General features: G+C 36.8%; 2 protein-coding genes and 1 pseudogene across 2 annotated transcripts; 2 read left to right on the top strand and 1 right to left on the bottom strand.

The window, feature by feature from the left end:
- The first annotated feature begins 19,234 nt into the window (after nucleotides 1–19,234).
- Nucleotides 19,235–20,197, top strand: LOC127684397 (olfactory receptor 4C15-like). Its single transcript, XM_052181329.1, has one exon. The coding sequence runs from the start codon at nucleotides 19,265–19,267 to the stop codon at nucleotides 20,195–20,197; it is 933 nt and encodes a 310-aa protein (XP_052037289.1). The 5' UTR covers nucleotides 19,235–19,264.
- Nucleotides 20,198–42,756: 22,559 nt separating this feature from the next.
- Nucleotides 42,757–48,598, bottom strand: LOC127684848 (olfactory receptor 4C15-like; annotated as a pseudogene).
- Nucleotides 48,599–50,707: 2,109 nt separating this feature from the next.
- On the top strand, nucleotides 50,708–51,670 carry LOC127684396 (olfactory receptor 4C15-like). Its single transcript, XM_052181328.1, has one exon. The coding sequence runs from the start codon at nucleotides 50,738–50,740 to the stop codon at nucleotides 51,668–51,670; it is 933 nt and encodes a 310-aa protein (XP_052037288.1). The 5' UTR covers nucleotides 50,708–50,737.
- The last annotated feature ends 20,419 nt before the right edge of the window (nucleotides 51,671–72,089 follow it).

Here is a 72,089-nt window from a genome sequence, read left to right as displayed (position 1 = left end):
CCCAGTATGTATAATGCTACTTGTATATATGTTTTCAAGGCTCAATATTTGGTATTAGATAACCAAACCAAATGGTTTGACCAATGTTAATTGGTCAAACATTTCCTGGGGAAGACCATTTCTTCTACTCTCAGGATTCCATAATTGCCCAGATCATTGTGTAGTGTTGAGGCCCCATAGTCTTTTCTCTACCCACTTTGGTGTTCTTGTTTAGCTCATGTTTTGCTGGTCACATTGGTGTGCTTTTATGGTTGTATGTTCTGACATTACTATGAGTCAGTCTCATAGAAAAGTCCCTGTTCCTTTATCTCTTATGCTTTTTCCCCTCTTTTTCATTGTTCCCTGAAATGTATGTGTAGAAAACTGTTTTGTAACTGTATTTATTGGACAGGACTCCATAACTGTGCATTTTGATTTGGTTTAGTTTTCTATAATAATATCCATATATTGCAAAGAGAAGGTTCTTGATAGAAGTCAGGGATAATCTTATTGATGAATACATTCACAGAGTGTAGTTAGAGATTATGCAGGTTTTCATAAAGCTGAATTGTAGGTTCTCCTTCTAGAACAATGACCTTAGTAGCCATGGGTATTTGGGTAGGTTTCTTATACTGGGCACACTATATCTCTCGATGAGCATGTCTTCAGTCTGATTACAGATTTTTAGTTTACTGCATAAGTGTGCATAGCACTACTATGCCCTTATGTGTATATTGCCATGCTTGTAAACTGTAGTTCACAGGCTTTATAGCTATGATATATAGACTTTTTAGATTCTTGACTGCATCTTCTGTATGCTCACTTGGTGCCTTCTGGTACCATTAAAGTTAGTCCTAAGTGAGAGGGCATTTAGATAAGTTCCCTTCAGTTGTCTCTGATACCTGTGTCTGAAGTTCAAGGTGGTTTCAGCAATAGGGATGTAACTTTTCACCCATGGGTGCAACCAAGGAAAACAGCCATATACTAGAACTTTCTTGGATAACTCTGACCAACAACCCAAAATAGAACTTCCATGCCTGATGCTGTGAATTTGTTTGGTGTTCTTTGGCTACAGGAAAAGGCATTGATAGCTCAAGTATAAGATTTTCATTTAAACTTTGTATATTTATATACAGATGTATGTGGATTGTGTTTTTAGACAGTAGGATGATACCTTGTGATTTTCTTTTTTAGGCATCCTTGTTGTCATTTAACTCTCTCTGTCTTTATTCTGCATTTATCTCCTTGATCAATTTCTATATTTGTTCTCTTTTTATTAATTTCCCATCAATTCACTTGCAACCTGTCATTCCATTTGGTATTTTCCCACTACCACAACACTAGTCGTTCTTTTTTGCCTTCTTTCTTTCTGAATGTATTCCAGGATACTTATCCAAATTTGAAGACTTGAAACTAGAATCTTCCAATTAAATTTGTCTTTTTTGTGTCTAGGCTAACTCACTCACTATTATCCTTTGTAGTTATGCCTAATTATCTGCATAGTACATGACATTGTGTTTCTTGATAGCTGAATAGCTATATATGCACTGCATTTTCATTTTCCATTTAGACTCAGATTATTTTTATTTTCCAGTTATTGTTATTTCAGTTTACTAGTTATTGTGAATAGGCCATTAATAAACATGACTGGGCAGTAATATATAGAATGTTGAGATCCTGTGGTACTTAACAAGATGTTGTAGAACTAGATCATTGGGTAGAATTATTTTTAGTCTTTTGAAAATTCTCTAGACAATTTCTTACTGGTAGAATGACTTTGCAATCTTACTAACAAAGAGATTTTATTTTACTTTATTTTGTTATTGAGACAGGGTTTCTCTTTGTGTATTACTGGCTTTTCTAGAACCTGCTTTGTAGATCAGGCTGGTCTTGAATTCATAGAGTTCTAGGATTGAAGGGGTGCCCCACAACTGTTCAGTCAACAATGATATTTTTGTCTTAACCCAACATTTGTTTTCAGTCCTCTTATTGATCTTTGCATTTTGATTGAGGTAAGGTGAAATTAAAAAATATTGTTTTGCTCTGAATTACTAGAGATGATGAAAATTTCAACATAAATATGCAGAGGATTTATTGAAAAGCTTACCATAGGGAAGATAGCTGGGCTTACAAGAAAATGGACTATTCAAAGAATTATAATGGCAATGCTATGAATGATATTTTGATGTAGTTTAATAGAACTGACCGTATAATACATAGATATGAGAAGACAAGCTCCTTGTGAACATTTATTATTGTACTTTTTATTAATACCAAGTCATGTTTGTTGTAGAAATATATTCCTCAAAGTTGCATTGTAGAAATTATTGAAAAATATGTAAGTCTCATGACTAAACTATATTAGACCACTTATTCTTTTTTGTAACTAATCTATGAAATTTTGGTATAACATATTTATCAAAAAGTTCCTGCATTCCCATTTTTACTCTCACTCCTCTGTGTAGTTTTCAATAAAGATGATTGGTTTCTCATGCTTTGATTCTCATTATTTAATAGTATTTTAGACAAGATCCCCCATTCACATCCAGAGAAAAGAAAACAATTCTTTAAAATGAAATTATAGAATCACACAAAACCATAGCTTTGTCATTGAGTTTCTACTGTGAGGCTTTAAAAGATTTCAAAGAACACAGAACCTGATGAAACATCATTTTTTTTAGGGAAAACACACACACAGACACACAGACACACAGACACACACACACACACACACACACACACACACACACACACACACACTTATTTGTCAGTCTTGCACTTCTTGGCTTTCCCATGTACTTCTTGTCCATCCAGGATGAATGTATCTCTTCTGTTATCACACCAGAAATGAGTATAGACTAAAAGGAAGACCATCTCCTTTGAGTAATGAATAACATATTTGATTTACATTCCTTTACTGTGTTAGAGGTGAGTATCTCAATAGCCACATCATAGGACCTCTAAGTGGTCATTTGAAAGTCCTATCACTCCTATTCAATCAAGAACCCAAGGATTTTTGGCTTCCTGGTAGGGAGTCTTGGGAAGGTTTTTTTTTTTTTTTTTGTTGTTGTTGTTTTGTTTTTGTTTTTCTATTCTATCATCCAGATTAACTTGTCTCTGCTCTTCTTTGACTCAGTACCTGTGATCATTATATGTGTGACTTTTTACCATTACTGAATATATCCTGCACTGAAATACATATTTATTTTTTGTTTAATGTCATCAGTAAGTTTATCTGCATTCTTATATTCTTGTTGCTTGTCGCCTCTCATATTATCTTGTTTGGAAGGGAGATGCAAAGTTCTCTCCACTGTGATACCCACAATACTGTTGTAGTTTTTTGTTGTTGTTGTTGTTGTTGTTTGATACTTCTGTATTAATCTGTGGTGTGTCTATATCCCCATTCTCCTTTCAGAAAATATGTTTATATATGCTTCTCAGTCCTACAATTATAATTTTAAAATTTCAGAAATAAAGACATGAAGAATGCCACCAAGAGAATGTCGAAGATATTGATAATGGTTTCTGATAAATATTAAAATGGTATACTTAGAGAGCTGATAAGATGTCTCACTAGGTAAGAGTATCTGCTGTACTAGTATATGGGATTCAATTTGAGTATCTTGAATCCAAGTCAAAGGCAGACATGGCAGCATATCTTTAGTGTAGAACAATACTCAGGAACTCACGGATCAGCTAATTTTTTAGGATCACAACATGCTCAAGGTTCATAAGACACCTTTTCTCAAGAAAATCTTGTCCATGTGAACATACATACTGTAAAAAGCTGAACACAATAAATGCCCTCATCTGATCTTTGCTAACTTGTGCCTGTGAATATAGACCAATTCCCAAACAAACAAACACACACACACACACACACACAGACACACACACACACACACACATACACACACACACACACACACACACACACACACACACGCACGCACACCACTTACAATTAGAAGACTTATTGTCAGGAATAAAGAGTCAATATCTATTCAGAAAAGCACTGTATGCTTTACTCCTTATTTACAAACTGTGCAAAAATATTGATACTGTAAGTTTTTGGAATCAAATTTCAAACACGGACATAAATTCATACACCTATAGACACTTGATTTTTGCAAAGCCAGAAATACACACTGAAAGGGTGACAGCATCTTCAGAAAATTGTGCTAATCAAACTATATGGCTGCATAAATACAAACACAAACCAATTTATTTTTATCACTCTGCACAAAAAAATCAATTTCAAATCTAAAGAATATCTTCTGTCACTGTGAATGTGGTACCTGTCAATAATAAATCTGATGGACTTTGGCTAAGTCAGGCCATCAGAGACAGAGATGAGATATCTGGTAGGTAGAAAGAATTCTGGGATAAAGTCAGGAATAGGAGATTCACTTGGGGAATATGTGACGAGATATACAAATGGGACCTGAACATAGGTATCCAGCCAAGTGGCAAAATGTAGGTTAAAGTAAATGGGTTATAATGAATTATGATCTAGTCAGAGAAGAGCCTAGCTATATGGCCAAAGTATTGTAAATACATTTTGAGTCTGCATCTTATTTCTGGGAACTTGAGGCTTGAAGGAAGAACAAGGACAAACCTTTTCAAATGGTACCCCATGTTGGGTATCATATGTAAAAGGGTTATCCTTGTACAAGTGCAAGAATTGAATTAATTTGGTGACTGCATTTCTTCACTTGCTGCTATTCACCTATAGCCACACAGAAAAAATTATTTAAAACTGTACCCCAAAACCTGAGCAAATAAATGATCATCCTTAACTTGCTATACTAACCTGGCTTCATTCTTGCTCCACTCTATAATACTTGCATATTATTATTATTGATGTGGCTTGTTGGGCTTCAGGTGTGTTTTCAGGATCTCTGTTCAAACCACTTCCTCATGTTCCAGTTCCTCCATCCTCCCAGCTAATGTGAAACTCCCTCTCTCCCTCTGTGCCTCCTCCCATCTTTCCTCCCTCTGGCTGGTGGACATCCCACCCTATCTCTATTCGGCCTCGTCACTTGGTGACCAGCATTTAAGGCAGAGAATATATGGTAAAGATTCTTGGTATAATCATTACAATACCAGGTCCAAATTGAAACAAGGTATAAGGTCAGAGAAAACTGCATATCTATGACAGAAGAGGATACCAAACAGTATCCAAAAAGCATTATGCCTATACAAATTGATCAAATATCTTGACATGAAACTAGATACAATGAAACTGACAGAATATAAAAGTGAGTAGCCTTGATCTCATTGGCACAGGAAATGGTTTTTCTGAACAGAACATCATTAACCCAGGCACTAAGATCAACAATTATTAAATGTAACCTCATGAAACTAAGGAGCTTCTGCATGGCAAAGAACACTGTCTTTAGGACAAAGCTGTAGATTTCAGTACAGGAAAAGATTTTTCGCAACTATAAATTCAACAGAGGTTAATATCCAAAATCTACTAAGAACTCAAGAAAGTAGATATTAAGAAAAGTACCTAATTTTAAAAATGGGTGCAAATCTAAACAGAATTCTCAATAGAAGAAACTCAAGGAAATGTGAAAAACTTAAATAAATGTTCAACATCTTTTGCATTTCAGGGAAATGCAAATCAAAACTACTTTCAGCTCTCTCTGTCTCTCTCTCTCTCTCTGTATTTCCTCTGTCTCTCTGTGTCTGTCTTTGTCTGCCTCTGTGTTTTTGTCTTTCTGTCTCTCTGTTTCTTTCTCTTTTTATCTGTTTCTCTCTTTCCTCTATCTCATCTCCCAGTCTCTTTTTCTTCTCTCTACTCCCTCTCTCTCATCTCTTATCTCTCAGTCCCTCTCTCTCTCCCTCCCTCTCTGCTTCATCTTTTTTCTCCTTTCTTCTCTGTCCTCTGTGCTTCCTTGTCTTCATGGTGACTTCTCCTGCTTTGTCCACTGAGATTCATGAACTTGCCAAATAAAACTACTTTCATCCTTAAAACAAAACAAGTGGCACAATAACAACAAAGCACCATGAGATTTCATCTCATATAAGATCAATAAAATGATAGCTCATATTGGTGAGGATATGAAGTGACAAAACCCATTACTGGTGAGATTGCTAACTTGCACAGTCACTATGGAAATCAGAGTGGTAGTTTCACAGGGAGGTAGAAATCATTATCCAGAAATGTCACTCTTGAATATATGCCCGAAAAGCTTTTTCATTCCACAAAGATACCTGCTTAACCATGTTTATTGCTGCTCTATTCATAATAGTCAGAAATTTTTAATAGACTATATATCTATTAACTGTTGAATAGTTGAAGAATGTTTCATAAATTTTTCCAAGTAAATGTTACTCGGCCTTTAAAAAATAATATCAAAAAATTTTCAGTCAACTGGAATACCAAAAATACAATACAAAACAAAATACAACAAGACATAAAAACATGTTGAGTGAGATATCCCAGACCTAGAAAAACAAATATAGTATTTATTTGCCTATCTTGTATATCAGCTGTTAAGTGAATGATAAACAAGCTACAATCTATAGAAAAACAGAGGGTAAAGACATAGAGTAAAGAACTAGAAGGAACAAATAAAGACCTCATAAATAAAGGGGAATAGAACTAGTAATTAACTATGGAAGCAAGGAACAGGAAGATAAGTGGGAAAGGTGAGGGAATATGGGAAAAGCAGCTAAAGATAAAGGTCAGTGAAGGAATAGTCTGGAAATATAATATAATAAAATCTTCCTAAAGTGTAAATATATATGATGTAAATGTAATTACCGAAAAATGGGAGAGATAAGACCTGGATATCTCTTGACATTAAATGAAATTTCCAATACTGGGATTGGGTTGTATCTAATTGAGTTGGACTAAAGGGTCCTGTTTTACCAGCCCAGGGATGGCACCACCCACCATGGACCCTCCTCCCTTGATATCTAATTGAGAAAATGCCCCACAGCTGGATCACATGGAGGCACTTCCCCAACTGAAGCTCTGTTCTCTGTGATAAGTTGACCCACAAAACCAGGTAGTACAATTGATACCTTGTCAACTTGACACACAAACACTTCACTATTAAGCCTTATCTCATACTTTCTTATTCATCTCCAAAATCTAAAAACTTTAAAAGTCACACAGTCTTTAAATAAAAAAGTTTGATCCCTTTAAAATGTTCAATATCTTTTAAAATCCAAATCTTTTAAAAATTCAAAGTATTTTAACTTTGGGATTCATTAAAATACTTTCTTCCTTCCAGAAGGAAAATATCAGGGCACAGTCACAATCAAAAGCAAAATCAGATTCCAACTGTCCAATGTCTAGGATCAAACTCACCATCTTCTGGGCTCCTCTAAGGGCTTTGATCACTTCTCCAGCTCTGCCAATTGTAGCACACACCTTGTCTTCTAGGCTCCAGATGCCTGTACTCCACTGCTGGTGCTGTTCTTGGTGGTCATCTAACAATACTGTTGCCTCCCAAACACTGCTGTCTTCCCTTGTAACTAGGCCTCACTAATAGCCACTAATAGGCTCTCTTCATGGTGCCAAGCCTCAACTCCTTTGCATGACCCCTTCAGCCACTGGCCATCAATTGCAACTGAGACTGTACCTTCACCAATGGCCTTTCATGGCCTCTCACAGTGCCAAGCCTCAGCTGTTCTTTATAACACCTTCATGCCTTCAAAATCAGTAACACTAGGGTGACTCTTACACATTTCCAAGTCCAGCCATAACAGAAGGTACAACCTTGTCTATCTCTGGAACACAGCTTCTGTGCTCTCAGAAAACACCTCCCAGAAGATTTCACCTCAATTATTTTGGTCTCTTCTTAATCACCACTAATTTCTTAGCTCCAGGTAACCAGCATCAATAGCCCCAGTAATGCAAAGGTTTCACTTTAGTAGTTCTGGTATCTTGTTAATCACAGATGATTCTTTGGCCCCAGCTAACCAAACCACAGAATCTTCACAATCAAAACATGGCCCTGATAAGAGTCTTTAATATTCCCTCTGAAATTTCACAAGCCAAGTCCTGATCTTCTGCACGGATCTCAACATTTTCTTCCATGCTCCTACACAACATCCCACAGAGCTCTTAACACTGAATGGATCTTCTAGCCCAAAGTTCCAAAGTCCTTCCATAGTCCTTCCCAAAACATGGTCACGTTGTTACAGGAATACTCCACTGTGCTGGTACCAATTTGTGTTAGTCAGAGTTTCTATTTCTGGACAAAACATCATGAGCAAGAGCAAGTTGGGGAGGAAAGGGTTTATTCAGCTTGCACTTTCCACATTGCTGTACATCAACAAAGGAAATCAGAACTTAAACTCAAGCAGTTTAAGAAGCAGGAGCTTATACAGAGGCCACTGAGAGATGTTATTTACTGGCTTACTTACCCTGGCTTGCTCAGCCTGCTTTCCCATAGAGTCCAAGACTACCAGCACAGGGATGGCACCTCCCATGAGGAGCTCCCATCCTTGATCCCTAATTGACTAAATGCCCCACAGCTGAATCTCACAGAGGCATGTCCCCAACTGAAGCTCCTTTCTTTGTGATAACTCCAGCTTGTGTCAAGTTGACAGACAAAACCAGCTAGTGCAGGTCCCATGGGAAGTCCCTAACAACCCAGCCTGTTTCCAGGACAATAGGTTGCTCTCTCTAAATTGATAGCAAGACCCATTGCCAAATATAACATTCACACAACTCATTGAATGTAAAGATGTTGAGCTGCTACCTATATAGAGCCTTCTTTCTTAAATACTGAAGCCATGGTAATTGAAGGTACTCTGCCTGCTACCAAAAAAGAAATATAAACACAAAATGAGCCACAAACCATTTGATTAATAATCAAGTCCTGCCTGTAAGATATGCTATGGCAAAATGAGAGTACAAAGCTTGTAGAAATAACTAACCAGAAAATGATTTGACTCCATTACATGGACCCCATATGTAAAATTGCTTGGGTGACCAAGAACCTGAGACTAGCTAGCCAGGGACCTAGGGTCAGGCCAAATGATGCTAGTCTAAATAAAATTTAAAAGTAGCGATAAAATTACTCACAATAATATTCAGCTATACACATAAATCAGTGACTTGTTCAGGCATCACTGGAGAAGCTTTCACCTACACAAAATAGGAACAAATACAGGGCCCCACAACCAGATATTATGCAGAGAGTGAGAGATCTTGGAACACTCATGCCCAAACATGATGTCTTTCCATGAAAACCCTTCACTAAGAGTTCAGAGGACCCTGTAGAAGAGGTGACAGAAAGAGAATAAGAGTCGGAGTGGGAGGGATTCATAAAGAAAACAAGACCCTCTAAATGAACATGAACAAAGTTCATATAACTCACCAAGATTGAAGCAGCATGCATAGGAAGTACCTGGGTCTTTACCAGGCACTCTGTCTACATATACATTTTAGTTTCCAGTTTAGTGTTTTTATGGAACTTCTGAGTCTATGAACAAGTGGGTCTCTGACTCTTCTGCCTTCTTTTGGGCTCTTTTCCTCTTGTTGGTTTGTCATATCAAACTTCAATGTGACAGGGTTTGTTTTGTATGATTATATTATGTCATTTTTTTTTTTTATCTTAAAAGACTTTTCTAATGGGAACCAGAAATGAAATAGATATGGAAGGGTCATGGGGTAGGGAGGAATTGTGAAGAGTAGATAGAAGGAAAATTATAATCAAGATGTATTATATTAACAACAAATCTATCTTCATTAAAAGTAAAACCAAGAAAATTATCAATTGGCTCATAAAATACTGCATTGGCATCTTGTAAATTATGATAATTATACATAAATCTAATTGGCCACTAATTAAGCATTAAGAGCCATGTTTCTACCAGGTAACTCAGTAGAGAGCTGGCATACCATGAGATGTGTGGACAAGTTGAGATGCTTCTGGACCACTGGTGGAGAGTTGGCTAGGCAGGCAGGACGGTACGGGTGTGGGGGTCATGTGGAGTGGTACCCTGCTGGAACATAGTTGTAAATTGCCAGTGTTGATACCAGAGTGGGACCGTGGTCTGGCAGGGCAGGAGAGATGGCAGAGCTACTTTTAAATATTTCCTATATCACCAAACCACAAATCTTTCAAGCCAAAATTTAACCTGTCTAAATAAACACAGGTACAGGAGCAGACCGGGGGGAATGGCCAACCCATAACTGGCTCAATTTGAGACCCATCTCATGAGCAAGCACCAGTCCCTGACACTAATAATATACTCTGTTATGCTTGCAGTCAGGAGCATATTTTTCTCTGAGAGGCTCCACCCACCTTCTGACTTAAAAAGATACATACACGAACAGCCAAACAGTAAATGGAAATTGTGGCCTCTTATGGAAGAGTAAGAGGAATGATTGGGGGTCCTGAAAGGGATATCACTCTACAGGAAGATCACCAGAGTTAACTTACCTGGACATTTGGGGCTCTTAAAGACTGAACCACAAACCAAAAAACACACATGGGCTGAACCTAGGCGTTCCTTCACATATGTAGCAGGCATGGAGCTTGGTCTTTGTGTGGGTCCTGAACAATTGCAATGGGAACTATTCCAAGAGGTGTTACCTGTAGGTGGGATATGTTCTAGATGGACTGTCTTGTCTGGCCGCAGTGGGAGAGGAAAGCATCTTAAAAAATGCTCAACTTCATTAGTCATTAGGGAAATGCAAATCAAAACAACCCTAAGATTTCATCTTACACCAGTCAGAATGGCTAAGATTAAAAATTCAGGAGACAGCAGGTGTTGGAGAGGGTGTGGAGAAAGAGGAACACTCCTCCACTGCTGGTGGGGTTGCAAATTGGTACAACCACTCTGGAAATCAGTCTGGCGGTTCCTCCGAAAACTGGGCACCTTACTTCCAGAAGATCCTGCTATACCACTCCTGGGCATATACCCAGAAGACTCCCCACCATGTAATAAGGATACATGTTCTACTATGTTCATAGCAGCCCTATTTGTAATTGCCAGATGCTGGAAAGAACCCAGGTATCCCTCAACAGAAGAGTGGATGCAAAAAATGTGGTATATCTACACAATGGAGTACTATTCAGCCATTAGAAACAATGAATTCATGAAATTCTTAGGCAAATGGATGGAGCTAGAGAATATCATACTAAGTGAGGTAACCCAGACTCAAAAGGTGACTCATGGTATGCACTCACTAATAAGTGGATATTAACCTAGAAAACTGGAATACCCAAAACATAATCCATACATCAAATGAGGTACAAGAAGAAAGGAGGAGTGGCCCCTGGTTCTGGAAAGACTCAGTGAAACAGTATTCAGCAAAACCAGAACGGGGAAGTGGGAAGGGGTGGGTGGGAGGACAGGGGAAGAGAAGGGGGTTTGCGGGACTTTCGGGGAGTGGGGGGGCTAGAAAAGGGGAAATCATTTGAAATGTAAATAAATTATATCGAATAAAAAAATAGTAAATAAAAAAAAAAGAAGAGTTGAAGTGCCAGGGTGAGGCTTTACTTAGGGGGTCCCCATCTGCTCATAGGAAGGGGTGATCAAGAAGTGGGCAATGAGCAGGATGTAAAGTTAGAAAGAAAAAATTAAATTTAATTTAATTTTTTAAAAAAGCTTAAGCCTAAGAGTTTATTAAGTCTCTGTTTGTGAGTTGCTAGTATTTTAAAATGAGCAGTATAGAGTAATTGTTAATCTCTGAGTGCTGACCATTACAGATCCCATGTTTCACCTACTGTGAGATGTAATTCATTTCAGGTGATTATTCTGTATTAGGACATACATACAGCATTTACATTAGAGGAAAATAATCAATTTATGCTAAATTTCATAGACTTTCATACTGGTGTTGTTTCTGAGTTCCACTGGTCACAATTTTTCTCATAATTTCTACTTTTTAACATTAAATGTAAATATATACTAAAGGTATGAATCAATGCTTAAGGCCCTTACAGTTTGGCACACTATTTGGTTTCTTTCATCTCTGAAATAATTTAAAGACAATCTTCAAGTTTTCTTTCAAGCAGCAATGTCAAGTCTGAATCCCCTATTTTAAAATAAATTTCAAGATACTTTCACATATTTTGAAGATATGAAAGGTTGTCCTTCAACTTTGATAAAATCTACCTTTTGATTTTGGGCCAGGCTTTTTTTTTTAATTTTTTTTATTCGATATAATTTATTTACATTTCAAATGATTTCCCCTTTTCTAGCCCCCCATTCCCCGAAAGTCCCGTAAGCCCCCTTCTCTTCCCCTGTCCTCCTACCCACCCCTTCCCACTTCCCCATTCTGGTTTTGTTGGGCCAGGCTTTTAACTACATTGTTTGGGAAGCCAAGTTGCCAAAATTGCTGGGAATTCAATTTCAATATGGACCATGGAAGAAAAAAGGCAAGATTTGCCTTCTGCCTTCCTCAAATGTTATAAGACAAAGTAAAAATAATTATAGTAAGTAAAAAACATTAAAATTAGAATATATCTTTAAGTGTAATCTTTGATAAACTGTTTTTTTCTTTGAGAAAGGGTCTTTTCTACTTTATTTCTCAAAGAATACACATTTCATATGTGGATTAGCATAATGATTCCTTATTAAAAAGCTATCTATTAGGTTTACTTGGTACCCATGCATTTTGTCTAAATTAAGGAGAGACACATTTTGTTCCATCCATTTTACAGCACTGTTTTCTTTCTAAATACAGTGTCACATAAAATTATTATCAGATAGGATCCAGAAAATATATCAAAAATAGCACCAATGGGCACATAAAAGTCTTATTTTTTTTAAAAAATATTGAGTATGAAAAACAAAAAATTAAAAGTCTCTCTAGTACCAGAATTAAACATTTCAGAAAAAAATAGAATTTCATTTTATAAAAATTAAAATGTGTCTAACTACAGTAGTAAGAAGTGCTCTAAACATTCAAGTAAATGTAAAAGTACAAATGTGTCATAAACTCATGCTGAAAGAAATCTTATAATCCCATGAGTATAATAATCAGTGTCCCAGGCTGGTGACATTTCAGTCTGGTGACTATAAACTCGAGTGCAACAGAGAAGGGAGCTTTGGCTTCTTTGTTTTTCTTGCATCCTGAGACCATGCTAATGGCTGGAGCAGATTGTCAATGCTAACATGCTTGGGACCAACTTCCAGAATCACTGCTCTCTCTCAGATGTGGACTGGAGTTGGCTACAAGCAGAAGTGTGGCCACCACTGAATGGGATACTCCATGAGGAATAAAAGATGCCTGTTTTCAGACTTTGCACAGAAGAGATCCATAATGATCTATTTAAGGTACTTTTCAACATTTTCTGAGATGACTTTGAATTATAACAGAATAATTTATATGTGGACCCTGTTTGTCAGACTACTGTGTTTAAAGTGAACATTGAATATCAGTGCATAGCTGTGTATACAGTTTCATACGCTTGGTGAACAGGTTCCTCATCATTAATGTGGGTTTTATGATCATGGCTAATCAGGGCTTACAATGATTTATTCAGAGCTCAGAGATTTGCACTTGCCAACTAGTAATTGCTCACTGTCCCCAAATCAGTTGTTTAGTTGGAACATTTCCATTCTTCCTTCCTTCCTCCATCCCTTCCTTCCTTCTTTTCTTCCATCCTTCCTTCCTTCCTTCCTTCCTTCCTTCCTTCCTTCCTTCCTTCCTTCCTTCCTTCCTTCCTTCCTTCCTTCCTTTCTTTTCACCTCCTTCTTTCTGTTTGAACACCTCCTTCTTTAAGTCTAATGAAATTAAACATGTTTTTTCCTCTCATCTTGGAGTTAAATGCAAATAACAGAGAAATGGCACAAGTGCTAATTTTCTATTATCTCTCTACCACCCACCTATTTGTTCTTTGTAAAGTTGGATAAACACCACTGTTCTTACTGTTCTGATATTATGGATTAGAAAGTAGATTAATTTGCCAGCTGTGTAAATATTGATAACACTGGAGACTGGTTGGTTAGTGTGCTGTCTATACTACATGGCTATTGATAATGAGTGTAAAATGTCCTCTTGCCATAACTATACACTAGACATGATGCAGGTGTGACTAATCAGGAAGAATGATTAAAGTGAAGTCTGCTGGTTTAAGTATGTCTACTTAATTTTCTCTAGTCAGTAGAGACTGCCTCTGAACTGTTCAGAAAATTCAATTAGTTGTATATGTGAACTGCTTCAGTGCTCATGGTTGTGATTTGGTCTTTCTTAAAATTAACACAATCACTCAGACACCAAAAGAGAAGTTTCCAAAATCTACTAGCAAGGCAGTGAGACAGGACAGTAAAAGTTGTTTCCTACTTGTTATTAGCAGTAAGACAAGCAAACCTGAGGTATTTGGAGAAAGTACCAAGGACAGAACGGTTACCAATCTGACGAGAACCTATTTTCCGCAGAGTGGCAGAAAGGAGCTCAGCGACGCAGTAGGTATGTTTTTACTACTAGACAGTATTCTTAGGTGAAAAATATGTTGGACTTGTGGAAACTTAGCATGAAATAAAATTTCAAGTAAGTTTTAATTTTGTGATTTTTTTGGTCATAATAATATTGGGCTTTCACTTGAAATCTATTTAAAGGCAACCACTTAAGATGTTAAAATTTCTACTAATTCTTCTGATGCTTCTGAGTATTTTTAATAACTTTAGTTTTAACAAAGACATTCCATTATTTTAAAGTGTGTTATTGTAATCAAAAACTCTGTTGCTAAAATAATGGGAAGGACATAATGGGCAATGTGGATATCAGGACACAGGGAGGCACACTACTCAAGGTCATTCCTCCACGAAACAGCTCAGTGACTTCAGTGATACAGGGCAGGACCCTGAGCAAGACCAGCAATAAATCCCAGATGCTTACAAAACAGAAATATAATATTTGAAGAGAAATATAGTTAATATGACTTGGTTCCTGTAGCAGAATATGGAACTGAAACCAGTGAGTAAAGGAACATATAAGAGGGTTGAACTTATGAGGATGACTTCTATGAAAAGATTATATATATCAGAGACATACAAATAGAGTAGGTTATATTTAGGAATTTGAATTTAAAAGAGAATGAGGATGGTTATATGGGAGAGTATAGAGGGAAGAAATTGGGGAGAGAAAATGATAGAATTATACTGTAATCTCAAACTTAAAATGTAATTTTTAAAAGGAAAAATTACTGCTATGCTCTCTGTTGTTAGCCTGTTTTTTTCATGCTTGCTAATGAAAGCTCAGGTAGCCTCAGAGCTCTTCTAGAATTTACAGGAAAATAGATTTTGTAACTTGTAATTTTAATGTTTAATTTTAGGTTCATAATAACAAAATCCATGTGGTCAATAAAATATAATTTTATGTTCCCTTTTATAATATTAAATACATTTAAATATTCAATTGGAGATATTTAAATTATTTGATTTTCCACATAATTTACTATATATAATAGGTTTTCATACTATTAATGCTTTATTAAGTGTATTGTCTGCCGTGTTATAAACTTTTTTAGCTTATACTAGAATTACATAGTCATCTTGTTTTGACTAGAGATATTTTTCTGTCTTCAATATTTTTGAAAGTGTATTATATGCTAACATAAACTTTTTCTTCTCATTTTATTTTAGAATATAACTTATGGCTGTGGTTTCTACCACAAAATCATATGCACAATTTTGTGCTCCTTAATTTGTTTGCTGATTTATTTTCATAAATTATTATATAACTTGATCTATTTTCTAAAACTTAGTATTTATATTTATGTTTTATTATTTTCATTTTTGTTTATGGGTATGTGTGTGGGTCTATTTGATATATGTCACTTTTTTTCAGGATTCCACAACAGCCAGAGGAAGAAATTGGACCCCTGAATCTGTAGTTACAGAGGGCTGTAAACACTCTACTTGGGGGTTGGGCATAATCTTCACATCTCCTGAAAGAACAGTAAGCAATTATTGAGCCATCTCTTCAGCTTCTATAATGTGATTTACTCATCGGATATTTTTTATTTTGGTCTATTAAATTTTCATAAACAGTTGTATACAGACCCTGTTTAAGTATTCAACATTCTACATTCACAATGTTTTCTGCCATTACTGAATATGTTAGAAAAAAAAAGAAAAGGAAGAAGCATGAATTTGGCTTGGTGTGGTGACACAAACTTACAACACCAGTATGTAGAGATAGAGGAAAGAAGATCTGAAATTTAAAGCCATTCTAGACTAAGTGGTGTGTTTGAGTCCTGTCTAGACCACATCAGACCTTGTCACCCTTCCTCTACTGCCTGCCCACACCACTAAAATGGAATCCACTGGCTTGTCTTTTATGAACCCCAAACCTTGAAGTCTGTTAGATCAATGAATAGTACATGGCTATTCTACAGACAGCCTGTCTCCTGGTTGTTTAATAACAGAATGTAAGCTGTTTCTCTTTCTACTTAGCATTTTATTTCATCTAATTTTATCCTAGCACATGGCAGTATATGTTACAGGATATATCTAGCACCATTTCACTTAGTTCAACTGCTCTGCTTTGTCTGAATACTCTTGTCAGGAATATGAAATATACATGGATCCACAAAATTTAATGAAACATACTTTATTTATATTTAGTTTAATTTTCAGCTGTAACCCCTTTTATATTGTAGGATTAAATCTATGCTATACCTTGTTCTTAGATCGACTACCTTGTAAACGATAATTTAAACCTTGTGATCATGAGACCTGATTTCATTTACTTCTGTTCCATAGTGGATGTATTAACATGAGTTTTGAAACTTGCTTTACTGAATGGATGATGGTATCATTTTGTTTGCAACAAACAAGCATTGAAAATCTTAATTAAAATTAGAATGATAAAGCTCATTTCACTGAATGTTAAAATTAATATAGAGCTATCTTTTCTTTGGAACTTCTCAGTTGTTTTCTTCATGCATGTAAGCTCATGTAGGACTAGTTGTCTTACACCACTAATTTTAAAGAACTTAACAAGGTACTAAGCACAGAAGAGCAAAAGCTGATGGTTTAGAACTCACGTCATGTGTCAAGATTGTAGAGTAGTTTTTTCCCCTTTGCATTTTCATTGTGTTAAATGGTGAGTTTCATTCTGACATTTCATGCGTGAACATCATGCCTTGCTATCTTCTTATTAAAATTCCTTGACCATTCTGCTTTAGCTTTGAATGTCAACTTGTAAACTAATTACTGATTATCTCAATTTATTGTAAGTTATTACTGTCTGATCCAGTGACTTTATAGGGTTTACTTCAGATCATTGTTTCATTGGCTATTGCATATTAGTGGCTGGAGTTCATATTAAACATCCTACTGAGTATCTGATTATGTCATCATATAAATAATTTTTGTGAAATAAATGAACTCTCAGATGATAAACATGTGAAGTACTTGTTTTAGATGAAAGTCATTGAGACATCTCATTTTCTTCTCAAAACACCTTATTCTTATATTCATATATATTTGTACCTGTAGGCATTTATACACACAAATACAAAAGATGAATATGTGTATGCATGTATATGTTCACTCACAAAAATATTTTACGGGAAAAGATACAGTAACATTTTTGACTGTGACTGCCTAAGGAAAACTAATCTAAAATCTGGAATATTTACACATATTTGTAGAAGTATATTCTGTGTGTAAAGAGTAGAATTTTCTTTTAAATTAATTATACATAGAATTGAAAATAAATACTACCATAAGTGACATTTTGATATTTTCTTTTCTTTAAACCTGTTTTATTTTATCTTCGTCTTGTTTTCCATTACATCATATATATTGCTGTTATGGTAATGGTACCAGGATTAAATTTTAAGTAATTTTTATTAAGAAACTATACTAAAGGTTTAAAATATTAAAATGGAAAGAATTATTAGCTTTTGAAATCTACCCTGTTTCCTTTCAGTTTGCCTGAATGCTGGCAAGGTTCCAGCAGTCCTCTCCTTGCAGCCCAAAGAGCAGATAACAGTTCTCTTAACCAAGATGTTTTCCATGTTGCCCAAATTATTAAACCTTTCCTGTTCTGACACTGTCTTCACCTTAAACTAAACCATAGAGAAAACTGTTATATTCTATAGTGGTAGACCAAAGAAAGGTTCTAAGTCTCTTTATAGAGTATGTTTATAGTTTTAAAAGTTTTATTTTGATACTAGAAGAGCTGAAATTAAAAATCCATAATTTCTTTTTTTTTTTAAATTCTTTCAAATTTGACCAAATAATGACTAGGGACGAGCAGGTAAGCAGATATAGTTTTATAGTGAATTCTTATACATTTCAAAGCATGTAACTTGGCAAGTTAGTCAGAAAGCTCTAAATTATATTTGAGAGGAAATTTCTCTTTTTCAGCTTTATGTTGTCGCAAATTTTCATTTGCACGTGACTGTTTCATGGCTTTCTAATTCTTCATCTTTGACTCTATTACCTTTATCAGGATATCTTATTTGCATAAGGACAAGTGAAGAAGATGCTTTAAGCTTTATAGAATAAAAGAGACTAAGAAAAATTCTTCCCCAGAAGTTCTTACAAAGGGCACGTTGGAACAAAAAAGAAAGAAAAACAACTCACTCTTTGCCCTGTTGATTGAATGGTGAGATCATTTATATCACAGCTTGTGTCTCTAAAGTTCTAAGTCGAGCTTTTTTCCATTTGCGTTTTAGTTTGTTTGTTTTCTTTTTGGAGCATTTCACTTATGCATCATGAAAACGGGTTAAGTTTTACAAAGTTCCTATTATGTTATAAAATGATGAAAGAAATTTCCAGACTTTCAACACATGCATCATGAGGAGTGCTATAGAGTTTCTGCAATTTTTTTCGTTTATGAAGAATAGATAAATTCAGTGGAATTCAAATAAAATTCACACTGTTAGAAATTTAATATAAATCAATGATTTTGAAATGTGACCTAAGGTTTGTCTTGGCTCTTATTTCAGTAGATAAGGCAGTGTTCTGTTCAGTCAGAGGAGACTGGTCATCATTTACATCTAGAAGAGTTTAGAATGAATTTTAATGTTCTGCTTCAGGAAGACACTAAAGACTGATGAAAGCTGATAGATCAAATAAAGGATTTGCTCTCCTCTCACCCAAGTAAATGTTTTTGTTTCCAATATTTTATGTGTAGCTATTTAAAATATTCAAAAATATGTATCAGCGTCAACATTATATGTTATTGAACTATATGTTTAAAGATGCTATATTATTTTAAAATTGAAAAATAGAAAAATGTGCAATTTGTACATAGTAATCATATAAACTTGAATGAGATATAGTTTTCTCTTAATTTCAGTTTTAAATAAACAGAGTTCACTTTACCATCTTCTTAAGAATCATGCTAAACCAGAGCTATGTCACTGAGTTCATTCTACTTGGACTTTCACAGAACTTCAAAGTTGAGAGAATATTGTTTGTTATATTTTTGTTGATCTATCTTACAACTATTGTGGGTAACATGATAATTGTGGTGACCATTATCTATAGCCCTGTACTGCTGGGTTCACCAATGTACTTCTTCTTGATATTCTTGTCCTTACTGGATGCATGCACTTCTTCCAGTGTCACACCAAAGATGATTGTAGACTTCTTCTATGAGAGAAAAACCATCTCCTTTGAATGTTGCATGACACAACTGTTTGCTATTCACTTGTTTGGAGGTATGGAGGTGACTGTCCTTTCTGCCATGGCCTATGACCGCTATGTGGCCATTTGCAAACCTCTTCACTACTCCTCCATCATGACCCGGACACTCTGTGGCTTTTTGGTGATGTTGTCTTTTGCGGGAGGATTCTTACATTCAATCATACAAATTATCTTCACTTTGCAGCTGCCCTTCTGTGGACCCAATGTCATTGATCATTATCTGTGTGATTTGTTTCCATTATTGAAGCTTGCCTGCACTGACACACATATATTCATCATTTTGGTGTTTGCCAACAGTGGGTCATTCTGCATCATAATCTTCTCAATTTTGCTTATCTCCTATGGGGTCATCTTGTTCTCACTGAGAACTCACAGTTCTGAAGGGCGACTTAAAGCTCTATCCACCTGTGCATCCCACATTACAGTTGTGCTTTTGTTTTTTGTGTCATGTTTATTAATATATGCTCGACCCACTGCCTTCTCTTCTGAAAAAAATGCTCTTATATTTGTCACCATCATAACACCACTTCTGAATCCTATGGTGTACACTTTCAGGAATAAGGAAATGAAGAGTGCTATGAGGAAAATGTGTACGAGGTGGATAGTGGTCTCTGATAACTATTAAAATATTACATATACAATGCTTTGGAGGTAGACAAGTGGGTAAGAACATTTTGTAGTACAAACATAACCTCTATTTCTGAATTGCAGCCCCCATGAGAAATGTCAACCATGGTAGCACAGTTTTAATGGAATACTGGTAAAGTCAAGTACTGTAGAGCCCAAGAGTTCCTCCCAAACCCAATATGGTCAAAGTTCATTAGAGATCTTTTATTAAGAAATAAGTCGGCAAGAAATAAATGGATGTCATGCCTTTCTGTGTCTTTTCATGCACTATCCATCACTCATGAATACACATATGCATACAATATTCACATAGGTAAACGAACAATATACTCATATAGACACACTAACAATGAATCAATAATTACATTTCTAAAATAGTCTAACAACTCAATGGGCCACTATTTAATAAGGCAACTGTTTTTTTTTTAATTGTACATTACTTTGTAAAGGACAGCATCATTTTCTCTAGGATACATCTACATTGGGGGTAACAAAACTGTTTTTCAGATCACACATTCCCTTTAAATTGATTAATTAACATTAACATCTGAAAACTAAAGCCAGTGTGATTTTATTCTTGCAAAAATATAGTGAATTCTGAAAATATTAATTAGGGTAACACTGGCTCACTAAATAAATTGATATTTGAAATAAGAAAAAGAGAATGAAAATGTTTGAAGAGCAGGATAGTGTGAGACCACAGAATCTAAAAATGCAGAGAAGCATATGTAAATCTTGAAGTTTAAGTGTGGCTGGATCCTGTATCTTGTGGCTATTATCCACTTATAAGTAAGTACATACCATGGGTGTCCTTTTGGAGCTGGGTTACCTCAGTCAGTATGATATTCCCAAGATCCAACCACTTATCTGTAAAATTTATAATGTTTTTGTTTTAAAAATTGAATAGTACTTTATTGTGCAGATGTACCACATTTTCTTTATCCATTCGTAAGTTGAGAGATGTCTATGGTGTTTCCAGATTATGTCTATTACAAATAAAACTGCTATGAACATAGTTAGACAAATGTCTTTGCTGCATGGTGGAACATTTTTGGGTGTATCTCCAGGAGTAGTATAGGTGGATCTTAACATAGAACTATCCCACGTTTTCTGAGAGAGCTCCAAATTGATTTCCAAAGTAGTTGTACAAGTTTTCACTCCTACCATCAATCGAGGAGTGTTCCCCTTGCTCCACAACAAGAGAGAGAATGTGCAATCTCTTGAGACTTTAACCTTAGCCATTCTGATGGGTGTAAGATGGAACTTCAGAATTGTTTTGATTTGCATTTCCCTCATGACTAAGGAATTTGAACATTTCTTTAACTGCTTCTCTGGCATTCGAGATTTCTCTGTTATGAATCCACTGTTTAGCCCTGTGCCCCATTTCTGGTTATTGGGTTATTTGGGTTGTTGGTATATAACTTCCTAAATACAAGATACCCAGTCTGCACACAACAGACCCAAAGAAGTTGAAAAAGAAGAAAGACAAAAGCAAGAATGCTTGAATCTCATTACATAAAATTTAAAAAGTCATAAGAGATAGAAGAAGGAGGGAACTGGAAGGGAGAGGGGATGCAGAGAGGAATATGTGGGTTCTGGATCAAGTATGGGGAGTGACAGGAGTGATTGCCAGGTGGCCATGAGAATGAATAGAAATTGGCAACTGACAGAGGTGAGGAAGTAGGGGGCATTTCCTGGGAATAAAGGAAGTACCCAAGAATTAATGTGGGTAAACTTAGTTGTGACTCACAGCACTAGGGATATGAAACATGAAGAAGCCAACTCCTGTAGCAAGGCAGGAATCCCAATGGAGTGATAGGGACACCAACCTACCCACCATGTCTACAAAAAATTTAACCTGCCTACAAGAAAGAAATACAGACTTGGGGGATGGAGCAGAAACTAAGGAAATGACCTAGTAATAACAGGCCCAACTTGAGACCCATCCCATGGGCAAGCACCAATCCTTGACACTACTGATGATACTCTGTTTTGCTTGCAGACAGGAGTCTAGCAGGGCTGTCCTCTAAGAGACTCCACCCAGCAGCTGACTCAGAGAGATGAAGAAACCCACAGCCAAAGAGCACATGGAACGTGGAGAATCTTATGGAAGAAAAGGAGGAAGAATTGTGGACAGAAGGTAATAGGAATTCCATAGGAAGCCCAACAAAGTCAACTAACATGAACCCTTGGGGCTCTCAGAGACTGAATCACCAACCTGTGAAAGTACACAGGCTGGACCTACTCCCCTCATTCCTTCACATATGTAGCAAATGTAGAGCTTGATCTTCATGTAGGTTTTGAACAACTATAAAGGGTGGTATCCCAAAAACTCTGATCATGTAAGTGGAGTATGTTCTTCAAGCAGGGCTGCTTTGTGTTACCTCAGTGGGAGAGGATGGTCCTAGCCTCATAGAGACTTGATGTGCCAGTGTATTGGGGATATCAAAGGGAGTCCCTACCCTCTTCGAGGAAGAGAGGTGGATGGAGGCAAGTATATTAGGAAGGGTTGGTCAGGAGATTCCCTGAGGACTAAGGATGTTGATCATTTCTTTAGTTGCTTCTTAGTCATTTGGTATTTCTCAATTGTGAATTCTTTGTTTAGCTTTGTGTAAGTAGGATATAAAGTGAATAGTTTTAAAAAAAATCCCAAAAACCTTTGCTATAAAATTTGAACAAATTTTACTGCCTCAAGGAAAATTTGTGTTTGTTCTTGAATTTCTAAAAGGAATAGTTTATCAGAATTTCCATGCCATGGTATGAATACCCCCATTTGAATCAGCAGTAAGACAGATTTCATGGTGAAAGCCTATATGATAGCATAAACAAGAGAAAGGTATTATTTCCTGAAATGTGTGTATAGCATGAATTTTTTTTGTTCGGTATATTTTTTATTTACATTTCAAATGATTACCCCTTTTCTGGTCCCCCACTCCCCAAAAGTCACATAATCCCACTTCCCTATCCCTGTTCTCCCACCCACCCCTTCCCACTTCCCTGTTCTGGTTTTGCCTTATACTGCTACACTGAGTCTTTCCAGAACCAGGGGCCACTCCTCCATTCTTCTTGTACCTCATTTGATGTGTGGATTATGTTTTGGGTATTCCAGTTTTCTAGGTTAATATCCACTTATTAGTGAGTGCATACCATGATTCACCTTTTGAGACTGGGTTACCTCACTTAGTATGATGTTCTCCAGCTCCATCCATTTGCCTAAGAATTTCATGAATTCATTGTTTCTAATGGCTGAATAGTACTCCATTGTGTATATATACCACATTTTTTGCATCCATTCTTCTGCTGAGGGACACTTGGTTTCTTTCCAGCTTCTGGCTATTATAAACAGGGCTGCTATGAACATAGTGGAGCATATATTCTTAATACATGCTGGGGAATCCTCTGGGTATATGCCCAGGAGTGGTATAGCAGGATCTTTTGGAATTGACATGCCCAGTTTTCTGAGGAACCACCAGACTGATTTCCAGAGTGGTTGTACTAATTTGCAACCCCACCAGCAGTGGAGGAGTGTTCCTCTTTCTCCACATCCTCACCAAATGCCTGCTGTCTCCTGAGATTTTAATCTTAGCCATTCTGACTGGTATAAGGTGAAATCTCAGGGTTGTTTTGATTTGCATTTTCCTGATGACTAATGAAGTTGAGCATTTTTAAAGATGTTACTCCACCATCCAAAGTTCTTTAGGTGAGAATTCTTTGTTTAACTCTGTACCGCAATTTTTAATAGGGTTATTTGGTTTTCTGGGGTCTAACTTCTTGAGTTCTTTGTAGATATTGCATATTAGCCCTCTATCTGATGTAGGATTGGTGAAGATATTTTTCCCAATTTGTTGGTTGCTGATTTGTACTTTTGACTGTGCCCTTTGCTTTACAGAAACTTTGTAATTTTATGAGGTAGGTCCCATTTGTCAATTTTTTTTTCTTTTTTCTTTTTTTTAAAAGGTTTTTTCTTTTTTTTTAATTCGATAATTTTTTATTTACATTGCAAATGATTTCCCCTTTTGCAAAACCCCACTCCCTGAAAGTCCCATCAACCCCCTTCCCTCCCCCTGTTTTCCCACCCAACCCTTCCCACTTCCCTGTTCTGGTTTCTTTCCAGAACAAGGGGACACTCCTCCATTCTTCTTGTACCTTATTTGATGTATGGATTATGTTTTGGGTATTCCATATTTCTAGGTTAACACCCACTTATTATTGAGTGCATGCCATGATTCATCTTTTGAGTCTGGGTTACCTCACTTAGTATGATGTTCTCCAGCTCCATCCATTTGCCTAAGAATTTCATGAATTCATTGTTTCTAATGGCTGAATAGTACTCCATTGTGTATATATACCACATTTTTTGCATCCATTCTTCTGCTGAGGAACACTTGGTTTCTTTTCAGCTTCTGGCTATTATAAACAGGGCTGCTATGAACATAGTGGAGCACATATTCTTAATACATGCTGGGGAATACATGCCCAGGAGTGGTATAGCAGGATTTTTGGAATTGACATGCCCAGTTTTCTGAGGAACCACCAGACTGATTTACAGAGTGGTTGTACTAATTTGCAACCCCACCAGCAGTGGAGGAGTGTTCCTCTTTCTCCACATCCTCACCAATGCCTGCTGTCTCCTGAGATTTTAATCTTAGCCAATCTGACTGGTATAAGGTGAAATCTCAGGGTTGTTTTGATTTGCATTTTCCTGATGACTACTGAAGTTGAGCATTTTTAAAGATGTTACTCCACCATCCAAAGTTCTTTAGGTGAGAATTCTTTGTTTAACTCTGTACCGCAATTTTTAATAGGGTTATTTGGTTTTCTGGGGTCTAACTTCTTGAGTTCTTTGTAGATATTGCATATTAGCCCTCTATCTGATGTAGGATTGGTGAAGATATTTTTCCCAATTTGTTGGTTGCTGATTTGTCAATTGATTGTGGCCATTGCTTTGCAGAAACTTTGTAATTTTATGAGGTAGGTCTCATTTGTCAATTTTTTTTCTTTTTTCTTTTTTTTTAAAGTTTTTTCTCTTTTTTCTATTCGATAATTTTTTTTTATTTACATTGCAAAACCCCACTCCCCGAAAATCCAATCAGCCCCCTTCCCTCCCCCTGTTTTCCCACCCAACCCTTCCCACTTCCCTGTTCTGGTTTCTTTCCAGAACAAGGGGCCACTCCTCCATTCTTCTTGTACCTCATTAGATGTGTGGTTTATGTTTTGGGTATTCCAGATTTCTAGGTTAACACCCTCTTATTATTGAGTGCATACCATGATTCATCTTTTGAGTCTGGGTTACTTCACTTAGTATGATGTTCTCCAGCTCCATCCATTTGCCTAAGAATTTCATGAATTCATTGTTTCTAATGGCTGAATAGTACTCCATTGTGTATATATACCACATTTTTTGCATCCACTCTTCTATTGAGGGATATCTGGGTTCTTTCCAGCTTCTGGCAATTATAAATAGGGTTGCTACAAACATAGTGGAATATGTATCCTTATATGCTGGGGAATCTTCTGGATATATGCTCAGGAGTGGTATAGCAGGATCTTCTGGAAGAGAGGTGCCCAGTTTTTGAAGGAGCCGCCAGACTGATTTCCAGAGTGGCTGTACCAATTTGCAACCCCACCAGCAGTGGAGGAGTGTTCCTCTTTCTCCACATCCTCGCCAACATCTGCTGTCTCCTGAATTTTTTATCTTAGCCATTCTGACTGGAGTAAGGTGAAATCTCAGGGTTGTTTTGATCTGCATTTCCCTAATGACTAATGAAGTTGAGCATTTTTTAAGATGCTTCTCTGCCATACGAAGTTCTTCGGGTGAAAATTCTTTGTTTAACTCTACTCCATTTTTTAATAGGGTTATTTGGTTTTCTGGAGTCTAACTTCTTGAGTTCTTTATATATATTGGCTATTAGCCCTCTATCTGACATAGTGTTGGTGAAGATCTTTTCCCAATTTGTTGGTTGCCGATTTGCCCTTTTGATGGTGGCCTTTGCCTTACAGAAACTTTGTAATTTTATGAGGTCCGATTTGTCAATTCTTGATCTTAGAGCATAAGCTATTGGTGTTCTGTTCAGGAACTTTCCCCCTGTATTGATGTCCTCAAGGGTCTTCCCAAGTGTCTTTTCTATTAGCTTCAGAGTGTCTGGCTTTATGTGGAGGTCCTTGATCCATTTGGATTTGAGCTTAGTCCAAGGAGACAAGGATGGATCAATTTGCATTCATCTGCATGCCGACCTCCAGTTGAATCAGCACCATTTGTTGAAAAGGCTATCTTTTTTCCACTGGATGTTTTCAGCCCCTTTGTCGAGGATCAAGTGGCCATGGGTGTGTGGGTTCATATCTGGATCTTCAATCCTGTTCTATGCAGTTTTTAACACTATTGCTCGGTAGTATTGCTTGAGGTCAAGAATACTGATTCTCCCAGAATTTCTTTTGTTGTTTAGAATAGTTTTAGCTATCCTGGGTTTTTTGTTATTCCAGATGAATTTGAGAAATGCTCTTTCTAACTCTATGAAGAATTGAGTTGGGATTTTGATAGGTATTGACTTGAATTTGTATATTGATTTTGGCAAAATGGCCATCTTAACTGTATTAATCCTGCGGATCCATGAGCATGGGAGGCTTTTCCATTTTTTTTTTTTTTGAGGTCTTCTTCCATTTCCTTCTTCAGAGTCTTGAAGTTCTTGTCATACAGATCTTTCACATGTTTAGTAAGAGTCACCTCAAGGTACTTTATACTGTTTGTGGCTATTGTGAAGGGAGTCAGTTCACTAATTTCTTTCTTAGCCTGCTTATCCTTTGAGTATAGGAAGGCTACTGATTTGCTTGAGTTAATTTTATAACCAGCTACTTTGCTGAAGTTGTTTATCAGCTGTAGGAGTTCTTTGGTGGAGTTTTTTGGGTCACTTAGGTAGACTATCATATCATCTGCAAATAATGATAGTTTGACTTCTTCCTTTCCAATTTGTATCCCTTTGACCTCCTTATGTTGTCTAATTGCCCGAGCTAGTACCTCAAGTACAATATAGAAAAGATAAAGAGTAAGGTGGCAGCCCTGTGTAGTCCCTGATTTTAGTGGGATTGTTTCAAGTTTCTCTCCATTTAGTTTGATGCTGGCTACCGGTTTGCTATATATTGCTTTTACTATGTTTATGGGCCTTGAATTCCTGTTCTTTCCAAGACTTTAAGCATGAAAGGATGCTGAATATTGACAAATGCTTTTTCAGTATCTAATAAAATGACAATATGGGTTTTTTTGAGTTTGTTTATGTAGTGGATTGCATTGATGGATTTATGTATATTGTACCAACCCTGCATCCCTGGAATAAAGCCTACTTGATCATAGTGGATGATCATTTTGATGTGTTCTTGGATTCGGTTGGCAAGAATTTTATTGAGTATTTTTGCATCAATATTCATAAGGGAAATTGTTCTGAGGTTCTCTTTTTGTTGGATCTTTGTGTGGTTTTGGTATCAGCATAATTGTGGCTTCATAGAAGGAATTGGGTAGTGGTCCTTCAGTTTCGATTTTGTGAAAGAGTTTGAAGAGAATTGGTGTTAGGTCTTCTTTGAAGGTCTGATAGAATTCTGCACTGAATCCATCTGGTCCTGTGCTTTTTTTGGTTGGAAGGCTTTCTACGACCCCTTCAACTCCTTCAACTCCTTCAGGGACTGTTTATATGATCTATTTGGTTCTGATTTAATTTTGGTATTTGGTATCTGTCTAGGAAATTGTCCATTTCCTCCAGATTCTCCAGTTGTGTTGAGTATAGGCTTTTGTAGTAGGATCTTCTGATTTTTTGAATTTCCTCAGTTTCTGTTGTTATATCCCCCTTTTCATTTCTAATTTCGTTAATTTGGATACTTTCTGCCCTTTGGTCAGTCTGGCTAAGGGTTTATCTATTTTGTTGATTTTCTCAAAAAACCAGCTCCTGGATTCGTTGATTCTTTGTATGGTTCTCTTTTTTTCCACTTCTCTGATTTCAATCCTGGGTTTGATGATTTCCTGTCTTCTACTCCTCCTGGGGGAATTGGCTTCTTTTTGTTCCAGGGCTTTCAGGTGTGTAGTTAAGCTGCTAGTGTATGCTCTCTCTATTTTCTTTTTGGAGGCACTGAAGGCTATGAGTTTTCCTCTGAGCACGTTTTCATTGTATCCCAAAGATTTGGGTATGTTGTGCCTTCATTTTTATTAAATTCTAAAAAGTCTCTTCTTTCTTTCTTTATTTCTTCTCTGGCCAAGGTGTCATTGAGTAGAGTATTGTTCAGCCTCCATGAGTATGTGGGCTTTCTGTTGTTTTTGTTGCCATTGAAGACCACTCTTACTCCATAGTGATCCTATAAGAGGCATGGAATTAGTTCAATCTTTTTATATTTGTTGAGGTCTGTCTTGTGACCAGTCATATGGTCGATTTTGGAGAAGGTACCATGAGGCGCTAAGAAAAAGGTATATTCTTTTGTTTTAGAGTTAAATGTTCTATAAATATCTGTCAAGTCCAATTGGTCCAAAGCTTCAATTAGTTTCACTGTCTCCCTGTTTAGTTTCTGTTTTCCTGATCGGTCCATTGAGGAGAGTGGAGTGTTGAAGTCACCCACAATTGTTGTGTTAGGTGCAATGTGTGCTTTGAGCTTTAGTAAAGTTTCTTTTATGAATGAGGGTGCCCTTGAATTTGACGCATAGATGTTCATAATTGAAAATTCTTCTTGGTGGATTTTTCCTTTGACCACCAAGAAGTGTCCTTCTGTATCTCTTTTGATGACTTTAGGTTGAAAGTCCATTTTATCTGATATTAGAATGGCTACTCTGGCTCGTTTCCTGAGACCATTGGCTTGTAAAATTGTCTTCCAGCCTTTTAGTCTAAGGTAGGTTTTGTCTTTGACATTTTGGTGTGTTTCCTGTATGCAGCAAAATGTAGCGACCTGTTTCCTTATCCAGTCTGTTAGTCTGTGTCTTTTTATTGGGGAGTTGAGTCCATTGATGTTAAGAGATATTAAGGAATAGTGATTATTACTTCCTGTCATTTTCTATGTTATTTTTATATTTGAGTGGTTATCTTCTTTTGGCTTTGATGAAAGAAGGTAACTATCTTGCTTTTTCCAGGGTGTCGTTTCTCTCTTTGTATTGGAGTTTTCCTCCTATTATTCTTTGTAGATCTGCGTTCATAGAAAGATATTGTATAAATTTGGTTTTGTCATGGAATATCTTGGTTTTTTCATCTATTGTGATTGAGAGTTTTGCTGGGTATAGTAGTCTTGGCTGACATTTGTGTTCTCTTAGAGTCTGCATGAGATCTGCCCAGGATCTTCTAGCTCTCATGGTCTCTGGTGAGAAGTCTGGTGTGATTCTGATAGGTCTTCCTTTATATGTTACTTGGCCTTTTTCTCTTACTTTCTTTATTATTCTTTCTTTGTTTAGTACATTTGGGGTTTTGATTATTATGTGAAGGGAGGTATTTCTGCTCAGGTCCAGTCTGTTTGGAGTTCTATAGGCTTCTTGCATATTCATGGGCATCACTGTCTTTAAGTTGGGAAAGTTTTCTTCCATAATTTTGTTGAAGATATTTGCTGGCCCTTTCAGCTGTAAATCTTCACTCTCATCTACACCTATAATCCTTAGGTTTGGTCTTCTCATTGTGTCCTGGATTTCCTGGATGTTCTGCGATACAAGCTTTTTGCATTTTGCATTTTCTCTGACTGTTGAGTCAATGGTTTCTATGGTATCTTCGGCACCTGAGATTCTTTCTTCCATCTCTTGTATTCTGTTGTTGATATTTGTATCTATGTCCCCTGATTTCTTCCCAAGGTTTTCTATCTCCAAAGTTGTCTCCCTTTGTGAACATTTTTTTTAAAGATTTTTTTTATTATATATTCGTACACTGTTGTTGTCTTCAGACACACCAGAAGAGGGTGTCACATCTCATTACAGATGGTTGTGAGCCACCATGTGGTTGCTGGGATTTGAACTCAGGACCTTTGGAAGAGCAGTCAGTGCTCTTACCCACTGAGCCATCTCTCCAGTTGTCTCCCTTTGTGATTTCTTAGTTGTTTCTACTTCTGGTTTTAGATTCTGGATGGTTTTGCTTACCTCTTTCACTTGCTTCTTTGTGTTTTCCTTTAATTCTTTAAGAGATTTTTGTGTTTCCTCTTTCATGACTTCTGCTGTTTGACTCACTTTCTCCTGCATTTCTTTAAGATTTTTTTTTTGTGTGTGTGTGTGTGTGTGTGTTTCTTCTTTATTGGCTTCTATCTCTTGAGCCTTATTCTCCTAAATTTTTTTAAGTGATTTTTGTGTTTCCATTATACTGGTTTCTAACTTATTCATGTTCCCCAGGATTTCTTTAAGAGATTCATTTATGTCCTTTTTGTGTTCCTCTATCAGCATCAGGAACAGTGATTTTTAATCCAAATATTGTTTTTCTGGTGTGTTTGTGTAACCAGGACTTGCTTATGTTGGATAGTTTGGTTCAGACCCTGCCATATTGCCTAGATTTCTGTTAGTAGTGTTCCTGCATTTGCCCTTTGCCATCTTGTTATTTCTGGCATTAGTTGGTCTTGTCTCTGTCTGGTGTTTGTGCCTCCTGTGAGGCTGTAGGGCTATTTCTGCATTACTGGATGGCTGGGTTTCCCCTGTTACAGATTGCTGATGTGCTGTCCTCCTTTTGGGTGCCCTTGGAACTCTAGTGTGCCTTGCCCTAGGTTGTCTCTGTTAACCAGGTGGTGCCCGTTTTCTCCTTCAGTGATTGCTGATGGTCTGTGCTGCGGGACCTTTTCCACGTGCTGGTCACTCCGCTGGGCAGCCTATCTCCCAACCGGGTTGGTGCACACAAGGTGAGCCTTGCTGCTGAGGCCCTGAGTCTAGGCAAAACCCTGGCAGGCTAAGTCCTGAGCAAACTTTCCCTCAGGCTATGACTGTTAATAGGTTCTATCAGGTGGCCATGATGGCAGAGTGTGTGCAGGCTCCCTGTAAGTGCTGGGAGAGTCTGCTAGGCAAACAACCTTCTGGCCAGGTTGGCACACAGATGGCCCACTGAGCATTCCAGGGCCTGGGGTCAGTCCAAGGCCTGTCTGTCTTAGAACCCTGCTATGTTAGCTTCAGGCTATGACTCTTAGCTGACTTTGCCTGCTAGACCTCTCTGGCGTCCCATAGTCAAAATGGCGGCAGGGCAAACAATCTCCAGGCTGGGTCTGGACACCGATGGCCCCCTGAACAGCCCTGGACCTGGGTGCAGGCCAACGCCTGTCGGGTTTAGACACCTGTGATGTTGGCCTTGGATTATATTTGCGTACCTCAGTCTGTCTGATTTCTCTGGAGTCCAAGAACCAAGATGGCAGAGAGACTCTCATAACTGACTTGCGGGAGGCAGATTTCTGATGTAGCTTCTGTGGGGTGAAAGGTGCTGTAAATCTGCTGCTGCTCGCAGCCCGGCTGGCCAGCGAAAGTCAGTGGTAGCAGGCACAAGGCCTGCCTGGACCCTGTCACCTTGGTTCCACTGCTGATAGCCCTTCTGCTGGACCAACTGCTTCCACAGCTGCCGCCACCAGCATGAAATTTTTATATATTATGTTTGCCATTATTTATATAGAAGAGAAGGTAGAGGAAGAGGAAGCACATTTAAATTTCAATTTTACGGAACTAATATATTTCAATTTAATTTATGAGTATAGTATTCATTTTCCCCTTATAATTTTGGGGAGTTTTAGGGGTTACATGTTATATGAACACATATTTACATCATTTCATTCCTCTCTGCTCCCTTCACTTCCTTCCATGTTTCTAACCCTTTCACAAATGCCCATCCTTTCTTTCTTTATTATTATTGTTAAATGCACACGCACACACACACACAGACACACACACATACATACACCACAAATATATATATATATATATATGGATACAAATGATGGATTTCATTAAGTGGTGTGTGTGTATGTGTGTGTATGTCTAAGTGTGTGTGTGTCTGTGTGTGTCTGTGTGTGTGTGTGTGTTTGTGTGTGTGTGCATGTGTGCATTTGAGGCTGAATTCTTTGACTAGGTAATAAAGGATAGGTCCATTTTTGTAACAGACTACTTCTATTTTGATATTCTTTTTTTTTCATTTTTTTTATAATTTTCTATATTCTTTGTTTACATTACAAATGGTTTTCATTTCCTGGTTCCCCCTCCCCATAAGTTCCATAAGCCCCCTTCCTTCTACCCAGTCCCCAATCAACCCCTCCTGCTTCTCTGTCCTGACAATCCCCTACAATGCTGCATTAAGCCTTTCTAGTACCAGGGCTCTCTCCTTCCTTCTTCTTGGAAATGATTTGATCTGTGAATTGTGTCTTGGCTATTCAGAGATTCTGGGCTAATATCCACTTATCAGTGACTTCCTTCCATGTATGTTCTTTGGTGAATGTGTTACCTCACTTAGGATGATATTTTCCAGTTCCAACCATTTGCCTAAGAATTTCATAAATTCATTGTTTTTAATTGTTGAGTAGTATTCTATTGAGTAAATATACCACATTTTCTGTATCCATTCTTCCATTGAGGGGCATCTGGGTTCTTTCCAGCTTCTGGCTATTATAAATAAGGCTTCTATGAACATAGTGGAGCGTGTGTTCTTATTGCATGCTGGGAATCCTCTGGGTGTATGCCCAGGAGTGGTATAGAGTGGTATAACAGGGTCCTCAGGAAGTGTCTTGCCCAGTTTTCTGAGGAACAGCCAGACTGACTTCCAGAGTAGTTGTACCAGCTTGTAACCCCACCAGCAGTGGAGGAGAGTTCCTCTTTCTCCATATCCTCACCAACACCTGCTGTATCCTGAGTTTTTAATCTTAGCCATTCTGACTGGTGTGAGGTGAAATCTCAGGGTTGTTTTGATTTGCATTTCCCTAATGACTGATGATGTTGAACATTTTTTAAGATGCTTCTCCGCCATCCGAACTTCTTCAGGTGAAAAATTCTTTGTTTAACTGTGTATACCATTTTTTAATAGGGTTATTTGGTTCTCTGGGGTCTAACTTCTTGAGTTCTTTGTATATATTGGATATTAGTCCTCTGTGGGATGTAGGGTTGGTGAAGATCTTTTCCCAATTTGTTGGTTGCTGTTTTGTCCTTTTGACAAAGTTTGCCTTACAGAAACTTTGTAATTTAATGAGATACCATTTTTCAATTCTTGTCTCTACAGGAAAATTGATTCAATAATCATCAACAGATGTGACTGATGAAGTAAATGTATATATTTTAGGCTACTTTATATTTTCTGATTTTATTTTCTTGTTTCATTATTTGAGACAAGGTCTTTATGTAGCCTTAGAAGTCCTGAAACTCATTATGTATTCCAGGCTGTCCTTGAACTCACAGAGAACGGGGTCAGTCTCTGCCTCCATGTACTATGATAAAAGAAAGTACCACAATACCCAGCACTTTATACTTCCTTTTTTACTTTTTCATTAGGTATTTTATTTATTTACATTTCAAATGTTATCTTCTCTTTTTGTTTCCCCTCCAAAAACACCCTACCCCCTCCAGGAGGACCAAGGATATTGAACATTTCTTTAGGTGCTTCTTAGCCATTTGGTATTTCTCAGTTGAGAATTCTTTGCTTAGCTCTGTACCCTGTGCCCTCCTTCCTCAGCCTTCTGAACAGGACTTTTCAGACCTCAGTGCTAGCCATAAGTCCCCCACCTAGGGTGGAGCACTCAGATCAAGATGAAGTCCATTTTACTTCCAGACCTACAGTTTCCTGTGATGCACCAGCTGAGCAATGACAGGTTCTACAGACCTGTTTCCAACCTTTGAGGGAAGGGTTCCCCCACACCTATATATTTGGACACCCCCATTAAAATTTGAACCTTGAGCAGGAAATATGTCTTGGCTTCATGTGTTTCCCACCACTTCCATTCTATCCCCAGATTTCCTTCTAAACACCCAGTTACCCAGTTTGATGTAAGTACAGGCAGCTACAGTACCTCATTTTTTAAGAGGGTTATTTGGCTAACTGGAGTCTAACCTCTTGAGTTCTTTGTATATATTGCATATTAGCCCTCTGTGGATGTAAGATTGGTAAAGGTCTTTCCCCAGTCTGTTGGTTGCCTTTTGTCCTATTGATAGTGTAATTTGCCTAACAGAATCTTTGCAGTTTTATGAGGTCCCATTTTTCAATTCTTGATCTTAGAGCATAAGCTATTAGTGTTTTGTTCAAGAAAATTTCCCCTGTACCAATGTGTTCCTTGATTTCTTTTTTATTAGTTTGAGTGTATCTGATTTTATGCAGCGGACCTTGATCCACTTGGAATTGAGCTTTGTACAAGGGGCTAAGAATGGATGGATTTGCATTCTTCTATAAGATAACAGCCAGTTGAAACTGCACCATTTGTTGAAAATGCTGTCTTTTTTTCCACTGGATCATTTTAGCTGCTTTGTCAAAGATCAAGTGAACCTAGGTGTGTGGGTTCATTTCTGCATCTTAAATTCTATTCCATTGATCTTCCTGCCAGTCACTGTACCAATACCATGTAGTTTTTATCACTATTGCTCTATAGTGCAGTTTAAGGTCCAGGATGCTGATTCACCCAGAATTTTTTTTTTTTTAATTCTTGAGAGTAGTTTTAGCTATCTTGTTTTTTCCTAACTCTATGAAGAATTGAATTAGAATTTTGATAGAGATTGCATTGAAGTTGTATATTGCTTTTGGCAAGATGGCCATTTTTACTATATAAACCCCGACAATATATGAGCATGGGAGATCTTTCCATCCTCTGAGGTCTTTTCCATTTTCTCTGTTTAGAGACGATGTTCTTGTCATACAGATCTTCCATTTGTTTGCTTAGAGTCACACCAAAATACTTTATATTGTTTGTGAGTATTGTCTTGTGATGGGTATCATTTTCCTAATTTCTTTCTCAGCTTGTTTATCCTTTGAGTATAGGAAGGCTACTGATTTGTTTGGTTTAATTTTATATCTGGACACTTCACTGAAGTTGTTTATCAGCTGTAGGAGTTCTTTGGTGGAGTTTTTGGAGTCACTTATATACACTATCACATCATCTGCAAATAGTGATATTTTGTCTTCTTCCTTTGTATTCCTCTGACCTCCTTTTTTTGTCTAATTGCTCTAGCTAGAACTTCAAGTAACATTGAATAAATATATATAGAGAGGGCAGTCTTGTCTAGTCCCTGATTTAGTGGTATTGCTTCAAGTTTCTCTCCATTTAGTTTGATGTTGGCTACTTGTTTGCTGTATATTGCTTTTACTATGTTTAGGTATGGTCCTTGAATACTTTATCTTTCAAAGACTTTTAACATGAAGAGATTCTGAATTTTGTCAAAGGCTATTTCAACATCTAATGAAGTGACCATGTGTGTATTTTTTTTCCCTTTGAGTTCATTTATGTAGTGGATTGCATTGATGGATTTCTGTGTATTGAACCATCCCTGCATTCCTGTGATGAAACCTACTTGATCCTGGTGAATGATCATTTTGATGTGTTCTCAGGTTAGGTTGACAAGAATTTTATTGAGTATTTTTGCATTGATATATAATGGGAATTTGTCTAAAGATTTCTTTTTTGGATCTTTGTGTGGTTTTGGAACCAGCATAATTGTGGCTTTATAAAAGGAGATGGGTAGTTTTTCTTCTGTTTCTATTGTGTGGAATAATATTGGTATTAGGTCTTCTTTGAAGGTCTGTTAGAAATCTGCACCAAAACCATCTGGTCCCATTCTTATTTTTGTTGGGAGACTTTCAATGACTGCTTCAATTTCTTTAGGGGATTTGAGACTGTTGAGATCATTTTTCTGATCTTGATTTAATTTTGGTATTTGGTGTCTGTCTTGAAAATTATGCATTTCATCTATATTTTCCAATTGCATTGATAGTAGGCTTTTATAGTAAGATCTGATGATTTTTTGAATTTCCGCACTTTCTGTTGTTGCATCTACCTTTTCATTTCTCATTTTGTTAATTTGGATACTTTGTCCAAATTTTGATAATTTGTGCCCTCTGGTTAGGCTGGCTAAGGGTTTATCTATTTTATTAATTTTCTCAAAGAACCAGCTCCTGGTTCTGTTGATAGTATATTTCTTTGCACAGTTCTTTTCACTTCTACTTGGCTGATTTTAGCCCCGAGTTTGATGACTTCTTGACATTTACTCTTCTTGGGTGTATAAGTTTCTTTTTGTTCTAGAACTTTCAGGTATGCTGTTAAGCTACTAGTATATGCTGTCTCCAGTTTTTTTTTTTTTTTTTTTTTTTTTTTTTTTTTTTTTTTTTTGGAGGTACTCAGTGCTATGAGTTTTCCTCTTAGCACTGCTTTCATTATGGGCAGTAACTTTGGGTATGTTGTGCCTCCATTTTCATTAAATTGTAAAAAGTTTTTTATTTCTTTTCTTATTTGTTCTTTGACCAAGTCATCATTGAGTAGAACATTGTTTAGCTTCCATATGTATGTGGGCTTTCTGTTGTTTATGGTGCTATTGAAATCTAGCCCTAATTTGTAGTGAACTGATAGGAGGCATGGGATTATTTCAATATTCTTAAATCTGTTGAGATCTGTTTTGTGGCCAATTATATGGTCAGTTTTGGAGATGGTACCATGAGGTGCTGAGAAGAAGGAATGTTTTTTTCAATTTAGGATGAAATGTTCCATAGATATCTGTTAAATCCATTTGTTCCATAACTTCTACTAGTTTCACTGTGTCTCTATTTAGTTTGTGTTTCCATGATCTGTCCATTGATGAAAGTGGGGTGTTGAAGTCCCCAATAATTATTGTGTGACATACAATGTGTGCTTTGAGCTTTGATATAGTTTCTTTTATGAGGTGTGTTATCTTTCATTTGGAGCACAGATGTTCAATATTGAGAGTTCTTGGTAGATTTTTCCTTTGAAATATCACACAAACAACTGAAAAGGAATGCTGGGGTTGGACCAACAATCCTATTGTTGCTTGGTGATTGCAACCAGGTACTGGTGATTGTAACCAGTATGGAAATCAGTGTGGGGAACTCACAAACCTCTGAAATTACATCAATCCTCTGATCTAGCTCTACGATTCCATGTTACATGCTCAATGGCTTCAGCATCCTACTCTACAGATATTTGCTCCAACATGTTCATTGCTGCTGTATTGAGAATAAATAGGAAATAGACACAACCTAAAATCCAAATGGATAATAAAAATGTGGTGCATATACACTATGGCATACTATTCAACTATAAAAAAAATGAAATAAAGAGCTTTGAAGGTAATTAGATAGACTACAAAAAGAATCCCACAAAGAAAAAATAATTGGAGAGTTCTAGCTTCAACTCTTCAAATTTGAATACAGTGCTAGAATACCTTCAGAAAAAAAAGAAAGGGAGAAGGTTTGTTTTGTTAGTGGGACAATTGCAAGCAAAATAGCAGGATACAAATGAACTGATGGGGAAATGACAATCAGGATTCAAATTAGGGGTGAAAGAGGAAATAAACACAGATAAAGGATGGAGAGGGTGACATAAAAATGAGGAGTGTAGCAGTGAATAATTACAAAGGAGTACTGCCTCTCCAAGCATTTGCACCAAGTCCCAGCAGGTCTTACTCTGGCAGCTCTCACTTTTGCAGTGGAGCCAATCTTTCCAAGCTAGCACTCACAGCATCCCAGCTGTGTTTCCTCTCCACCATAGACTCTGTAAATGGCAGGAGTCCAGTGATCCAGCTCTGCACCCAAATACCTAGAAAAGCATGACTTTTACTCTGAAGAGTTAACCAAATGTATTTACATATATGAAACTCGCAATTAGCTAATGTCAATTTACAATGATAAAGTCTTATCCCAATATTTCTAACCTCTCCAAATCTCCAGAAATACATTGGAAGCCATCTGGATATCCATGCTTGCTTCTGTGCCCCACTAGTCTGATCCACTGAGCCTCTCTCTCTCTCTCTCTCTCTCTCTCTCTCTCTCTCTCTCTCTCTCTCTCCCTCCCCCTCCCTCTCTCTCTCCCTTCCTCTCTCTCTCTTCTCTCTCTCTCTCTCCCTCCCCCTCCCTCTCTCTCTCCCTTCCTCTCTCTCTCTTCTCTCTCTCTCTCTCTCTCTCTCTCTATATATATATATATATATATATATATATATATATATATATATATCCATCCTTCCTCCTCTCACTTCTCTTAGCTTCTCCTCCTCTCTTCCCTGCAATCACTGGCCTCTCACTGCCTCAATGTGAATGGATAGGAAGTATCTTGCAACATTTCACCCTTTCTGTTTAATTAAAAAAAAAATCTCTACAAATATAAATTGAGAACAACTATTAAAATTCTGTAAATTATAAAATATAGGATAGCCCTAATGAATTGAGGCCAGGGAGGTAGGAGGGGGTAGGTGTAGGAATACCCTCACTAAAGTAGTTGGAAGGAGTATGGGATACAGGATATCTGGGTTGGGGGATAAGAATGGGGGTGGGGTGTGTAGTAGATATTCTGGTCAATTTGACTATATCTGGAATGAACTACAATCCAGAATTGGAAGGCTCATCTATGATCCTAATCTGGAGGCTGAAAGATAAAATTTTCTGACCTGGATCTTGGCATGGAGATCATGAAGCATAAGGACTATGAATTCCAGAAGATTAAGACAAGGAAATCTCTGAGTTCAAGGTCATCTGGCTTTAAAGGCCCAGTGACACGCGCCTTTAATCTGGGCCACAGCCTCTGCTGGAGATCTGCATAAGGATATTGGAAGAATACTCACCCATTCTTCTTTGCCTGTTTGTCTCATGGGACTGAGCAACTGCTAGATCCTTGGACTTCCATGCACAGCTGCTGCTGATCATTGTTGGGGAGTTGGACTATAAGCTGTAAATTATCTAAGAATTCCCTAACTATATAGAAACTACCCATATGTTCTATGACTCTAGAGAATACTGACTAATACAGGGGGAAATTGGGAAAAGGGATAACATTTGGAATGTAAATAAAACTTATATCCAAGAAAAAATAAAACAAACAAGCAAACAACAACAAAAGAAACTATTAAAAATAGAATTATTTACCTATGAACAGCTCATCCAACAGTGATCAGGGGCTTTTCACACTCAAGGTACTCCACTGAAATAACTAAAGGCCAATCTTCTGGAAAACTTTCATTTGAGATCTTTCTGTCTAAAGATTGTGTATATTAAGTTGAAAAATGAAGTTAATATTATGCGGATAATGTCTTCTGCACTACTTGAGAGCATTAAGTCTCATCTGAAAGACCTATAGCATGGCAGGAGAGAGTAGGAAGGGCATCTGCAGAGTTAGGAGCTCTGGGAAACAGTCAGACACCCAAAGGATTACAAATAGCATATCAATTTTTAACCTTAGCCATTTTAACTGGTGTGAGGTTAAATCTCAGGGTTGTTTTGATTTGCATTTCCATAATGACTAATGATGTTGAGCATTTCTTAAGGTGTTTCTCAGCCATTTGAATTTCTTCAGGTGAAAATTCTTTGTTTAGATCTGTACCCCATTTTTAATAGGGTTATTTGGCTCTCTGGAGTCTACCTTCTTGAGTTCTTTGTATATATTGGATATTAGCCCTCTGTCGGATGTAGGGTTGGTAAAGATCTTTTCCCAATTTGTTGGTTGCCATTTTGTCCTTTTTACAGTGTCCTTTGTCTTCCAGAAACTTTGTAATTTTGTGAAGTCCCATTTGTCAATTCTTGATCTTAGAGCATGAGCTATTGGTGCTCTGTTCAGGAACTTTTCCCCTGTGCCCATGCCTCAAGGGTTTTACCCACTTTCTTTTCTAGTAATTTCAGTGTGTCTGGTTTTACCAGGAGGACATTGATCCACTTGGAGTTGAGCTTAGTACAAGGAGATAAGACTGGATCAATTCACATTCTTCTGTATGCTGACCTCCAGTTGACCCAGCACCATTTGTTGAAAAGGCTATCTTTTTTCCACTGGGTGTTTTCCACTCCTTTGTCGAAGATCAAATGACCAAAGATATGTGGATTCATTTCTGGGTCTTCAATTCTATTCCATTGGTCCACTTGCCTATTACTGTGCCAATACCATGTAGTTTTTAACACTATTGCTCTGTAGTATTGCTTGAGGTCTGGGATACTTATTCCCCCAGAAGTTCTTTTACTGTTGAGAATAGATTTAGCTATCCTGGGTTTTTGTTATTCCAGATGAATTTGAGAATTGCTTTTTCTAACTCTGTCAAGAACTGAGATAGATAAACCCTTAGCCAGACTAACCAAAGGGCACAGAGACAGTATCTAGATTAACAAAATTAGAAATGAAAAGGGAGATATAACAACAGAAACTGAGGAAATTTAAAAAATCTTCAGATCCTACTACAAAAGCCTGTACTCAACACAACTGGAGAATCTGTAGGAAATGGACAGTTTTCTAGACAGATATCAAACACCAAAATTAAATCAGGATCAAGTAGATCATTTAAACAGTCCCATAACCCCTAAAGAAATAAAAGGGGTCATAGAAAGTCTCCCAAACAAACAAACAAACAAAAAAAAAAAAACAAAAACAAAAAAAAAAACACGGGACCAGATGGCTTCAGTGCATAATTCTATCAGACCTTCAAATAAGACCTAACACCAATACTCTTCAAACTACTCCACAAAATAGAAACAGAAGGAACACTACCCAAATCGTTCTATGAAGCCACAATTATGCTGATACAAAAACGACACAAATATCCAACAAAGAAAGAGAACTTCAGGCCAATTTCCCTTATGAATATCGATGCAAAAATACTCAATAAAATTCTTGCCAACCGAATCCAAGAACACATCAAAACGATCATCTACCATAATCAAGTAGGCTTCATCCCAGGGATGCAGGGATGGTTCAAAATAAGGAAATTCATCAATACAATCCACTATATAAACAAACTCAAAGAAAAAAAAGTATGAGTATTTCATTAGATGCTGAAAAAGCATTTGACAAAATTCAGCATCCTTTCATACTAAAAGTCTTGGAAAGAACAGGAATTCAAGGCCCACACCTAAACATAGTTAAAGCAATATACAGCAAACCAGTAGCCAACATCAAACTAAATGGAGAGAAACTTGAAGCAATCCCACTAAAATCAGGGACTAGACAAGGCTGCCTTCTCACTCCATATCTTCAATATAGTACTTGAAGTTCTAGCTAGAGCAATTAGACAATATAAGGAGGTCAAAGGGATACAAATCAGAAAGGAAAAGTCAAATTATCACTATTTGCAGATGATATGATAGTATACTTAAGTGACCCAAAAAAACCCACCAAAGAACTCCTATAGCTGATAAACAACTTCAGCAAAGTGGCTGGTTATAAAATCAACTCAAGAAAATCAGTTGCCTTCCTATACTCAAAGGATAAGCAGGCTGAGAAAGAAGTTAGGGAAATGTCACCCTTCACAATAGCCACAAACAATATAAAGTATCTTGGTGTTACTCTAACCAAACAAGTGAAATATCTATATGACAAGAACTTCAGGTCTCTGAAGAAGAAAATCAAAGAAGACCTCAGAAAATGGAAAAATCTTCCATGCTCTTGGATTGGCAGAATTAATGTAGTTAAAATGGCCATCTTGCCAAAAGCAATATACAGATTCAATGCAATCCCCATCAAAATCCCAACTCAGTTCTTCCCTTTGTGATTTCTTAGTATTTTCTACTTCTGTTTTTAGATCCTTGATGCTTTTGTTCCATTCCTTCACTTGTTTGTTTGTGTTTTCCTCTAATTCTTTAAGAGATTTTTGTGTTTCCTCTTTCATGACTTCTGCTTTTTGACCCAATTTCTCTTCTATTTCTTTAAGTGATTTTTGCTTTTCCTCTTTATTGGCTTCTATCTGTTGACCCATATTCTACTGGGTTTCTTTAAGTGATTTTTGTGTTTCCTTTGTAAGGGCTTCTACCTTATTAATGTTCTCCTGTATTTCTTTAAGAGATGAATTTATGTCCTACTTTTAATCCTCTAATAGCATCATGATATGTAATTTTTAAATCCAAATCATGTTTTCTGGTATGTAGGGGTATCCAGGACTTGTTGTTGTCAGAGAATTAGGTTCCAATGCTGCCATAGTGCCTTGATTTCTCTTAGTAACACTCCTACATTTGCTTTTGCCATCTGGTTATCTCTGGGGTTAGTTGGTCTTGTGGTCACTGGCTGGTATTTGGACCTCCTGTGAGCCTGTAAGGCTATTTCTGAACCACTGGATGACTGGGTTGCCCCTGGCACAGATTGCAGATGGGCTGACTGCCTTAGACTTGGGTGCTGTTGGAGCCCTGGTGTGTCTTGCCCCAAGCAATGTTATTCTTGGGTTGTCTCTGTGTACCTGGTGTTGCTTGTCTGGTCATTCTAGGAGCAAAGATGTTGATGCAGAGCATCCTTTCCATGTGCTGATCATTCTGCAGGGCAAATGGCCCAGGAGAGGGATGGCACACAGATGACCACCAGAGTTGCCCAGGCCTTGGGGGCAGGCAGAAACCTGGCAGGCTGTGTCCCAAGAGATGTTAAACTCAGGATATCTCTGTGTACTAGTGTTGCCTGTCTGGTCAATCCAGGAGCGAAGATGGCTGATGTAAATGTAATATTTTAATATTCACCAGAAACCGTTATCCACCTCTTCCACATTTTCCTCATAGCATTCTTCATTTCCTTATTCCTGAAATTGTACACCATAGGATTCAGAAGTAGTGTTATGATAGTGGCAAATACAAGAGCATTTTTTTCAGAAGAGAAGACAGTAGGTTGAGCATATATTAACAAACATGACACAAAAAACAAAAGCAGAACTATAATGTGGGATGCACAGTTGGAGAGAGCTTTATGTCACCCTTTAGAACTGTGAGCTCAAAGAGAGAACAAGATGACACCATAGGAGACAAGCAAAATAGAGAATATTATGAGGCAGATAGAACCACTGTTGGCAAACACAAACATGATGAATATGTGTTTGTCAGTGCAGGCAAGCTTCAGTAATAGAAACAAGTCTCATAGGTAATGATCAGTGTGATTGGGTCCACAGAAAGGTGGCTGCAATGTAAAGGTAATTTGTATGATTAAATGTAAGTTCCTATGTTATCACCTACTGTGAGATATAATTCATGTCAGGTGATTATTTTGTGTTAGGACACAGATATTGCATTTACATTAGAGGAATGATCAATTCATGCTCAGTTTCATAGACTTTAATACTGGTGTTGCTTCTGAGTTCCATTGGTCACAATTTTTCTCATAATTTCTACTTTTTAACATTAAATGTAAATTAATACAAAAAGTAGAAATCAGTGCTTAAAGACCTTGCAATTCGGCATATTATTTGGTTTCTTTCATCTCTGAAAAAATCTATAGTACAGCCTTTAAGATTTCTCTCAAGCAGCAATGTCAAGACTGAATCCCCTATGTTAAAATAATTTTAAAGATACTTTCACATACTTTGAAGATATGTAAAAGCTGTCCTTCAACCTTGAGAGAATCTACATTTGTTTTTTATTGTATGATTTTGGGCCAGGCCTTTAACTACATTACTTGGGAATCCAAGTTGACAAAATTGCTCTGAATTCAAGTTCAATATAGCTTATGGAAGGAAATAGGCAATATTTGCCTTCTGTACAGACAAAGTTAAAAAGATTACAGTAAGTAAACAACATTAGAATTAGGATATACCTTTAAATATAATATTTCATAAACTGGCTTTCTTTGAGAAATAGTTTTTGCTACTTTATTTCTCAAAGAATATACATTTCATATATGGATTAGCATAAGGATTCCTTATTAAAGAAGCTAGCTACTAGGCTTGCTTGGTACACATGCATTTTGCCTAAACTAAGGAGAAATACATCATGTTCCATCCATTTTGTAGCACTGTTCTCTTTCTAAATACAGTGTCACATAAAATCTTTATCATATAGGATCCAGATTAATATACCAAAAATTAGCACCAATGGGCACATAAAAGTCTTATTTTTATAAAAATAATTATTGAGTGTGAAAGACAAAAAAATAAAAGTCTTTCTAGTACCAGAATTAAACATTTCAGAAAAAGAATAGAATTTCATTTTATAAAAATTAAAATGTTTCTAATTACAGTAATAAGAAGTGCTCTAAATTCTCAAGTAAGTATAAAAGTGCAAATGTGTCATAAACTCATGCTGAAAGAAATCTTAAAATCCCCCGAGTATAAGAATCAGTGTCCCGGTCTGGTGACATTTCAGTCTGGTGACTATAAACTCGAGTGCAACAGAGAAGGGAGCTTTGGCTTGTTTTTCTTGCATCCTGAGAACATGCTGATGGCTGGACCAGAGTGGCAATGCTAACATACTTTGCATCAACTTCCAGAATTACTGTTCTCTCCTAGATGTGGACTGGATTTGGCTACAAGCAGAAGTGTGGCCACCACTGAATGGGATACTTCATAAAGAATAGGAAATGCCTGTTTTCAGACTTTGCACAGAAGTGATCCATGATGATCTATTTAAGGTACTGTTCAACATTTCTGAGATAACTTTGAATTTTAAAAGAGTAATTTATATGTGCATACTGTTTATCAGACTACTGTGTTTAAAGTGATCATTGAACATCAGTGCATAGCTGTGTAAGCAGATTTTCATACACTTGGTGACCAAATTCCTCATCATTACTGTGGACATTATGATCATGGGTAATCAAGGCTTACAATAAATCATTCAGAGCTCAGAGATTTGCACTTGACAACTAATAATTGCTCAGTGTCCCCAAAATAATTTGTTTAGTTGCATCATTTTTCCCTCCTTCCTTATTTCCTTCCTTCCTCCTTCCTTCCTACCTTCGTTTCTTCCTTCCTTCTTTCCTTCTTTTCTTTTTAGCCCCTTCTTTCTGCTTGAACACCTTCTTTAAGTCTCATAAAATTAAACACACTTTTTCCTCTCATCTTGGAGTTGAATGCAAATAACAGAGAAATGGCACAAGTGCTAATTTTCTGTTATCTCTCCACCAGTAATCTATTTGTTCTTTGTAAAGGTGGATAACACCAGTGTTCTTACTATTCTGATATTATGGATTAGAAAGTAGTTTTACTTGCCAGCAGTGGAAATAGTGGTAACCCTGGAGACTAGGTGGTTGATATGCTGTCTATATTATATGGCTATTTACGATGAATGTAAAATGTCCTCTTTCCATAACCATGCACTAGGCATGATGCAGGTGTCATTAAATCAGGAAAACTGATTAAGTCAAAGTGAAGTCTGCTGGTTTAATTATGTCCACTTAATTTTCTCTAGGCAGCAGATACTGCCTCTGAACTGTTCAGAAAATTCAATTAGTTGAAGATCTGAACTGCTTCAGTGCGTATGGTCTTTCTTAAAATTAGCACAACCACTCAGACACCATTAGAGAAGTTTTCAAAATCCACTAGCAAGGCAGTGAGACAGGACAGTAAAAGTTGTTTCTTACATGTTATTAGGAGTAAGACCAGCAAACCTGAGGTATTTGGGAAAAGTACCAGCAACTGAAGGGTTACTAATCTAAAGAGAACATATTTTCCACAGAGTGGCAGAAAGGAGCTCAGTTAGAGCTCTACTACTATACAATATTCTGAGGTGAAAAATATGTTGGACTTGTGTAAATTTAACATGAAATAAAATTTCAAGTATGTTTTAATTTTGTGAATTTTTTTGGTCATAATAATATTGGGCTTTCACTTGAAATCAATTTAAAGGCAACCACTTAAGATGTTAAAATTTCTACTAATTCTGATGCTTCTGAGTATTTTTAATTACTTCAGAGTTAACAAAGACATTCCGTTATTTTATTTTTTTATTTACTTTTTTATTTACTTTTAAATTTTATTTGATAAATTTTTATTTACATTTCAATGTAATGATTTCCCCTTTCCTGGCTCCCCACTCCCCAAAAGTCACATAAGCCCCCTTCCCTCCCTCTGTTCTCCCACCCATCCCTTCCCACTTTCCTGTTCTGGTTTTGTCTTATACTGCTACACTGGGTCTTTCCAGAACTAGGGTCCACTCCTCCGTTCTTCGTGTACCTCATTTGAAGTGTAGATTATGTTTTGCATATTCCAGTTTTCCAAGCTAATATCCACTTATTAGTGAGTGCATACCATGATTGATCTTTTGAGGCCGGGTTACCTCACTTAGTATGATGTTTTCCAGCTCCATCCATTTGCCTAAGAATTTCATGAATTCATTGTTTCTAATGGCTGAATAGTACTCCATTGTGTAGATATACCACATTTTTTGCATCCATTCTTCTAAAGTGTGTTATTGTAATCGAAAACTCTGTTGCTAAAATAATGGGAAGGACATAATGGGCAATGTGGATATCAGGACACAGGGAGGCACACTACTCAAGGTCAGTCCTCCACGAAACAGCTCAGTGACTTCAGTGATGCAGGGCAGGACCCTGAGCAAGACCAGCAATAAATCCTAGATGCTTACAAATGCGTGCATATAAAAGACAAAACAGAAATATAATACTTGGAGAGAAATAGAGTTAATATGACTTGGTTCCTGTATTACATATGGAACTGAAATCAGTGAATAAAGGAAAATATGAGGGTTGAGATTGTGATAGTGACATCTGTGAAAAAAATATAATATTGTAAAAATACAGTTAATGTACATATAGAGCAGGTTATATTTAGGACTATACATATATATATATATATATATATATATATATATATATATATATATTTATATGTAATATATATGTATATAGAAAATGTATATTATATATATGTGTATGTAACCATAATTAATATAAAGAAAGTCCATGAATTTGAATAGAATATGGATGGTTATATGGGAGAGTAGAAGGGAAGACAGTGGGGAGAGAAAATGATATAATTATACTGCAATCTCAACTTAAATATGTAATTTTTAAAAGGAAAAATTACTTCTAGGCACTGTTGTTAGCCTGTTGTTTTCATGCTTGCTAATGAAAGCTCAGGTAGCCTCAAAGTTCTTCTAGAATTTACAGGAAACTAGATTTTGTAACTTTTAATTTCATAACAAAATCTATATGATCAAAAAAGTATCATTTTATGTTCCATTTTATAATATTAAATACATTTAAATATTCAATTGTGGATATTTAATTTTGTGTCTTCAACTTAATTTACTATTAAAAGCTGAAGGTTTTCATACTATTAATTCTTTGTTAAAAGTATTGTCTGCAGTTTTATAAACTTTTTTTAGCTTATACTAGACTTACATAGCCACCTTGTTTTGAATAGTTTAGATACATTTCTGTCTTCAACATTTTTGAAAGTGTATTACATTCTAATATAAACGTTTTCTTCTCATTTTATTTTAGAATATCATTTTAGGCTAGGATTTCTAACACAAACACACACACACAAGTTTGTGACTCTTAATTTGTTTGCTTATTTATTTCCCTAAATTATTATATAAGAGGATTGATTTTATAAAAATGAGTATTTATATTTATGTTTATCATTTTTATTTTTGTTTATGGGTATGGGTGTGGGTCTATTGGATATATGTCACTTTTTCTTTCAGGAGTCCACAACAGCTAGAAGAAATGATTGAACCCCTGAATCTGGAGTTACAGAGGCTATAAGCACTCTACTTGGGTGCTGGGAATAAACTTCATGTCTCCTGAAAGAATAGTAAGTATTCATTGAGCCATCTCGCCAGCTTCTATAATGTGATTTTCACATCTGATCTTTTTTTCTTTTCATTGATTCAATTTTCATAAACAGTTGTATACAGACCCTGTTTAAGTATTCAACATATTATATTCAAAATATTTTCTGCATTTGCAGGATATGTTAGATAAAAAGAAAAGAAAGAAGCTTGAACTTGGCTTGGCGTGGTGACACAAATTTGCAACACCAGTATATAGAGATAGAGGAAAGAAGATCTAAAACTTAAAGTTATCCTAGGCAAAATGGTGTGTTTGAGTCCTGCCTAGACCACATCAGACCTTGACACCCTTCCTCTACTTCCTGCCCATTCAACAAAAACAGAATCTACTAATTTGTCTTTTATGGACCCCAAACCTTGAAGTTTGTTAGATCAATAAATAGTGCATGGCTATTCTACAGATAGCCTGTCTCCTACTTGTTCAATAACAGAAAGTGAGCTGTTTCTCTTTCTACTTAACATTATATTTAATCTAATTTCAGCTTACCACATGATACTATAGAAGGTTACAAGATATATCTAGCACCATTTCACTTAGTTCAACTACTCTGCTTTGTCTGAATACTCTTGTCAGGAATATGAAATATGCATGGACCCAAAAGACTTAAAGGAAACATACTTTATTTTATTTAGCTTAATTTTCAGCTGTAACCCCTTTTGCATTATAGGATTGAATCTATGCTATACCTTGTGCTCAGAGCAACTACCTTGTAAATGGTAATTGAAACGTGATCATGAAACATAATTACATCATACTTCAGTTCCATAGTGGATGTGTTTACGTTAATTTTAAAACTTGCTTCATTGAATGGATGACAGTGTCGTTTTGTTAGCAACAAACAAGCATTAAAAATCTTAATTAAAATTAGCATGATAAAGCTCATTTCACTGATAGTTAAATTAATATAGAGCTATGTTTTCTTTTGAACTTCTCAGTTGTTTTCTTCTTACATGAAGGCCCATGTAAGCCAGGTGTCTTCCATTATTTAATGAATTTTAAACATAAGAAATTACTACAGAAGAGTACAGAAGAGTAAAAGCTGAGGGTTTAGATCTCAATACACGTCTCAAGATTTTAGAGTAGTTTTTTCCCTTTTTTTCCGTTGTGTTAAATGCTGAGTTTCATTCTGACATTTTGTGCATGGACATCATGCCTTGCTATCTTTTAATTAAAAATCTTTGACCATTCTGCTTTAGCTTTGAATGTCAACTCGCAAACTAATTACTGATTATCTCAATTTGTTGTAAGTGATTTTTATCTTATCCAGTGACTTTATTGGGTTTGCTTCAGATATCATTGTTTCATTGGCTATTGCATGTTAGTGGCTGGAGTTCACATTAAACGTTTTAGTGAGTAATTGATTTAGGTCATCATATAAATAATTGCTGTGAAATAAATGAACTGTCAGATGATAAATTTATAAACATGTGAAATACTTATTTAAATGTAAGTCATTGAAACAACTCATTTTCTTCTCAAAACACCTTATTCTTATATACATATATATTTGTAACTATAGGCATTTATGCACACAAATACATAAAGATGAATATATGTATGCATGTATATGTTCACTCATAAGGATATTTTTCAGGAAAAGATACAGAACTATTTTAGATTGAGACTGCCTAAGGAAAACAAATGTGGAAGCTAGAATATATATACATATTTATGGAAGTATATTCTGGGGGGAAAGAGTAGAATTTTCTCTTAAATTAATTATACCTAGAATTGAAAATGAATACTACCATGAGTGACATTATGATATTTTCAATTTGACCATATAATTACTAGGGATGAGCAGGTAAGGCATTATAGTTTCATAGTGAATTCTTATAAATTTCAAAGCATGTAGCTTGTATAAATTTAAAACAGAAGACTTTAAATTGCATTTGAGAAGAAGTTTCTCTTTTTCAGCTTTGACTTTTCACAAATTTTCATTTGTAGGTGATTGCTCCATGGCTTTCTGATTCATCATCATTGACTCTATTGCCTATATCAGGATATCCTATTTGCATAAGGACAAAGGAAGAAGATGCTTTAAGATTAAGAGTAAATGAGACTAGAAAACAAACAAACAAAAGACCAGCCAAAAGTTCTTTCAAATGAGGGGTTGGGACAAAAATAAAAACCAAAAGTTTATTCTTCACCCTTTTCATTGAGTGGCAAGATCATGGGTGTCACACCTTGTGTCTCTAATGTTCTAACTCAAGCTTCTTTGGTTTGTGTTTTTTATTTGTTTATTTTCATTTTGGAACCTTTTGCTTATCCATCATGAAAACAGGACAAGTTTTACAAAGTGCCTATCATGTTATAAAATGACGAATTGAAAGAAATTTCCATGCTTTTAACACATGTATCATGAGGAGTGATATAGAGTTTTCTGGAGATTTTTTCTTTTATGAAGAATAGATAAATTCAGTGGAAATTCAAATAAATTTCACATTGCTAGAAATGCAATATATATCAATGAATTTGAAATGTGACCTAAGGTCCCATTTTGCTCTTATTTCAGCCAGTGTTCTGGTCAGTCAGTGTAAACTGGTCATCATTTACATCTAGAACAGTTTAGAATGAATTTAAATATTCTGCTTCAGGAAGCCTCTAAAGACTGATGAAAGTGGACAGATCAATTATAGGATTTCTATCCGCTCACCCAAGTCGATGGTTTTGTTTCCAATATTTTATGTGTAGCTATTTAAAATATTCAATAATATATATAAGCTTCAACATTACATGTTATTCAACTATATGTTTAAAGATGTCATAATATTATTTTAAAATTGAAAAATAATAAAAATGAGCAATTTGTACATGATAATTATATAGGCTTGAATGAGATATAATTTTCTCTTTATTTCAGATTTACATAAACAGGGTTAATTTTACCATCTTCTTAAGAATCATGCTAAACCAGAGCTATGTCACTGAATTCATTCTACTTGGACTTTCAGAGAACTCCAAAGTTGAGAAAATATTGTTTGTTGTATTTTTGCTGATCTATGTTGCAACTGTTGGTGGCAACATGATAATTATAGTGACCATCATCTGCAGCCCTACACTGCTGGGCTCTCCCATGTACTTCTTCTTGATATTCTTATCTTTACTGGATGCATGCACTTCTTCCAGTGTCACACCGAAGATGATTGTAGACTTCTTCTATGAGAGAAAGACCATCTCCTTTGAATGTTGCATGACACAACTCTTTGCTTTCCACTTCTTCGCTGGGATGGAGGTGATTGTCCTGTCTGCCATGGCCTATGACCGCTATGTGGCCATTTGCAAGCCTCTTCACTACACTTCCATCATGACCCGGACACTCTGTAGCTTTTTGGTGATCTTGTCTTGTGCAGGAGGATTCTTACATTCTATCATACAAATTATCTTCACTTTGCAGCTGCCCTTCTGTGGACCCAATGTCATTGATCATTACCTGTGTGACTTGTTTCCATTACTGAAACTTGCCTGCACCGACACACACATATTCATCATGTTTGTGTTTGCCAATAGTGGTTCTATCTGCCTCATAATCTTCTCAATTTTGCTCATCTCCTATGGTGTCATCTTGTTCTCTCTGAGAGCTCACAGTTCTGAAGGGCGACATAAAGCTCTCTCCACCTGTGCATCCCACATTACAGTTGTGCTTTTGTTTTTTGTGTCATGTTTATTAATATATGCTCGACCTACTGCTTTCTCTTCTGAAAAAAATGCTCTTATATTTGCCACGATCATAACACCACTTCTGAATCCTATGGTGTACACTTTCAGGAATAAGGAAATGAAGAATGCTATGAGGAAAATGAGGAAGAGGTGGATAGTGGTTCCTGGTGACTATTAAAATATTACATTTACAATGCTTTGGAGGTAGACCACTGGGTAAGAGCATTTTATAGTGCAGACATAAGCTCTATTTATGATTTGAAGCACCCATGGCAAATATCAGTCTTGGTTTCACAGTTTTATTGGAATACTGGTAAAGTCAAGTACTGTAGAGCCCAAGAGTTCCTCCCAAACCCAGTAATGTCAAAGTTCATTGCAGACCTTTTTTTAAGAAAATAAGTCTTCAAGAAATAAATGGAGGTAATGCCTTTCTGTGTCTTTTCATGCACTATCCAACTGTCATGTGTACACATATGCATACAATATTCACATAGGTAAACACACAACTCACAAAGATAGACATACTAACAAAGAATCAATAATTACATTTCTAAACTAATATAAGAAATCAATGGGTCACTATTTACTAGGACCACTTTTTTTTAAATTGGACATTAGTTTGAAAAAGACTTTTTATAGGATGCATTTACATTGGGGGTGTCAAAACTGTTTCTCAGATCACACATTCACTATAAATTGCTTAATTAATATCAACATCTGAAAATTAAAGCCAGTATGATTTTAATCTTGTAAGAATTTAGAGAATTCTGAAACTATTAATTAGAGTAACATTGGCTAACTAAATAAATTAATGTTTGAAATAAAAAAAACCAAAATGAAAATGTTTGAAGAACATAATATTGTGAGACCACAGAATCTAAAAACGCAGAAAATCATATGTAAATCCTGAAGTTTAAGTGTGGGTGGGTTCTGTATCTTATGGCTATCATCCACTTATATGTGAATATATATAGTTCATGTCCATTTGGAGCTGGATTACTTCTCTCAAGATGATATCCTCAAGATCATATTCACGATGATATTAAAGATGATATTCAAGATCATATTCGGCAAGATTTGCTTACAAAATTAATGGTGTTTTTGTTTTAAAAACTGAATAGTAAGTGTTCTATTGCATCCTACCTTTTCTTTATTCTTTCTTCAGTTGAGTGATGTCTATGATGTTTCCAGTTTCTGTCTCTTACAAATAAAACTGCTATGGACATAGTTAAACCAATGTCTTTGTGGCATGTTGGAACATTTTTTGGGCATATCGCCAGGAGTAGTATAGCTGGATCTTAATGTAGAAATATTTCCAGCCTGCCAGGCATGGGGCCTGTGTCCTGCCCAGAGAGCTGCAGAAGGAAAGAAGCCCTGTGGCCATATTTGTAGCCTGCCAGGACAGAAAAGTGTCACTAGGTACTGTATCACCCTGAGCTTTAGATCTCTGGTGTTGCAAACCGCCCAGGGTCTGCTTGCACCAAGGTACTGAGCACATAGGCAGTTTTTCTGCCAGCCTGCCGGGCGTGGGGCCTGTGTCCTACGTGAGAATCAACAGAGGGAGTGACCCCCCACCACACCATATTCACTCCATAACAGAGCAATCAGAGAACATCTGGTTCACCTTGACAACCTAAGTATAACATTGCTTGAGGCAGGACTGAACAGGGCTCCAAAGGTACAAAAGAGGAAGGCAGCATATCAGTAATCTGTGCCAGAGGAAACCCAGTCATCCAGTGTTGCAGAAATAACCTTAAAGATCAACAGTAAGTTGAAGCACCAGCCAGTGACAATAAGACCATATAACACCAGGGAGAACTAGATGGCTAAAGGCAAATGTAGGAATGTTACTAACAGAAAGCAAGGCATTATGGCAGCATCTGAACCCAATTCTCCAACAATAGCAAGTCCTGGATACCACAACACATCAGAAAAACAAGAGTTGGACTTAAAAGCACTGGTAAGGATGCTGTTAGAGGAACACATGAAGGACATAAATAAATCTCTTTAAAAAATTCAGGAGAAAAATGATCAAAAGCTAGAAGCCCTTACAAGGGAAACACAAAAAAATCACTTGAAGAAACTCAGGAGAATATGGGTCAGAAGTTAGTAGCCAATAAGGAGGGAATGCAAAAATCACTTGAAAAATACAGGAGAAGTTTGATCAACAGGCAGAAGTCATGAAGGAGGAAACACAAAAATCTCTTAAAGAATTAGAGGAAAACACAAACAAGCAAACGACAGAACTGAGCAAAAACTTCCAGGATCTAAAAACAGAAGTAGAAACAACTAAGAAAGCACAAAGGGAGACAACTTTGGAGATAGAAAACCTTGGGAAGAAATCATGGACCATAGATTCAAATATCAACAACAGAATACAGAAGATAGAAGAATCTCAGATGTCAAAGATACCATAGAAACCATGGACTCAACAGTTAATGAAAATGCAAAATGCAAAAAGCTTGTAACCCAAAACATCCAGGAAATCCAGGACACAATGAGAAGACCAAACCTAAGGATTATAGGCATAGATGAGAGTGAAGATTTACAACTTAAAGGGCCACCAAATATCCTCAACAAAATTATAGAAGAAAACTTCCCTAACCTAAAGAGAGAGATGCCCATGAATATACAAGAAGCCTACAGAACTTCAAACAGACTGGACCAGAACAGAAATACCTCCTGTCACATAATAATCAAAACCCCAAATGTACTAAACAAAGAAAGAATACTTAGGGCAGTAAGAGAAAAAGGACAAGTAACATATAAAGGAAGACCTATCAGAATTACACCAGATTTCTCACCAGAGACCATGAAAGTGAGAAGATCCTGGGCAGATCTCATGCAGACTCTAAGAGAACACAAATGCCAGCCGAGACTACTATACCCAGTGAAACTCTCAATTTCTATAGATGGCAAAACCAAGATATTCCATGACAAAACCAAATTTACACAATATCTTTCCACAAACCCAGCCCTACAAAGGATAATAGGAGGAAAACACCATTACAATGAGGGAAACTATACCCTGGAAAGAGCAGGCTATTAAGCTTCTTTCATCAAACCCAGAGAAGATAACCACACATGTATAAAATTAAAATAAAAAATGATATAAAGCAATAACCACTACTCCTTAATATCTCTTAACATCAATGGGCTCAATTCCCCAATTAAAAGACATAGACTAACAGACTGGATAAGGAAACAGGTCCCTACATTTTGCTGCATACAGGAAACACACCTCAGTGTCAAAGACAAAAACTACCTTAGAGTAAAAAGCTGGAAGACAACTCTACAAACAAATGGTCCCAGGAACCAATCAGGAGTTGCCATTCTAATATCAGATAAAATTGACTTTCAACCTAATGTCATCAAAAGAGACATGGAAGGTCACTTCTTGCTGGTCAAAGGAAAAATCCAACAAGAAGAACTCTCAATCCTGAACATCTAAGCCCCAAATACAAGGGCACCTTTATTCATAAAAGAAACTTTACTAAAGCTCAAAGCACACATTGCACCTAACACAATAATTGTGGGTGACTTCAACACTCCACTCTCACCAATAGACCAATCAGGAAAACAGAAACTAAACAGGGAGACAGGGAAACTAATTGAAGCTTTGGACCAATTGGATTTAACATATATATTTGCAGGGTATAGGGAAACTATACCCTGGAAAGAGCAGGCTATTAAGCTTCTTTCATCAAACCCAGAGAAGATAACCACACATGTATAAAATTAAAATAAAAAATGATATAAAGCAATAACCACTACTCCTTAATATCTCTTAACATCAATGGGCTCAATTCCCCAATTAAAAGACATAGACTAACAGACTGGATAAGGAAACAGGTCCCTACATTTTGCTGCATACAGGAAACACACCTCAGTGTCAAAGACAAAAACTACCTTAGAGTAAAAAGCAAAGCTTTCATCCCAAAGCAAAAGAATATACCTTTTTACCTTTTTTCTCAGCACCTCATGGTACCTTCTCCCAAATTGATCATATAGTTGGTCATAAGACAGACCTCAACAAATATAAGAAGATTGAAATAATCCCATGCCTCCTATCAGATCACTATGGACTAAAAGTGGTCTTTAATAACAATAAAAAGAACAGAAAGTCCACATACACATGAAAACTGAACAATATTCTACTCAATGATACCTTGGTCAAGGAAGAAATAAAGGAAGAAATCAAAGATTTCTTAGAATTTAATGAAAATGAAGGCACAACATACACAAATCTTTGGGACACAATGAAAGCAGTGCTAAGAGGAAAACTCATATCTTTGAGTGCCTCCAAAAAGAAATTCTAGAGAGCATACAGTAGAAGATTAACAGAACAACTGAAAGCCCTCGAACAAAAAGAAGGTAATTCACCCAGGAGGAGAAGAAGACAGGAAATCATCAAACTCAGAGCTGAAATCAATCAAGTTGAAACCAAGAGATCCATACAAAGAATCAACAAAACCAAAAGCTGGTTCTTTGAAAAAATCAGCAAGATAGATAAATCCTTATCCAGACTAAACAAAGGGCACAGGGAAAGTATCCAAATTAACAAAATTAGAAACGAAAACGGAGATATTACAACAGAAACCGAGGAAATTAAAAAAAGTCATCAGATCCTACTACAAAAACCTGGACTCAACACAACTGGAGTATCTGGAGGAAATGGACATTTCTTAGACAGATACCAATTACCAAAATTAAACCAGTATCAAATAGACCATCTAAACAGACCCATAACCCCTAAAGTAATTGAAGGGATCATAGATAGCCTTCCGACCAAAAAAAAGCACAGGACCAGATGGTTTCAGTGCAGAATTCTATCAGACTATCAAAGAAGACCTAACACCAATACTCTTCAAACTTTTCCACCAAATAGAAACAGAAGGAATACTACCAAACTCCTTCTACAAAGGCACTATTATGCTGATACCAAAACCACACAAAGATCCAACTAAGAAAGAGAATTTCAGGCCAATTTCCCTTATGAATATTGATGCAAAAACACTAAATAAAATTCTTGCCCACTGAATCCAAGAACACATCAAAACAATCATCCACCATGATCACGTAGGCTTCATCCCAGGGATGCAGGGATGGTTCAATATAAGGAAATCCATAAATGCTATCCACTACATAAACAAACTCAAAGAAAAACCACATGATCATTTCATTAGATGCTGAAAAAGCATTTGACAAGATTCAGCATCCTTTCATGCTAAAAGTATTGGAAAGGACAGGAATTCAAGGCCCATATCTAAACATAGTACAAGCAATATACAGCAAACTGGTAGCTAACATCAAACTAAATGGAGAGAAACTTGAAGCAATCCCACTAAAATCAGGTACTAGACAAGGCTGCCACCTCTCTCCATATCTTTTCAATATAGTTCTTGAAATCCTAGCTAGAGCAGTTAGACAACATAAGGAGGTCAAAGGGATACAATTTGGGAAGGAAGAAGTCAAACTATCACTATTTGCAGATGATATAATAGTATACTTAAGTGACCCTAAAAACTCTACTAGAGAACTCCTACAGCTGATAAACAACTTCAGCAAAGTGGCTGGCTACAAAATGAACGCAAGCAAATCAGTAGCCTTTATATACTCAAATGATAAGCAGACTGAAAAAAGAAATTAGGGAAATGACTCCCTTAACAATAGCTACAAACAGCATAAAGTATCTTGGGGTGACTCTAACCAAACAAGTGAAAGACCTATATGAAAAGAACTTCAGATTTCTGAAGAAGGTAATTGAAGAAGATCTCAGAAAATGGAAAAATCTGCCATGCTCGTGGATTGGCAGGATTGTTATAGTTAAAATAACCATCTTGCCAAAGGCAATCTACAGATTCAGTGCTATCCCCATAAAAATCCCAACTCAGTTTTTCATAGAGCTAGAAAGAGCAATTTTCAAATTCATCTGGAATAACAAAAAACCTAGGATAGCTAAAACTGTTCTCGACAGTAAAAAAACATCAGGGGGATCCAGTATTCCAGACTTTAAACTTTACTACAGAAGAATAATGATAAAAACTGCATGGTATTGGTACAATGTCAGGTAAGCAGATTAATGGAATAGGATTGAATACCCAGAAAAGAACCAACACACCTATGGTCACTTGATCTTCGACAAAGGAGCTGAAAGCAGCCAGTGGAAAAAAAGAAAGTCTTTTGAACAAATGGCGCTGTTTCAGTTGGAGGTCAGCATGCAGAAGAATGTGAATCGATCCATTCTTTTTGTTTGTTTGTTTGTTTGGTTGGTTTTCTATATTCTTTATTTACATTCCAAATAGTTTCCCCTTTCCCAGATCCCCCCTCCCCATATGTCCCATAAAACTTCTTTTCTCCATCCATTCTCCAATCACCTCCCTCCTTTTTTTCTCTGTCCTTATATTCCCCTCCAATGCTAGATCAATCCTTTCCAGGATCAGGACCTTCTCCATACTTCTTCATGTGAGTCATTTGTTATGCAATTTGTGCCTTGGGTATTCAGGGCTTCTGGGCTAATTAATATCCACTTATCAGAGATTGCATTCCATGTGTATTCTATTGTGACTGGGTTACCTCACATAGGATGATATTTTCCAGATCAAACAGTTTGCTTAAAAATTTTGTGAATTCATTGTTTCTGATTGGTGAGTAGTACTCCATTGTGTAAATATACCACATTTTCTGTATCCATTCCTCCTTTGAGGGGCATCTGGGTTCTTTCCAGCTTCTGGCTATTATAAATAAGGCTGCTATGAACATAATGGAGCATGTGTCTTTATTGCATGCTGGGGAATCCTTTGGGTATATGCCCAGGAGAGGTATAGCGGGGTCCTCCGGAAGTGTCATGTCCAGTTTTCTGAGGAACCGCCAGACTGATTTCCAAAGTGGTTGTACCTTCTTACAGCTCCACCAGCAGTGGAGGAGTGTTCCTCTTTCTCCACATCCTTGCCAACACCTGCTGTCTCCTGAATTTTAGACCTTAGCCATTCTGACTGGTGTAAGGTGAAATCTCAGGGTTGTTTTGATTTGCATTTCCCTAATGACTAATGATGTTGAGCACTTCTTAAGGTGCCTCTCAGCCATCCGAATTTCTTCAGGTGAAAATTCTTTGTTTAGATCTGTGGCCCATTTTTTAATAGGGTTATTTGTTTCCCTGAGATCTAACTTCTTGAGTTCTTTGTATATATTGGATATTAGCCCTCTATCAGATGTAGAGTTGGTGAATATTCTTTCCCAATTTGATGGTTGCCGTTTGTTTTGTCCTTTTAACAGTATCCTCTGCCTTACAGAAACTTTGTAATTTTATGAGGTCCCATTGGTCAATTCTTGGTCAATTCTTATCCCCTTGTACTAAGCTCAACTCCAAATGGATCAAGGACCTCCACATAAAACCTGACACACTGAAACTAATAGAAAAGAAACTGGGGAAGATCCTTGAGGACATGGGTACCGGGGAAAAGTTCCTGAATAGAACACCAATAGCTTACACTCTAAGATCAAGAATTGACAAATGGGACCTCATAAAACTACAAAGTTTTTGTAAGTCAAAGGACACTGACAAAAGGACAAAACGGCAACCAACAGATTGGCAAAGGATCTTCACCAACCCTAAATCCAACAGAGGGCTAATATCCAATATACACAAAGAACTCAAGAAGGTAGAACCCAGAGAACCAAATAACCCCATTAAAAATTGGGGTACAGAGCTAAACAAAGAATTTTCACATGAAGAACTTCAGAGGGCTGAGAAACACCTTAAGAAATGTTCAACATCATTAATCATTAGGGAAATGAAAATCAAAACAACCCTGAGATTTTACCTCACACCAGTCAGAATGGCTAAGGTCAAAAACTCAGTAGACAGCAGGTGTTGGTGAAGATGTGGAGAAAGAGGAACACTCCTCCACTGCTGGTGGGATTGCAAGATGGTGCAACCACTTTGGAAATCAGTCTGGCAGTTCCTCAGAAAACTGGGCATGACACTTCCTGAGGACCCTGATATACCACTCTTAGGCATATACCCAGAGGATTCTTCAGCATGCAATAAGGACAAATGTTCCACTATGTTCATTGCAGCCCTATTTGTAGTAGCCAGAAACTGGAAAGAACCCAGGTGTCCTTCAATAGAGGAATGGATACAAAAAATGTTTTATATTTATACAATGGAGTACTATTCAGCCATGAGAAACAATGAATTCATGAAATTCTTAGACAAATGGATGGAGCTGGAGAACACCATACTAAGTGAGGTAACACAGTCTCAAAAGATCAATCAAGGTATGTACTCACTGATAAGTGGATATTAGCCTAGAAACTTTGAATACCCAAGATATAATCCACATATTAAATGATGTCCAAAAAGAATGGAGGAGTGGACCCTGGTTCTGTAAAGACTCAGTGCAACAGTATAGGGCAATTCCTGAACAGGGAAGTGATAGGGGGTAGATGGAGGAACAGGGGGAGGAAAGAGGGCTTATGGGACTTGCGGGGATTGGGGACCCAGAAAAGGGGAAATAATTTGAAATGCAAATAGAAAATATATCAATAAAGAAAAAATGTTTTTAAAAAAGGAGTGGAAATTAAGAATTCACTATGTAGATGAATTGTCAGAATCTCAGTTTAAGGACATCCTGACAAGCAGGCTGGTTGGAATACAATATTGTGTCTAGGCTATCCAAAGCCTTCTATTTTGGGCTATGAAATTGGTTCTTTCTTCCTTGCATACAATAAAACTGTTATAAAGGGGAAAAAATAAATGCAAGAAGAAGGCAAACATGAAAATACTTCTCAGAATCTAAAATGGAGGGATATCTGGCCATCACTACTGCATCATCTATGAATGCTTGTCAAATCACATTGTTCTTTTATTTGGGAACATTTACCTTTGATAGTGACCTGTGATATTGAAAATTAATCATTCTTGAAAGAACATAAAGTGAAATAATGGATTTAATAGTAGTTATTTCAAGTTGGATTTGTTTTGAACTTAACTAGAATAAACATCAAAAAAGATTTATTTTCATTCTTTGTTCTGTAATTAGGAGAGTAAGCTTTGTACACTAATACATGCAGCCACATTTACTATCTCTTCATGGAAATGCATAAGGTTAAGAAACTTATTTGTTCTTGTGCTATTGAAATACAGAAATAAATAAATAAAACTATTGAAACACTTTTTAAAAAATAAATATTCCCAGTTTTCTGAGAGCTCCAAATTGATTTCCAAAGTGTTTGTACAAGTTTTCACTCCTACCAGCAATAGGGGAATGCTCTCCTTGCTCCACATCAAAAGATAGCATGTGCTATCTCTTGAGATTTTAACCTTAGCCATTCTGATGGGTATAAGGTAAAACTTCAGAATTGTTTTGATTTGCATTTCCCTGATGACTAAGGGCTTTGAACATTTCTTTCAGTGTTTCTCTGCCATTCAAGATTCCTCTGTTGAGAATTCTCTGTTTAGCTCCGTGCCCCATTTTTAATAGGGTTATTTGGCTATCTAGAGTCGAACTTCTTGGATCCTTTGTAGATATTGGATATTAGCTCTCTGACAGATGTAGGGTTGGTAAATATCTCCCAAATTGTTGGTTGCTGTTTTGTCCTATTGACAGTGTCCTTTGTCTTACTGAAATTTTGTAATTTTATGAGGTCCCATTTGTCAATTCTTGATCTTAGGGCATAAGCTATTGGTGCTCTGTTCAGGAAATTTTACCCTGTGACCATGTGCTCAAGGCTCTTCCCCAGTTTCTTTCCTATTAGTTTCAGTGTGTTTGGTTTTATGTGGAGGTCATTGATCCACTTGGACTTGAGCTTAGTAGAAGGAGATAAGAATGAATTGATTTGCATTCTTCTGCATATTGACATCCAGTTGAACCAGCACCATTTCATGAAAAGGCTCTTTTCCCACTAGATGGTTGTAGCTGCTCTGTCAAAGTTCAAGTGGCAATAGGTGTGTGGGTTCATATCTGGATCTTCAATTCTATTCCATTGCTCTACCTGGATGTCACTCTACCAATACCATGCAGTTTATTGTTCAGAGCCATATTGGGGCAGTCATGCACATGGTCAGAGTTTGACTTTGGTCAAGGTTACCTTCTCCCAGATAGCCAGGATCCTGCTCCACCTAGGGTGGAGCGCTGGAAGTAAAGGTTAATTTCATTGTTCCTCCAGGTCTAGGAATTCCTGAATTAAGCAGGTGACCCACCCAGCTGCTGGAGCAGTCAAGAGGAGGACCTCCAAGAGAAGCTAGACAACTTCTACCGGAACTCAGCCCGGAGTCTGGGGGGAAGGGTTTGCCCAAACTGTTAAAAGGTCTGGTGCCATTAAAGTTTCTGGCTTTGATCAGTGAATATTGTCTTAGCCATACTTCTTTTCGCCCCTTCCCTATTTATCCCTCAGCTTCTGTTCCAGAAACCCACTTTGTAATAGCTACAGGCAGCTATGGAACCCAACAGTTTATAACACTATTGCTCTGTAGTACTGCTTGAGGTCCAGGATACTGATTGCCCCAGAAGTTCTTTTACTGTTGAGAATAGTTTTAGCTACCCTGGAGTTTTTGTTATTCCAGATGAATTTGAGAATTGCTGTTTCTAACTCTATGAAGAATTGAGTTGGGATTGCATTGAATCTGTAGATTGCTTTTGGCAAGATGGTCATTTTTACTATATTAATCCTGCCGATATATAAGCATCTTCTGAGGTCTTCCTTGATTTCCTTCTTCTTTCTTCAGAGACTTGAAGTTCCTGTCATATAGATCTTTCACTTGTTTGGTTAGAGTCACACCACGATAATTTATGTTGTTTGTGGTTATTTTGAATGGGGGTTATTTCCCTAATTTCTTCCTCAGCCTCTTTATTCTTTGAGTATAGGAAGGCTACTGATTTGCTTGAATTAATTTTATATCTAGCCACTTTGCTGAAGTTGTTTATCAGCTGTCAGAATTCTCTGGTGGATTTTTTGGGGGTTAATAAAGTATACCATTGAATCATCTTCAAATAGTGATAACTTGATTTCTTCTTTTACAATCTGTATCCCTTTGACCTCCGTTTTCTGTCTAATTTCTCTGGTTAGAACTTCAAGTACTATATTAAATAAATGTGGTTAGAGAGGGCAGCCTTGTCTAGGACTGGATTTTAGTGGGATTGCTTCATGTTTCTCTCCATTTAGTTTGATGTTGGCTACTGGTTTGCTGTATATTGCTTTAACTATATTTAGGTATGGGCCTTGAAATCATGTTCTTTCCAAGACTTTTAACATGAAAGGATGAAATTTTGTCAAATGCTTTTTCAGCATCTAATGAAATGACCATGTGGGTTTTTTCTTTGAGTTTGTTCATGTAGTGGATTACATTGATGGGTTTCCATATATTGAACCATCCCTGCATCCCTGGGATGAAGCCTACTTGATCGTGGTGAATGATCATTTTGGATTCAGTTGGCAAGAATTTTTTGTGTAATGTTTGCAGTGATATTCATAAGGAAAATTGTTTTGAAGTTCTCTTTGTTAGATCTTTGTGTGGGTTTGTTGTCAGCAAAATTATGGCTTCATAAAATGAGTTGGGTAGTGTTCCTTCTGTTTCTATTTTGTGGAATCGTTTGAAGAGTGTTGGTGTTAGGTCTTCTTTGAAGAGCTGATAGAATTCTGCACTAAAACCATCTTGTCCTGTACTTTTTTTTGGTTGGAAGACTTTCAGTGACCACTTCTAATTCTTTAGGAGTTATGGGACCCTTTAGATGGTCTATCTGATCATGATTTACATTTGGTATTTGGTATCTGTCTAGGAAACTGTCCATTTCCTCCAGATTTTCTAGTTGTGTTGAATATAGGCTTTTGTAGTAGTTTCTAATGATTTTTTGAATTTCCTCAGCTTCTGTTATTATATATCCCTTTTCATTTCTTCTTTTGTTTATTTGGATACTGTCTCTGTGTCATCTGGTTAGTCTGGCTTAGGTTTATCTATTTACCATATTTCACAAAGAAGCAGCTCCTGTTTCGTTTCTTTCTTTCTTTCTTTCTTTCTTTCTTTCTTTCTTTCTTTCTTTCTTTCTTTCTTTCTTTCTTTCTTTCTTTCTTTCTTTCTTTTCTTTCTTTTGAGTCTTTGTATAGTTCCTTTTGTTTCTACATGGCAGCTTTCATCCATGAGTTTGAATATTTCTTCCCTCTTCTGCTCTTGGGTGTATTACCATTTTTTTTGTTCTAGAGCTTTCAAGCATGCTGTTAAACTGCTAGTGTATTCTCTCTCCAGTTTCTTTGTGGAGGTACTCAGAGGTATGAATTTTCCTATTAGCACTGCTTTCATTGTGTCCTGTAAGTTTGGATATCTTGTGCCTTCATTTTTGTTAAATTCTAAAATGTCTTTGATTTCTTTTTTTATATGTTCTTTGACCAAGTCATGATCAAGTAGAGCATTGTTCAGCTTCCATATGTATGTGGGCTTACTGTTGTTTTGTTTTGTTTTGTTTTGTTTTTTGCTATTGAAGTCTAGCCTTAATTTGTAGTGGTCTGATAGGAAGCATGGTATTATTGAAATATTCTAATATCTGTTGAGGTCTGTTTTATAATCGATTATATGGTCAATTTTAGAGATGGAACCATGAGGTGCTGAGAAAAATGTATGTTATTATGATTTAGGATGAAGTGTTCTATAGATATATGTTAAATTCACTTGGTCCATAGCTTCTGCTAGTTTCACTATGTCTCTGTTTATTTTGTGATTTGCTTATCTGTTCATGGATCAGAGTGGGGTATTGAAGTCACCCACAATTATGGCATGAAGTTCCATATGTGCTTTGAGCTTTCATAAATTTTCTTTTATGAACATATGTTCCCTTTGATTTGGAGAATAGATGTTCAATATTGAGAGTTCTTCATGGTAGATTTTTTTCATTGATGATTATGAATTGTCCTTCCATATCTTTTTTGATGACTTTTGGTTGACAGTCAATTTTATTCAATATTACAATGGTTACTCCAGCTTGTTTCCTGGGACTATTTTCTTGGAAAATTGATTTCCAGACATTTATTCTGTAGTAGTGTTTGTGTTTGACATTGCAGTACATTTCCTGTAGGCAGCAAAATTCTGGGTGCTTTTTTACATATCCAGTCTGTTAGTCGTTGTCTTTTGATTGGGGAATTGAGTCCATTGATGTTAAGAGATATTGAGGAATAGTGAATGTTACTTACAGTAATTTTTGATGTTATTTTTATGTTTATGTGGTTATCTTCTTTTGGGTTTGTTGAAAGAGGATTATTTTCTTGCTTTTTCTTGGCTGTAGTTTTCCTCCTTATGTAGTTTCCCTCCATCTATTAACCTTTGAAGGGCTGGATTTGTGGAAAGATATTATGTAAATTTGGTTTTTACATGTAATATCCTTGTTTTTCCATCTAGGTTAATTGAGAGTTTTGCAGGGTATATCAGCCTGTGTTGACATTTCTGTTTTCTTAGGATAAGTGTGAGATCTGCCCAGGATATTCTATCTTTCATAGGCTGTGCTGAGAAGTCTTGTGTAATTCTGTTAGATCTGCCTTTATATGTTACTTGACCTTTTTACCTTACTGCTTTTATTCTTTCTTTGCTTATTGCAATTGTTGTTTTGATTATTATATGAAGGGAGGAATTTTCTTTTTTGTCCAATCTATTTGTAGTTTGGTAGTTTTCATATATGTTCATGGGCATCTCTTTCTTTAGGTTAGGGAAGTTTGTGTCTATAATTTTCTTGAATATATTTACTGGCCTTTTAAGCTTGAAATCTTCACTCTCTTCTATACCTATATTCTTTAGGTTTGGTCTTCTCATTGTGTTATTTATTTACTGGATGTTTTGTGTAAGGGATTTTTTGCATTTTGCATTTTCTTTAACTGTTGTGTCACTGTTTTCTATGGTATCTTCTTCACCTGAGATTCTCTCTTCTATCTCTTGTATTCTGTTGTTGATGCTTGCATCTATGTCTCCTGACTTCTTTCCTAGGTTTTCTATCTCCGGAGTTGTTTCCCTTTGTGATTTCTTTATTGCTTCTACTTCCATATTTAGATTCTGGATGTTTTTGTTCAATTCCTTCATCTGTTTGGTTGTGTTTTTTGTAATTCTTTAAGGGGGTTATTTATGTCCTTCTTGAAGTCCTCTATCAGCATCATGAGCTGTGATTTTAAAAGGAAGACTTGCTTTTCTGGTGTCTTAGGTTATACAGGACTTGCTGTTGTGGGAGCACTTTATACTTTATTTATTAGATATATTCTTCATTTACATTTCAAATGTTGACCTGTTTCCTGGTACCCCACCCCTGAAAGTCTCATAACCTAATTCTCCTCCCCCTGTTCCACAATCAACCCTCTCCTGATTCCCTGTCCTGGAATTCCCCCATACTGCAAACCAAGGGCCTCCCCTCCCTTTGATGTTTAACAAGGCTATCCTCTGCTGCCTATGCATCTAGAGCTATGGGTAACACAATGTTCACTCTCTGGTTGATGGTTTTGTCCCTGGGAGCTCTGGGAGTACTGGGAACTAGAATTTTCATGTAAATCTTCACCAAGTTAATTCAATGTTATATATCTTTCCCACTTTAAGCAAAGGCTCTAAAAAGCCATTTGAATTTTATCACACTCTGGAAACACCAGCTGGTATACCCTCCTTATTTGTCAAGAAATTCAAGAAGTAATTCAAATGTTCTACCATGTCCAAATGAAACCACCTTAAAATGTATTCAATACTAAATGCAAATATTATGGTGGTTTTCCCTTAATTTATATTCCAGAGCCAAAAAGTGGAAAAATGTATATACTAATAATTACAAATTGTTTAGAAAACAGTATATGAACAATGTATGTGGATCTTATGAAAACAATTTTGAAACAAAACTTTGGATATGCCAGGGTATTTTTCCACTCATTTCCTGTGTTTTTCATCTTTCTTTCTTATAGCAGAAGCATCTTTTTAATGTCCTTCCTTATCTATAGTTGTTCTTCTTGTTTAAGTACTTTATCTATTTCTATGAATTAGTTTAAGAGATAAAGATCTGATATTATTGGATTAATTGCTTTTGGAAGTTATGAATACAATGGTTGAAATAAAACTATTAATTAAAATACTCAATACATTCTCAGAAAAATATTTTGTTCCATTATATATCACAAGCATTATTTTATGTTACATTGACTCCAGTAGTACATATGTGGACTCTAGTAATGTTATTCCATGAGAAGAGACATTCAGACCACTTGCAGCTTGGGGGCCTCTGAGCCCTGTGTCTGAAAGGCATAGTATCTTTAGCGATAGTATTGTTTCTGTCAGGGTTTCTATTCCTGCATAAAACATCATAACCAAGAAGCAAATTGAGGAGGAAAGGGTTTTTCCAGCTTACATTTCCCACATTGCTGTTCATCACCAAAGGAAGCAGGAGCTGATACACAGGCCATGCAGGGATGTTTCTTATTTGTTTGATTCCCCTGACTTGCTCAGATTGCTTTCATATAGAACCCAAGTCTACCAACCTAGGAATGGCTTCACCCAAAATGGACCCTCCTTTCTTGTTCACTAATTGAGAAACCCCACTGAGGGCTCCATCCCAAATACAGTCACCCAACTCAGAAACTATTGTGGATGCCAACAAGTGCTTGCTGATAGAAGCTTGAAATAGCTATCACCTGGGAGGTTCTGCCCATGCATAACAAATACAAAGATGGGTGCTCTCAGCCAACCATGGGACTGAGCATAAGGTCCACAATGGAAGAGCTAGAAAAAGGACTGAAGGAGCTGAAAGAGTTTGCATCACCCACCATAGGAGTAATAATATGTTCCATCCTGTACCCCCAGAGCTTCCAGGGACTAAACTACGAACTGAAGAGTACACATGAAGAAATCCATGGCTCCAGCTACATATGTAGCAGAGGATGGCCTTGTTGGACATCAAAGGGAGGAAAGACCCTTGGTCCTGAGAAAGCTCAATACTTTAGTATAGGGTAATACCAGGACAAGGAAGTTAGAGTGGGTGGGTTGGTGAGCAGGGTGAGTGGGGGATGGGATAGGGTGTTTTGGGAGGGGAAACCAGGAAAGGGGATAATGTTTGCAATGTAAAAAAAAATATACAATACAAAAAAACCCCAGTTCTTTTATTTCATTTATAGTTTTAAGACTTTTTCCTGAATCATTTTATTCTTTTAATTAAGATGCACCTTTCTACTAAGGTCTTTTGATATCAATGTATACTCTAATTCTAATTTGAGGGGTCCAGCAAACTTTATTGGTGGTATTCGAGGGAGTAGGGCTCCCTAGGCTACTTGGGTCATTGGGGGGGTCTGGAGTGAAAACTGTGAAGGGAATGCTCAGTGTTGGGAGCTGAGTTGGGAAAGGGACTCCTCAGCAACCAAGGGACTCTCTCTTGCTCTCAATAGCCTTTCTGGGGAGAGTGGTCCAGGGTTCTTCATTCCTTCCTGGCTATGTTGTCTAAGAAACCCGCCACCCTGTTGCTGTAGCCATATTCATTGTCATACTAGGAAATCAGCTTCTCATTCAGCTCTGGGATGACTTTGCCCACTGTCTTGGCAGTACCAGTGGATACAGGGATAATGTTCTAGGCAGCCCCACAGACATCATGGCACAAATTTCCAGAGGGGCTCTCCTCATTTTTCTGAGTGTCAGTTATGGCATGGACTGTGGTTGTGAGTCCTTATACAATGCCAAAGTTGTCATGGATGACCTAGGACAGGGGAGTAAGCAGTTGATGGTGTAGGATGCATTGCTGACAATCTTGAATGTGTTATCAGATTTCTCATGTCACATCTATCATAAATATGGGAGCATCATCAGAAGGGGCAAAGATGATGACTCTTTTGGCCTCACCCTTCAGGTGAGCCCTAGCCTTCTCCATGGTGGTGAACATGCAGGTGACTCCACAACATACTTAGGACTAGCATAAGCCCATTTGGCTTTAGAGGGTTTGAGCTCCTGGAACATGGGGATAGGCTTCCGATTGATGATAATATTCCAATTCTCAGCCTTCACTGTCCAACTGAACTTGCCATGGGTAGAGCCATACTGGAATATGCTGACAATGTTTTTAAGATCAATAAAGTGGTCATTGATTACAATAATCTCCATTTTGTCCAGCGTAGAGCAGAAGGCTGCACAGGTATCCAGTTGCCCAATATTGCCAAATTGGTTCACACTGACCTTCACCACCAAGTCTACAGGATTAGGCTGATACTGCATGACATGTGGATGTATCTGGAAAGAGAGGAGCACAGAATATAATTCTAATTTCTAAGACTACCAATCTATTTCCAAAAATACTATAAATATGTCTGATTGTAGTACACATGCTTTAACCTCAATACCCAAGAAGCTGATATAGGTTCATCTTTCTGAGTTCATGGCCAGGCAGCTTTTCTGGAGCCATGTAGGTTAAGGTTTCAGTTGTTATATCAAAGCACTATAATCAAAAAGGAAGTTAGGAAAGAAAGGGTTTATTTGGCCTATACTTCTACATTATATATAATTCATTGTTGAAAGAAGCCAGTTGAAAGCCATTGTTGAAAGAAACAAAAATTGGGTAGGGATCTAGAGGCAAGAGCTGATGCAGATACCATGGAGGAATGGTTACTGACTTGCTTCCCATGATTTTCTCAACCTGCTTTCTAATAGAACCTAAGACTACCAATGCAGAGATAGTACCATGTAGAATCCAGCTCTTACATTCTAACAGCGGGTTCTCTGGAAGGAGAAATGGGTATAGGAATGGGGGCAAGAGAAAACACATGGAGAGACACAAAAACACATGGCTTCTGGTTCAAGTCTCCATCTTTAATCCATTCTTTCCCAAGCAACAAAGACAGGTCCAGCCCCTCCCCTGAAGGCTAGAAACCGGTTCTTCTTGTTCTTCAGAAGGCGGGCAGATCAGGTTGCTGGCTGCTATTCTTAGAACAGTGGGCAGGAGGAGGTCACAATTCCTCCCTTTTTATTAATTTTAAGAAAAACCAGTGGATAAATATACTCGTCAAAAGATGATGGGCTTTGACCAGTGAGGGAAAGCATTGGCCTCAACCCCCTTAAATATTAATTGATGTCTTTTTCAGGGGAGGGTAAATAGACTGCCTTATTATTTTAAAGGGCAGTCTCTCAACATCGACCCCTATGAAGCCGGACTTACTTTCAGGGAAACTCAGAAGCAGGACATTTCCTTTCTCCCATGCAGTGCCTCGCCTCGCACCTCATAACTGATGCCCATGTTTGTTTAACTAACAAACATGCATAGATCTGAGTTCTATGCAGCTTCATTTGTGGAGATCCACTGGTAAAGTAGATGTCTTATGAATATGAGCTGGCTGGCTTTCATAGCAGTCCACCTTCGATTCCTGGAAGCCATTGCTGTAGCAGCCCACCTTCGAGTGCTGTATCTGAAAGATACCTGCTTGAAACACAAAATAAGAGATTAAAAGGAAAAACTGTTTGGACTGTCTATCTGGAGGTCCCATGGTATTTAATTTGGTTGTAAATTAGTAGCTCAGGAATAAAAACTGGCTTGCAAATTAATGGTTAGGGGAAAGCAGCCTGCCTTCCCAATATGGGAGAAGCAGCTTTTAGAACATTATGGAATTAGTCATACTTCCCAGCTGATTCAGGGTCTCTATTCACCTATCATATCAATCTTTCTGGCAGCCATCGGGCTCCATCTTCTTTTTGAGAGAAAATATAAATAGAACATCTTCTCCATATTAAAACAGGGTCTGGACCGTTTCATGCATTAGTTAAAGTGTCCTGCCATTTAACCATGGCATAAGAATTTGAAGTGGCAAGTTGCCAATGGCTATCTGCTGCAGACTGACCTTTAGCATCAGCTTGCAAGAAATTCAAAACAAACAAAAGAAAAGCAAGGCGTGCTTTTGGTGATCTAGAAGGGAATAGTTTCCACCTTCTTTGTTTTAAAAAGTCAATTTTTAAGAGTGCAATGTGCACGCTCAACAATTTCTTGACCCATTGGGTTATAAGGAATTCTAGTTTTATGTTTAAAACCAAATTCTTTACAAAATGTGATAAAGTTATTGCCAGTGTAGGCTGCCCCATTATCTGTCTTAATGACTTTGGGCAATCCCATGGTATAAAAAGATTGTGAACAATGATTGCTTACATTTAGAGGCTTCTCCCAAATGTATAGAAGTGAAAAGAAACCTTGGACAAGTATCAATGCAAACATGTATAAAGTTTTAATTTTTTAATTTTACGTGGTGAGTTATATCTACTTGTCAAAAATGATTGGGCATAAGGCCAAGTGGATCAACCCCTAAATGAGGAGCTGGAGATAAGGAAAGGTAGTTACGGCATTGTTTTACAATAGTGAAAACAAAGTTCCTGATGGTGTATTAAAATTAAATGTGCCACAGGCTTCTAATAAAAGGACAAATTTTGCAACATACAAGCTAATTGTAAAAGGATTAAAAGTATTATTTATAGGTTGAAAAACATTTAATACCACTGTCAGCTCTGCTAACTGAGGTGAGCCCAGATGTTTCTATAACCACCTGTTGATTATAAATAAGATATCTAGCTCTCCCTTCAGAAGAGCCATCTATGAAAATCAAAAGAGTATTATTATGCAGAGGCTATAAAAATCATATTGGGAAATACAACCTTATGCATATCTAAAAAACATTATTAATCTATCTTGAGGATAACGGCCATGCCAATAAGTGAATTCTTCCATCTCATCTAGGCACCAGCATGCCTAGTGATAGGATGCCATATATATTTACCAAGGATTTCCTTGGCATCTAGATTTTAAAATTTTCTTAAAAATATATATGCATAATTCAAATGATATGCATGGGAATACCATTTCCCCTCTCTTTTTCTTTTTCAAGAATATATTGTTTTGTTTTGTTTTTTAAAAAGTTTTATATTACCTCATCTTTGAGGAAAGCAAAAAATCAAATTGTCAAAGATATCTCAAATGAATAACCTTTATTTATTAAATGGCCAGTTTAATTGTTTGTTCCAATCAAAGTTGGAACATTAAGCATATACCATAACATAGGCAATAACTATGTAATTATAGAAAATAAACGTAGCATTTTCAGTTGGTTTTTGTTAGAGCAGTTGCAACTAGAATGCCCAAAAATGAAGCATAGTTATATGTACATATTTTGATTTTCTAAAGTAGAAATATTAGTATCATTTTTTATTCGATATAATTTATTTACATTTCAAATGATTTCCCCTTTTCTAGCCCCCACTCCCCGAAAGTCCCATAAGCCCCCTTCTCTTCCCCTGTCCTCCCACACACCCCTTCCCACTTCCCCGTTCTAGTTTTGCTGAATACTGCTTCACTGAGTCTTTCCAGAACCAGGGGCCACACCTCCTTTCTTCTTGTACCTCATTTGATGTGTGGATTATGTTTTGGGTATTCCAGTTTTCTAGGTTAATATCCACTTATTAGTGAGTGCATACCATGATTCACCTTTTGAGTCTAGGTTACCTCACTTAGTATGATGTTCTCTAGCTCCATCCATTTGCCTAAGAATTTCATGAATTCATTGTTTCTAATGGCTGAATAGTACTCCATTGTGTAGATACACCACATTTTTTGCATCCACTCTTTTGTTGAGGGATA

The sequence above is a fragment of the Apodemus sylvaticus genome, chromosome 5 (genome assembly GCF_947179515.1).
Source record: "Apodemus sylvaticus chromosome 5, mApoSyl1.1, whole genome shotgun sequence".
Taxonomy (NCBI): domain Eukaryota; kingdom Metazoa; phylum Chordata; class Mammalia; order Rodentia; family Muridae; genus Apodemus; species Apodemus sylvaticus.
The sequence above is the reverse complement of the archived record's forward strand: the minus strand, read 5'-3'. Positions and strand labels throughout refer to the sequence as shown.

Coding starts and splice junctions, on each gene's coding strand:
- LOC127684397 (XM_052181329.1), top strand. CDS start 19,265: ATGCTAAACCAGAGCTATGTCACTGAGTTCATTCTACTTGGACTTTCA.
- LOC127684396 (XM_052181328.1), top strand. CDS start 50,738: ATGCTAAACCAGAGCTATGTCACTGAATTCATTCTACTTGGACTTTCA.